This window comes from Urocitellus parryii, chromosome 3 (genome assembly GCF_045843805.1).
Source record: "Urocitellus parryii isolate mUroPar1 chromosome 3, mUroPar1.hap1, whole genome shotgun sequence".
Taxonomy (NCBI): Eukaryota; Metazoa; Chordata; class Mammalia; order Rodentia; family Sciuridae; genus Urocitellus; species Urocitellus parryii.
In genome coordinates, this window is record NC_135533.1 from 213,767,973 (window position 1) to 213,840,061 (window position 72,089).

General features: G+C 39.0%; 5 protein-coding genes and 1 pseudogene across 5 annotated transcripts; 3 read left to right on the forward strand and 3 right to left on the reverse strand.

The window, feature by feature from the left end:
• Positions 1-10,324: 10,324 nt before the first annotated feature.
• On the reverse strand, positions 10,325-14,826 carry LOC144253927 (olfactory receptor 7E24-like). Its single transcript, XM_077796577.1, has 2 exons — positions 14,798-14,826; positions 10,325-11,282 (listed from the first exon to the last, which is right to left on the reverse strand). Exons 1-2 carry the CDS (start codon positions 14,824-14,826, stop codon positions 10,325-10,327), a joined length of 987 nt encoding a protein of 328 aa, XP_077652703.1.
• A 5,483-nt stretch (positions 14,827-20,309) lies between these two features.
• LOC113177992 (olfactory receptor 7E24-like) lies at positions 20,310-21,200 on the forward strand (annotated as a pseudogene).
• Positions 21,201-33,121: 11,921 nt separating this feature from the next.
• Positions 33,122-34,060, forward strand: LOC113177996 (olfactory receptor 7D4-like). Its single transcript, XM_026382472.2, has one exon. It carries the CDS (start codon positions 33,122-33,124, stop codon positions 34,058-34,060), a length of 939 nt encoding a protein of 312 aa, XP_026238257.2.
• A 5,806-nt stretch (positions 34,061-39,866) lies between these two features.
• Positions 39,867-40,851, forward strand: LOC144253577 (olfactory receptor 7E24-like). Its single transcript, XM_077795807.1, has one exon. It carries the CDS (start codon positions 39,922-39,924, stop codon positions 40,849-40,851), a length of 930 nt encoding a protein of 309 aa, XP_077651933.1. The 5' UTR covers positions 39,867-39,921.
• Positions 40,852-49,912: 9,061 nt separating this feature from the next.
• LOC113177995 (olfactory receptor 7E24-like) lies at positions 49,913-51,024 on the reverse strand. Its single transcript, XM_026382471.2, has 2 exons — positions 51,013-51,024; positions 49,913-50,911 (listed from the first exon to the last, which is right to left on the reverse strand). Exons 1-2 carry the CDS (start codon positions 51,022-51,024, stop codon positions 49,913-49,915), a joined length of 1,011 nt encoding a protein of 336 aa, XP_026238256.2.
• A 14,128-nt stretch (positions 51,025-65,152) lies between these two features.
• On the reverse strand, positions 65,153-66,115 carry LOC144253928 (olfactory receptor 7E24-like). The gene has a single exon (XM_077796578.1). It carries the CDS (start codon positions 66,104-66,106, stop codon positions 65,153-65,155), a length of 954 nt encoding a protein of 317 aa, XP_077652704.1. The 5' UTR covers positions 66,107-66,115.
• Positions 66,116-72,089: the final 5,974 nt, after the last annotated feature.

The window sequence follows — 72,089 nt, forward strand, 5'->3', positions numbered from 1 at the left end:
ATTATTGGTATCAGTCCCTTGTAATTATCATAAATTATCTAGTGAAGAAGACAGTTCTTTGCCTCAATTTCCTCTTATCTTGCAAATAACTTAAACACTCCCATGTATGGCTGAGGACTATAGAACCAGGGAAAACCCCAAACCTGTGTGAGTCCCTCCCTTTTTACACCATTTAAAAGACTTTCAGATCAATACTCTCTGTACTTGGATGCAATTCTCTTACCTCAGCTATTTCAAAGCCATTCTGATCTATTATTTTGGAGGAAACACTCTGATATGATTCAGAAAAAAAAATTCAAAGTGAGAATTAGTGGAAATACTCTTTGGCCATTTACTCATGTCTAAAGTGGAGACAATAATTTCTTAGCTTCTTAGCTTACAGTTTTATGGTAAAAATGTTATTTTATTCTTTATTATATTGCAATATCCTTTATCAACATGTTTATCTGTGAATATTTTAAAATATCAAGACATCCTGTCATTGGATGGCAGCCAATTTAATCATATTTAAAAGCAACATTTAGCAATATGCATTTCAGACCTGATAATTTAGAGAAATATGAATTTTTACCTATGATATTTTACTTCTTAATTTCTCTGTAGGAATCCATTCTAAGACTCACATTATCCCCCAAAAGAATAGCTCTTATGATTGAGTAGATGCATTTTAAAATTGTGTTTACTTATTTTTTTACCACTAGTGGTAGAAGCCATAGCCTTGGACATGCTTAGCAAGTGTCTCCCACTGAGCTAGACTCCCAGCCCAATGCAGGTATATTTATTATTTGATATGTACATGTCAGTACTGATGTGTATATCCTTAAGCAGTTTTCTTTAAGACTTACCTAAAAAGTCCCTAAAATTATCTAAATATTACACAATAGAAGTCCTATGCTCCTGAAATGGACTAATTCACAGAGTCCTGTGGATTGAAGTGTCCCTGTGAAATCCATGAAGCTACATCAAATGATTTAGATGATGCATATCATATGCTCAGGGAAGAACAGCATTTAACTAGTGTTTACTGTGAAAAAAAAATATTTGGAATCCTTTTTCTCTCCATATCACAGAAATGAAAACTTCCATGTAATATGTGCATTGAGGTACTTTAATTCCAATAATTGATGCATGCTTCATTTTATGATTAGCTATGTTTGGTGTCTCAATAAAAGTCAGCTATCGTCAAATACAGTCAATGACTATGAATATGTAAAGTAAAAGATATACAGATGACATGTATTTGGTTCTAATCATGATGTGATTATTGACTTAGGAATCATCATCTCGAATAGGGAATAATATTTTCTTATATGGGCAATATTTTCACTTTTTTTTTTCAGTAGAGGGTACAGCACCCTGAGATGGGATTCAGCACATGGACATTTCAGTCCTGGCTCACTGACTTGCAAATATTCGGGAATGTGTGCACACTTCTCCACCTCCCTGGGTGCATACTGCTTAATGCAAATGGCAACAAAAGCAACCTCATCTTCCACATCTGAAGCATGTTAGACACAACTGGATCTTACTAAACATTGTATTGTTTTTCTCATGTCAACAATTCCATCTGATGAAAATAATGTTTATTGAAAACATTTGTGAAAAGCTAGAAAATACTGGAATGATGTGACTCCAAAATGTATGTCAGCCTAAGCATAAGAATTACTTGCTAAATATTTAATAGGTCATATACAGGATTAAACATTTCAGTATTTCTGTTGTGCTATTATTGCATGTAAAAATTATGTGGCTGAATTTTTCATTTCATTTTTCCTTAAAAGTTTCCACAGAGGAAGCAACCTGCCTTGAAAATAGACCACACGGTGTCCAGTCCACCAAGTCCCCTCACTTCTTTCCTCCTCTCGCCAATAACTCTTCACTGCATTCAAGCATACTGCACAATACTGTCACTTCCCGTGACTAAACACTCAGGGCCACTCCAGGTGAACTGGGCTGCATGAAATGACCACACAGACACACCTTTTACTTTGGGTCCTGTGACGGCTCCTCTGACCTCAGGGGTCCTTGCTCAGAGAGAAAGGAGCAGGGGCTGAACCCTTTTATTGGGAAGAAGCCATTCAAATGAGGCAAGACAGAGGATGACAAAGGACCAGGGAAGTGCAGCCCAACCCCTGCAGGTGACACCTACACCTGAACAGGCCTTGCTATCCCAGCTGGGACAAGGCCCAAGTCACCACAAAATGCAGTGATTGGTCAGAGCCTCTTGCTTCAGGACTGGAAGGCGTGGTCATTCAGAGTGACCCCAACCACAATATTGGACTTCTCTTCTGTCTCTTTTAGCCCAAGCTTCACTAGGGCAGAGATCTTGGGCTGTTTTACTCCTGTGTCCCAGGCACCTAGGGCAGGACTTGGTATACAGAAATGCTCAGTCAGTATTTAACAAAAGAATGAAGTAAGAATATATTATTTGAATAGCTATTTCTAGATTCTGTTTGATCCAGTGGATTCTTGAGTCTGAGATAGTATGACTATAATTTGCAGTTTATGTCATAATAGTTCCTTCTTAGATTTAATCTTGCAGATGAAGAGATTGATATCCAAATAATGGATAAAAAAATCAAATTTTTATTATTTGAATTCTTTTCCTACTATTGTAAGGGAAAAGGGTTAATGTACAGTGGCCCCATGGCCTTACAACACTTTTTTCTTGGTCCCTGGTAAAATGTAAGAAACACATTCTAAACACATACATTTTGTGCAGATGTATGCACTCATATGCATGAACTATGTACTCTGCCCTAATAGTTCCTATTCTATTTCATTATTTTAAATGAATGCAGTAGTAAGGTGATTAGAGGTGACAATATTGTACTAAACATTTTAAAAAGGTAATTTGAAAAATTGTTACTATGAAGAAATGAGGGCTGGGGATGTGGCTCAAGCAGTAGCACACTCGCCTGGCATGCGTGCGGCCCAGGTTCGATCCTCAGCACCACATACAAACAAAGATGTTGTGTCTGCCAAAAACTAAAAATAAAATATTAAAAATTTTCTCTCTCTCTTTCTCTCTCTTCTCTCTCTCTTTAAAAAAATAAAAATTTAAAAATTTTAAAAAAATAAATGATATATTTTTCAGCAGAGAGATGTTTAACCTGATTTAAAAATTATGCAGTGAGTACACGTTTCAAAGCATCATGTTATCCCACTAATAAGTATAATTTTAATGTTGAACATATACGTTTAAAATCAATTAAAAGGAATTCTGCTTGCAGTCTCTGATACTCTACTACATTTTCATGATCCATGAAAGATTTGCGGGCTTTAGTTTGAGGTGGGAAACAGATAATCTAAAACAAAAATCATGTCAATACAGAACCTAGTTCCTCTTTGTCTTATGAGACTGTTGGAAATGGTTTTATCTTAATTTCAGATTGATCTTTGGTGCTGCTTACAACATTTTATGTTCAAGTTTCTTAATCTATTAGCTTGCTATGTAAAACTATAGAAATTGTGGGTATATTATTTAGTACAAATAAGCTGAGTCTGTAATATGTGAGAAAAACAATTACTTGCCCACTTTTCTTTATTCCTCTTTCTTTTTGGGTATCTCTGTCATTGTTTCTGAATAACTGAATAATGTGTATATTCAAACAAACAAACACAAGCAAGAGCTGTCATCTCTTGGGTACTGTTTGTTTTGACATTCCTGAAAGGGATACAAGTGCAGAGAGGAGGTACCATGTGTGTTCAGGGAACACTGATTATAGACAAGCTCTGTGCCCCAAAAGGAGTCCATCCAATGAATAACAGAAATATTTTAAAAATTTGAAGCCTCCTTTGTGCCAAACAAGGTTTAAACTCTGGGGAATCAGGAATGAAAGGAGATTAAGCATTCCTCTCTAAACACACAGCATGATCATTTTCTGTGTGTGTGGTGCTGGGAATTGAACCCAGGGCCTTGTGCATACAAGCCAAACACTCAACCAACTGAGCTATATCCCCAGAGCCTTGATTTTATATAAGGTCAAAATAACAAGTTATGTTACAGAAATAGGAAAACAGCAACTTAAAATAAAAGGATATTTTAGCTAAATGTTTGTGGATAAATATAAGTTTAACTTTATCACTACTAATCCTAAGTGCATTTCATCATCACTTTATACCCTCATCATACATTATTCAGATTGAGAGTGCCCTGTTCTGTTTATTACTTAGTGGTAAATACACACACACACACACACACACACACACACACACACACACACCAGAAGACAATGTAAGTGGCAGAATCTTAACTTTCCTGAGCCCAGGACAGGACAAGTTGGAGCAACAGACTCAAAATGAACTTAGCTTCAATTGCAATGACATTTTTCATGGCTTCCCACAAATCATACATTTTCAAATAGATAAACCAAAGCTCCAAACCACACAGACACCTGAGGTACCTGCTTAAACCCCAACTCTTCCACACATGGAGTCCTGTCCTTGCCCTCCTCCTCTTCACAATGACCTTGCAGTGCTTAGGCAACAGAGTGGTGGGACCCCAGGCCTGCGTGGTTGAGGGTCTCCAGCAGGCACAACAAGTTCAGGGGGAAAACGAAACTTTGGCTGAGTTGCCTGGGCCCCTGAGGACAAACCAGAACACAAACTGCACACACATCGGAGCTGAATTTCTACATATCAGTGTCCCCCATTTGCTACCCACTTCCTCATGTGGGTCCTGACGGGGAGGAGACAGTGTTTCTGAGAGGCCTTGCTCCACCCGCCCTCTCCCTCCACACTTACTGGTTCAAGCTGCTCCTCGGCTGGGTCATGACCACGGTTTGCCCATCCAGAGCAGCTCCTCTGCCTCCTGCCCACTGAAGGCTCGGGCTCTGTCCTCAGCCTGGGTGTAAACACAGTGTCGGATATGAGCGTCCCCATGCAGACATCCAAGGGAGGAGGACACAGAGGCCTGGGGCCCACTGGGCAGAAGACCTCAAGCTGAAGGCTCCAGGAACAGGCTCATGATTTAATATGTGACCTTGGAGGTTCAACTCACACAAGTCCCTATTAACCTAATTGGTGTAGGTCATCCAAACCTCTAAGGACTTTTCAATATTAACAGAGGAAAAATGAAGAGGAAGTGAAGGCCCAGCAAAGTTTTGGCTCAGTCTTTACTCAGGAGGATTCTCTATTTTGCACTGGGTTTGTTCCTTTTCTAAGATTCAATTATATTTTCATTTATTTTTTTTAATTTTTTTATTAGTTGCTCAAGACAATACAATCATCTTGACATATCATACATTTGATTCAAATAGGGTATGAATTCTCATTTTTCCACATGTACAGATTGCAGGATCACATTGGTTATACATCCATGTGTATACATACAGCAATCCTAGTGTCAGTTGTATTCTGCTGCCCTCCCTATACCCCCTCCCCTTTCCTCCCCTCCCATCACTATTCTCTACCCATTCTACTGTGACACTTATCTCTCTCTCTCTTTTTTTCATTTATTATATTTTCATTTATTATTATGGATCTATCCAACATTAATTACCATTTTTACTATTTTAAGTGCACTATCAATATGTATGGATTACATTCACCTTGCTCTGCAGCTATGGTCAATAGCATTTCCAGAAGTATTTGAATTTCCAATTTGAGACTTTGATCTATTTGATGACCCCACATTCCTAAACCCTGCATGACGTGGAGATGACTGTTTGAATCTGAAACATTAGGAGCAATTAAAGCCTGGAATATTACTCAGTTTTAAGGAGGGTACAACTATGACATCTGCCAGTAAATGGTTGGAGTTGAAGAATATCATGCTAAGCACAATAAGCCAATCCAACAAAACCAAAGGCCAAATGTTTCTTCTAATATGTGGATGCTAATTCACAATAGGGCTGGGGGCACTAGGGAAAATAGTGTTACCTTTGATTAGGTAGAGGGAAGTGATGGGAGGGAAGGAGAGGGGATGTGGGGATAGGAAAGATAGTAGAATGAAACAGACATTATTACTGTATGTATATATGTGGCTGCATGACCAATGTGATTCTGCAACATGTACACTCAGTAAAGTGAGAAATTATATCTCATCTATGTATGATATATCAGAGTGCATAAATGCATTCTACTGTCATGTATAACTAATTAAAACAAATTAAGAAAATTTAAAAAAAAATAATATGAGCAAGGAGGCATGGTTTTCCTGTCTACAGGTTTACTGTGGATGTCTCTTCCAACCTGCAAAACACCTTCAATATTGTTTCTCATTGTGATAAACACAACGTTCTTAGCATTCTTTCTTGAATAATTTCTAGTCTAGAGACATCATCTAAACAATGTTAGAAAGCTAAAAGTATTAGAGGCAACGATTCCATGATCCTATGGAAAAGCAGACTTTTGAAAATAAGAAAACACATAAAATAATTTCATTACCCTGTTAAAGGCATCTAAAGCAGCAAAATACCCTCATTTTACTAAGAAAACAGTTCATTTTCCCCAGTTGGAATATCCATCAAGAACCTATAAGGATGAGGACTGCATTACCTAAACATGCAATCTATTGATAGTTCATGATCAGAAATCATTGTTGTGGCCACAAATCTGAAGTGAGAATTTTTTTGTTTCTTTTATATGTTTTTTATATCATTGAGTTTTCTAATTACCTTGTTTGTGGCTGTAAGTGATCACTCACATTTTGTTTGTGCCTCTTAAGCATCATTTAATATGTAAGTCCTTTTCCTGGCATTTGTAGACATCAATGTTTGAGAACAAAATGATTTAAATGCACCTGATATATGACATTGTCAACCACATAGGTGGCATTATTAGTACACTACATCAGTGAGTGAGTAGAACTACTGGAATGTGAAGTATGCCTTTGAAATATTTCATGCAGTTTTAAGTACATAACAAGCTATAGCAGGTTTATGCATATATTATAATTTGCCCCACTTCAGTCCCCAGTAATTTTCCTTTCCATCCTTTCTCCATCCCTTTTAATCTCCTTTCTCTACAGCACTCTTCTCCTTGTAAGCTTCATGAAATCCCCGTTTTGTTCTGTATTTCTTTCTAGCTATGGCATATGAAGGAGAATACTTGGATCTTGACTTTCCTTTTTAATATTCTTATTAGTGTACTGTGGTCCTACATAACAGTTGAGTTCATTTTGATATATTCATAAATATACATCATAATTTGCTACATTTCAATCCTCAATAATTCCATTCTCCTACCTCTTACTTCTCCCACTCCCTCTTCCTCTCCATTAATGGTCTTCCTTTCTTATTTTTTTCTAACTTTTTTTAGTTGTAGATGGACACATTATCTTTATTTTTATTTTGTTTATTTTTTTATGTGGTGCTGGGGATCGATCCCAGGGCCTCACGCATGCGAGGCAAGTGCTCTACCACTGAGCTACAGCCCCAGCCTGGTGTTCCTTCTTATGATTTGCCTTTTTGTAATTGGTGCACTCTAGTTAGATGGGAAAGGGGAATTCCTTGTGATACATTCAACTCTACATCCAGTGTTTCAGAACCCAAGCACCTGCCTCATCTTTTCTTTCATACTTATGAAATTTCTTCTGTAATTACATATAACTGAATGTTATATGTAATTTTGAAAAATAATAGGTTCCTTCTAAACATGATAGAGATGCAAGAAAGTACTGTTTTACCTTATTTCTGGTCATTTCAGATGGAAAGGAAGAAGACACAGGCATGGATGGTGATAGATGGGGTACCTTACCTCATGCTCTGTTTCCTTGAACCATGGAAGAGTCTCACAGCATTTTCATAGATTTTCATCTTGGATGTCTCTTCTAACCAAGTGTAAGCTCTGGGTAGCCTGAAACAACAGGCACCTCATTCCTTTCTAAATATTTAGTATTTATTTCATAAGGGCCAGAATGAAATGTGGTACTAGGGAACTAGGGGAGCCATAACTTGAGGTCACAGGATATTTAGGTCCAATAATATACTCATTGGTCCTATCATAACTAGTAATATTTCTTATTGTGCCCTTATTTTTTTATATTCCTAACACAATTTAAATGTATACCTACTATCTGTTCCATGTGTTCACAATGCAGCTGTATCAATTACAAATCAAACACACGATAGTACTGAATCTTAGAGATACTAACAGCTTTCCATGTGTCTTAGAGGAATAAGTGCAGCCAGCAGGGCTCATGTTAAATTGTCATTCTCTGGATTCAATGCATCCAATATATTTTGCTTGTCAACCATTAGATGGATTTGAGAAGAGGTCCTGAGATCTCAGACACAGGGAGGTCTCAGGCACAGGATTTGACCATACGCAGATCCTGAGCAGGAATGGAATCCCCATGTGACTTGCATCTCCTTTACAGTTTCAATGCTCCACTTACAAGAATAGAGATGGATGAAGAGGACACACAGCTTTCTTGGATTGGGGCAAGAGGACAGATGTGTGTTGGATTATTGTGCCTCTACCCCTTAAGTCATCTTTGCATGTCATTGGTAGGCATCCTTCCCACAGCAGAGGCCACAAATACTAGCCAGAACTCTGTCCTGTGACCTCTCAGGATCCTCAAAACCTCAGTGAGCAAGGGGTCCCTTGTGGGGGTGGGGCAGGGAAGAGATGTCTGGGTTTCCATGGGGAGGACATACCAGGAGTCTCCATTCAAGAACCAAATTTCAAGCATGTTTTCAGTCTTTTCTTCCTGTCTAGCTTACTTAATATACCCCTCCCCTCTTTTTTGTGTACAATCATTGTAACTAGGCAAATACAGCACCAGCAACACCACACCTGGAATTGAGAAGCCATGAATAAGGTGTCACAATGTCATGGTTGCTGTCCAGCCTCCTCATCCTTATCATCACCATCACAAATCTTTTGAAGTGCTCACAGAACAAGGTAGAAGGATACAAATTCCCCTATCATGGATGAGATTTAAGGGCAGCAGATCCAGTGTGAGAGGGAAACAAACTTCTCAATCACATTTCCACAACAAATTGCAAAATGTTCACATTCCACATGGTTTAAATTGGACAAATGATATTTTCTCCTGATGAAGGGAAACAAAAGTTTGGATAGTCCACCCCAGTGCATGCTCTCCCTCATCACTTTCTGAATCCCACTGAGCCTCTGCCAAATCATGGCCAAGGACTAAGAATAAACACCAATCTCTTCTCCCAGTGCCTAAAGTCACCTCAGGCTCTGTCCTTAAGACAGGTGAATTCAGTGAGCGTTAGGAGACTCCTAATGCAGCCAATCATGGGAGAAGGAGACAGATGCACGGTCCAGTGGACTTGAACCACCAGGCCAGGCTGAAGATTGACCATTATAAGCCCTTGGAAGCTCCATACACAGAGCTCATAATAAGCCACGGAGTTCCCTGTGATCTCAGTCTCTAGGAACATCCTAATAATAGTGGAGGAGAAAGAAGGGAAATAAATGTCCACAGAGAGTTTGGCTCTTCTAGTACTAAGCAAGAATCAAGTGTGCTCTTTTGTTTCATTCTTCCTTTGTTTACTGGTTCATATTAATTACATAGTTTCATATCTTAATGCCAACAACATAATTTGGTCCATGCTGTTCTCAGCATCTCCCTTTATCCTTGATTATTTGCTCTTCCTGCTTCTGTTCATCTATGCTAGTGCTTTTCCTTCTACATTCATGAAATTCTTTCCTAATCTTTTGCCCTATTGTTTCCACATATGAAAGAGAACCTACAATACGTATCTTTCCGTGTCTGAATTATTTTGTTTAAAATGTTACTGTCTAGTTCCACCTATTTTCCTGCAAATCACATAATTTCATTATTCTATATGAGTGAATGAAACCCCATCGTGAGTGTACATATATATATGCATGTGTGTGTGTGTGTGTGTGTGTGTGTATATATATATATACACCACTATATGCATGTGCAAATGTATATATATCACATTTTCTTTATCCATTCATGTGTTGAGGGACATCTCAGCTTATTCCACACCTTGAATATTCTGAATTGTGCTACAAATACTTACTTCATGTCTTTAATTTTTAAAGTACCATTTGCATTTTATTTTCATTCCTTATCATGGTAAAAAAATTAATGAAAAAAATTACCACTTTAAACATTTTTTTAGGGTGCACCACGCTGTGACACTATATTTGTTTTGCTTTGGAATCATTATCATCATGCATTTCCCTACCTTCCCCTCTTCTGAGACTAAAATTTTGTGCACATTCAAAAATGTCTTTATTTCTCCATCTAATCAGTTTCCAATTCCACTCTTCCATGATGAAGAATTAAAGTACAGAAACTGCAAAATAACAGGGTGGACGGCAGCTCTGACAGTTTCCTTTGGCGGACTTCTCCACTGTGCATTTCAAGTGGATGCTACAGTTCCTGGGAATAGGCAGTTCTGCTGTGCAGCCTCCTCAGGGCTCTTCTCATGTCCCTGTTCCTCAGGCTGTAGATGAAGGGGTTCAGCATGGGGGTGACCACAGTGAACATCACTGAGGCCACTGCACTGCTTCTGGGAGAATGTGATGCAGCTGAACCAAAGTACACTCCAAGGCCTGTTCCATAGAACAGACAGACAACTGCCAGGTGGGACCCACAGGTGGAAAAGGCTTTGTGCTTCCCCCCCGAGGATGGGATCCTCAGAATGGAGGAAATAATCTTAGAGTAAGAGAAAAGAATCCCTGAGATGGGAAGAATACCAAACATGGCACCAAAAATATAAATAACTATGATATTGGTGAAGGTATCAGAACAGGCAAGATTAATAAATTGAGAGGGGTGACAGAAGAAATTCAAAATTTCCACAGCCTTAAAGTTGGTAATTTGTAACACAATCGAGTTGTGCATCTGGGAGTCCAAAATGCTGCATAAAAAAGACACCAAAACTAAGAAGCCACAGAGGCGAGGGCTCATGATGACTGAATACTGCAGGGGGTGACAGATGGCCACAAACCGGTCATAGGCCATCACAGTCAGAAGCATGTCATCCATACAGACAAAAAGGGCAAAAAGAGACATCTGTGTCAGGCAGCCCACATAGGAGATGGATCTGCTGCGAGTCTGGATGTTCATGAGCATCTTTGGGACCGTGGTGGAGATGAAGCCGATGTCAGCCAAGGACAGGTTGGAGAGGAAGAAGTACATGGGGGTGTGGAGGTGGGGGTCAGAGCTGACAGCCAGGATGATGAGCAGGTTCCCAAGCACTGTGACCAGGTACATGGACAGAAACAGTCCAAAGAGGACGGGCTGCAGGTCTGGATCCTCTGAGAGGCTCATGAGTTGGAATTCAGAGACACGTGTTTGATTCTGTAGTTCAATAGTGCTTACACACCTTTTTGGGAATAAAAGGCTTAGAATAAGATAAATAAAAACCAGGTACTCAGCACAAGTAAGATGTTCACACCCAAATTCAATATACCTTCAGCACTTTTTCTCAGTGTGACAAAACCAATACCAGAATTCTTGCATAATTGTCTTCAAAAAACTCATCCTTTGGTGACACTTAAATGAGCAATCTTAGAACAAGAACTTTACACCTATCAAGTCCATGATCACTGCAAACTACTGCACTCTCTTCAAGGACAGGAGAGATTAAGGAACATCCTTCCCATTTAAAAAAATTCAATGCATTAGAGGAAATTAAGAAGTTGTCAAATATACCTAATTTTATTCTAAGACAATGGCATAGCCTTCCTTCTTTAGAATATTTATAAGCACTGTGCTAGACCTTATTTGAACACTAAATTAAATTTGACAGTTTATACTAAAAAAATCCTATGTAACAGATTAAAATGAAGTTTTTCACAGTTCTCGAGTTTCATGATTTTCTCCCTTTGTGAATATGGATCCCACTCAACTTTGTTTGTCTTTTAAATATTATCTAACAAGCAGGAGCAGTTGGTCACACCTGTAATCCCAGGTACTCAGGAAGCTGAGTCAGTCGGATCTCAAGGTTGAGGACAATCTGGGTAAACTTAATGAACTCCTGTTTTAAAATAAAATTTTTAAAAATCTGGGGGTGTAGCTCAATGGCTGATCTCCTTTCTCACATGCATGAGTCTGTGGGATGGATACCCAGTTCCACACATAAAAACTATTATTATGTAACTGCTAGCCTTCTGAAGAACTTCAAATTTTGAAGCATATGGTTTTATTAAATATGCGAAATATATGACATCACTAACAACAAATGTGGTGCTAGTGCACACTGCATCTGTCATCCAAAGTGATTTTAGGAAATTCTTTAAAAATGTTTAAAATTATTTAGCAGATTTTTTTGTCCAATGACATGCTATCTCAGTAACATATTTTTTTGGAAGCCATCTCCATGAGTTCTTTTTTCCCCTTCAGGTCCGTACTCTGGCCTGCTAGTTCTGCTTTGTGGTTGTTCTAATCATAATTCTTTTGTTTATTTGTTCTTTTTAGATATACATGACAGTAGACTGTATTTTTTTTGGGGGGGTTGGCTACAGGGGAATGAACTCAGGGGTACTTGACCACTAAGCCACATCCCCAACCCTAGTTTGTATTTTATTTGTAGACATGGTCTCACTGAGTTGCTTGGGTTCTTGCTAAATTGCTGAGGCTGGCTTTGAACTCACAGTCCTTCTGTCTCAGCCCCCCAAGCTGCTGGGATTACAGGCATGGGCTACTGTGCCCGGCAGTAGAGTGTATTTTGAAATATATACATGGAATATAACTTATTCCAATTAGGATCCCAATCTTGTGACTGGCCAAAATCATTTAATTTTCATTTGAAGACTTCAGCATCAAGCCTAGAGCCCTATGAGGTAAATGTAAATTGCAAATTGGACCTCCTTGTGCCTAGTTAATAGGTTTAATGTTAATCCTGCTGACATGGACTGCAGCTCTTTAACTTCAACTGCATGAAGATAACCTGGGTACATTATTACTGTCAGCTCATACTGTGATTCCATGGTGGAAAATACAAAAGAGAAAAGTACAGAAAATAAGGTAAAAATGCCTCCTCTGTAAAATGGGGGTATAAATTATCTACCTAACAAAGGTTTTACTAGAACGACTTCTTTTTACCTTATGAGTGAAGTTTGATGCAGAATAAAATAATTGGAGTTACTTTTTAAAAATCATTGCAGTTACTTTTTAAAATTACAGAATTTGATGTTATGGAACAGTGAGTTGTTGAGCAATACGAATATTTGCTAAAGACCACGAAAGTCTAGAACAACATGAAACTCTATAATTTGTCTCATTCCAAACTATAAGATTCACCTGCTGCCTTTTGTGTGTCTTTTAAGTTATTTTGAATAACTGTTTATATAGATGTGCTTAGAAGATTATAGGGCCCATGTGTCTATGACATAAATGCAAACAAGAGTTATGCCACCTTGACTGTAGCTCTATGAGATATTCCTGAAAGGGCTCAAATTACAGACAGGAAAACAAGTTTAATGAAGCCACATTGATTATGGCCAGGATTTGTGGACCCAAAAGTTATCTTCAATATTTAAAGAGATATTTGCTTCTGATGCCTCTTCTGGGCCTCCAAGATATAAACACTGGGCAATTAGAAATGAATTAGTCATCCTCTTCAAATATACAAACTGTATTTATAGTAGGAGAAAAATGAAAAGTCCTGTTATAGTAATAGGAAAAAAGTTACTTCTGATCAAATGATATTTTAATTCATTGGTATAAATACCAACCTCATCATTGTTAGTGAAAATAATATCTGAATTTCTCTCATTCATGTTCTCACTCTCTACTGATGACAGAAGGAGCATGTAAGTCATCCATGGCCATTTCAGTTGTCTCCACCAGAGATCACATTGGTGTCAATGCTGAGGTTGGGATAGTAACAACCTGCACTGTGTTTCAGAAATAAACACGTGTGTCCATGAGGGAAATTTTAAATTTTAGTCTCCAGGTCTGACGCACTAAATTTTTCATTGATTTCCAGCTATCAGAAAATCAAAGCAGACATATCAAGATTGCAATCACATAAATATGGGAAGCCTTTTTTTTTCCCTAGCTGTTTCTAGCCTTCTGAATAAGAATGGAATCCAGTCCTGACTTTATGTCTCTTCGAGGTTGAGTGGGTTGAGTAAAAGTTCGCAAAAGGATGTGGACAGCTGAAAGGATCTCGTGGACCAGGCCAAGTGTCAGGTCTAGACTGAATTATCACTTCCCTACTCTTCCTGCGACCTTTGCCCATGGTCTGCGACTGTCCTTCCCACTGTGTCTGGCTGGTGTCAACCACGGCTTTGCCCTGTGATCTAGCAAAAGGATGTTTGAGTTGTCAAGGGGACACCCTGCTGGGGTTTGCATAGCAAGATGTCCTGTGTCTGTCACCAGACAGGCTGATGAAAACAGAACTCACTCTTTCCTACCTAAAAGCCTCATGCAAATTGCTAAAAATGCTCTCTTTCTTTTTATGTAAAATCATCATAATAGGCACTTATAACAAAGGAAATGCTAGGCAGATCGCTTATATACAAGCCGCATAGAACACAGAACTAATGCCTGGGGTTTAGAAAGCTCTCAGGAAAGCTTCATATTGTTATGGTGGGTGTCTTCCTCCTACTTGCTCCTATCATCCCCTTCCTCATCCTTTGGAGTGCTTATAGAGGAGTGGGAGGGACCTGTTGTCTCCTATAACAGGTGAGTGGTCTATGGGAAGTAGAACCATTGTGGAGAGCATTAAATAAGGTCTCTGAGACCTCACCACCACTAAGAACGGAGACTGCACATCCTCAGAGCTGAACTGTCACCTTAGTGTCCTCTCCTCTGGCTACACCCACTGCATGCTTGTCCCTATGAGGAATCTATGCTTCCTCACTTCCATTCATCATCTCCCTCAGCACTTACTGGGCAGCACTGGGCCTCTGCTGGGTCATGACCAAGGGCCGAAGATCTGACGCTTCCCCTTTGCCCGATCTTTAGTTGAGAACGGTCTCAGTCCTCAGGATTGAGATGAGTATATTGTGAGGTAGAAAATTCCCAATTCAGAGAGTCCCGGAGGGAGGAGAAGCATGTATGTGTCCACTGTGCTGAGCCATTAAGCTATAGAGCTGGAGGCCAAGGACCAGGGCTGACTATTATGTGACTTTGGAGCCTTGGTGAACAGAGCTCATAATTAGCCAGGCTGGCTCGCATTCTTCAAATCTCTAAGGAGTTTACAACATTAGAAGAGGAATAACAAGTGGAGAAAATGAATGTCCCCTAAAGAGTATTTTCTCTTCTACTTAGCTGGAAACTTGTATGCAAAATTTACTTATTTCACGTCATTTTTATTAAGACTATTAACCTACACATTATTAGGGTTCAGCATGGTATTTCCCTCCATGTATCCAGCACACATTGATCCCCATCCAACCAGAGTTCTGTTCTCCTTGTGCCTGGGCACCCTTCCCATTTCCTAGTAATCACTATTCTACATTCAGGCTGATGATTTTTTCAGTTTCTAAATATGAGAGAGAATATGCAGTTCAAGCCTTGCAGGGTCTGGTTTATTTTTTTATATCTTTATTTACTTTTAGAAATAACCATTTTCATTTCATTTCCATTGCTAGTTATGGAAAAATATACCAAAGCATGCTTTTCACCATTTTCAATGATGTTCTTACATTCACATTGTGGTGCAATCATTCACACACCTGCCCACAAGAAATTTTTCATCCTCCTGAACTGAAAGATTGCACTTAATTCAAAATCTTCCCATTCCTCCTTTCCCTGATCCTGGGTAGCTCCATCCTACTATGAAACCTGATGAGGAATTAAAGATATCAGGCTACAGAAAAATTCTGAATATAGATATATGTATGCATATATGATTAACTCTGTGTATGTGATCTTTGTGTTCCTCTGACAAATTACCTAAAAAGAACAATTTAAAAGTTTCAAAGGAAGGAATATTTATTTTGACTCACTGTTAGAGAGGTTTTAGTATATGGTGGGTGGTCCTGTGCAGAACACCAGGGCAGAGAAGGAAAGAAGGAAGGGGGGAGGAAATGTTCTCCCTCATGACATTCTGCATCAGTGTTGTGTGTGTGTGTGTGTGTGTGTGTGTGTGTATTGTGTGGAGGGGAGAGGTAAGGGGAGGGGGAGGCAGTTAGCAATATCAAGGACTTAAATTTGTGGATAACTCAAATCATGACAAAATATTATGCAAGAAGCATATGCTATTAAATGTTTATGTTTTAATTGTTTATTTTTCAAACTGGTAGTTTTATTAACTGTAACAATATTAGTTCACTATTTTAAATGTCAGGAGGTATCAGAGGCAGTGGTTCTCAACCTTGGTTAATAAAAGATCATCAAGAGTTTCACTTGCATATATTCTGATTTTTTTCACCTGAGACCAAATTATATGGATATTTTGAAACATCCACATACAAATATATTAATAAATTGATAATCTATTCTATTGAATTTAAACTATTTTAAAAACTTAAAAACCTATTGTATATAGTATATAGTATATAGTATATATATATTGTATATAGTATATATAGTATATATATTGTATATAGTATACATAGGTATATAGTACATACAGATGTATATATGGCTATGGAGGTATATATAGGTATATATAATATATAGGTAATTACCTATAGTATATATATAGGTAATTATTATCATCATATAACAAAGGTCAAAACTGCCTAAGTGTTCCCATAATAGGTTCATTATTTTGCAGTCTTACCAAAAAAGTATAACTTTCCCCCCACATCCTTGCTAGCCAGCATTTATTAGTAGTAGTATTCGTATTCTTGATAATTGCCATTCTGACTGGAGTGAGATGAAATACCAGTGTAATATTGATTTGTGTTCTCCTAATTGTTAGAGACGTTGAATATTTTTTCGTATATCTCTTGGTCATTTGAATTTCTTCTTTTGAAAAATGTCTCTTTCACTCCTTTGTCCATTTATTAATTGAGTTATTTCCTTTTGGGTGATAAGTTTTTGAGTTATACATTTGAATATTAATCCATTTTGGAATATTGGTTGGAAAATGCAGCAAAAACAAACATCTTTACCTGTAAATCTTTCCCTCTTGGTCACATTACTGTGGTAAGTCAGACTTGAATTCCTCATCACTTTTCATAGGAGAATGGTAGTTGGAAGGACTTGAGGGTGCAGGACATAGAGGGTTTTTAAAATAGGTACACATTCATGATTTGGGAAGAAGAAATTCTGAAGGTAGGTGATGGTGACAGTTTCACTACAATGTGAAGATAATGTCACTGAAGTGTGTATTTAATGTGTTTAAAATGGTAGGTGTTTTGTCACAAATCTATTATTCCCATAATAGTGAAAATAATGGGTATCACGTGGACTCCTATTGAAGGGCAGTGCTGGGTGTGGCTAATAACGCTTTACCAGGTCAAGAGGCCTGTGAACAGAAATCACTTGGATTTAGTTGTGATGTGTATGTGCTTTCTACTGACCAGAGTAGAAACTGTCAAAGCCCAAATAGGTATTTTTGTGTATCAAAGAGGACATGAACTATAAAATTTTTTGATACTTTCAGTTTGCTATACAAAAGCCACTTCAGTATGATAGTATGACAGTAGTGTTCCCTTTCTCTGTTTTTTATTGTTAGTCATGCTGTGGAAATGTTTGAGCTCTGAACAGCACTCTATATCAAACTAATGGAATACATATTTCTTAAAATTTTCTAATTTGTGTCTGTATTTCATTCAAAGTTGGTTGTAAACTTTGGTCAAATTTTTCAACAAATCATAAAACCTTCCATTTTTGAAGTTTTGGCAAGTTTTTAGGTATTGGAAAGCAGAACTGAAGACGAGACCATTGAAATTTACCCTTACCAATGCAAGGGAGATGTCTGACAGATCCATTGGCGAGAGCACAGTGGATTTGGAACTGTTCATATTTTGGCTAGACACATCCCAAATCAGAAGATGAGGGAGCACTTAGTTTTAATTGGGTAAATTTATACTTTGTACCACAATAAGAAAAAATTGAGAGACTCCATAACTTTAGAATAAATAAATTTGATAAGGCATTGATAGAATAACCAATAAAAATAGTGAAAATAAATGGTGGATGGACCATTTTGCAAATTTGATTCCACAAAATTGTGTTATCATAACATTAACACTGTGTCATGAATGAAAAAATATTAGAACTTAGTACATGAAGTGATATATATACTATGAACATCTCTATTTGTTGAAGATGAAATTTCTTGAGATCTTTGCTTTTTAGATGACTAGATATGCAGTGGTAACCCAGTTTGGTTTTTGATCAAAAAAGATTTAGGTTGTCTGCGATGGTGTTTCAGATCACCATAGTTATAAAGCTGGGTGCACACAAATATCAATCATAGTGATATACATTTATACTCTTCAATTTTCAATTATTATACCTGAGTTTTCATGCTTGCAAAAAATGTCTTACTATTAAATAGTTTGTTGTATAAAGTGATTTATGAAGTGTTATGTTTTACTATGTTTCTCACATAAATTGCTTTTAAAATGTGAATGAGTGTCTTTTAAAGACTTGCAGACCGACAGGAATGAAAGAAGTGAACAGTCCACACAGATTTCCTACAGAGTAGATGAATATACTGGAAACAATTGTGGGCCCTCATCTTCTCTTTGTCTTCTTCCTCCATTAGCGTGAGGAAGTCCTTAGAGACTGGAGGAACGCGGAGCAATTTGGCTAATTACTTTTTTTTTTTTAACATTCTGGTTTCTAGATATACATAAAGCTGTAATTCATTTTGGTATATTCAGTATATTTGCATGCTATATAGCATAATTGGTCAAATTCACTCTTCAGTTCCTCCCTTTTTCCACCTCTCCTCCTTCCCTATCATTCCCTCTTCTACTTCATTGATCTCCCTACTATTTTCAAGGGATCTTTCTCCCCCACCCCCTTATTTTGCTCTAGTTTTTTCACATGATACACCCTTGACTTCCTGAGGCTGGTTTATTTCACTTAGCATTATTTACTCTACTTCTATCCATTTGCCATCAAATGCCATAACTTCATTCTGTTTTATGGCAGAGGAAAACTTTATTGGGTATATATAACAATTTTCTTTTCTTGTATTTTCTTTTCTTTGCCTTCTGGTACCAGTGGTACCAGGGATTGAGCTCAGGGTGCTTAATCAGGGCCAGTTTTATTTTTGTATTTTGTGACAGGGTCACACTATGTGGCTTAGGGCCCCAATAAGTTGCTGACGCTGGCTTTGCTCTTCTGATCTTCCTGCCTCAGTCTCCCAAGATGTTGAGTTTACAGATCTGCTCCATCAAGCCCATCCTGTACCACATTTTCTTAACCCATTCATTTGGTGATGGACAGATGATTCCATACATTGGCTACCATGAATTGCAGTGCTAAAAACATCGATGTGGCCGTATCATTGTAGTATGTTGATGTGATATATTTTGGATGGATACCAAGGAGTGGGAGAGCGGGTCATATGATGATTCCATTCTTAGACTTTTTTTTGAGATGCTGGATATTGAACCCTGGGCTTTGTGCATGCTAGCAAGCAATCTACCATTAAGTTGTATCCTCAGCCTCATTCCTACTCTTTTGAGGAACCTCTCCATCACTTTTCACTGTGGTTATACTAATTTGCAATCCAAACAATACATAAGGGAACATTTTCCCTCCCATTCTTGCCAGCATTTATTATTTTATATATTGTTGATAACTGCCATTCTAAATGGAATGAGGTGAAATTTCAATATAGCATTTTTTTTTTGCATTTCCCTGATTGGTAGGGATATTGAATGTGTTTTCATATATATTTTGGCCATTTGTATTTCTTCTTTTGAGGACTGTCAGAATGCTTCTTAATTTTCTTTATTAAAAATAATTTTAGGCTGGGAATGTAGCTCAAACAGTAGCGCACTCACCTGGCATGCATGGGGCACTGGGTTTGATCCTCAGCACCACATAAAAGTAAAAATAAAGATGTTGTCTCCAATGAAAGCTAAAAAATAAATATTAAAAAAAAATTCTCTCTCTCTTTAAAAAAATAATAATTTTTATGGAGATGAATTTTGTTATCTCCTTTTCTTACAAGAGTAGGTTTTATTTTACTGAGATATGTATATTTTATCTCAAATATTGTTTGTCTTTGAAAACTGTTCAGTTGAGCATTGCTAAAGCAGGTCTGTGCCAAAGGAGGTGAACAACACGGAAACCAATAATCAAAGATTTCTAAGAAGCCTGGCTTCATTACAACTGTTGCTAACAAATTATGGATTTCAAAGGCAAATTCAAAATACATAGAATTCTGAGTAACTTTATTTCCTCTTCAATCATTTTTCTTTTCCCAAAGATATACAGGAACATAGTAGAACAAAATCTAACACGTGTCTCAGAATTTCATCTCATGAGACTCTCAGAGGACCCAGACCTGCAGCCCCTGCTCTTTGGACTGTTCCTGTCCATGTACCTGGTCACAGTGTTTGGGAACCTGCTCATCATCCTGGCCATCAGCTCTGACCCCCACCTCCACATCCCCATGTACTTCTTCCTCTCCAACCTGTCCTTGGCTGACATCGGTGTCATCTCCACCACGGTCCCAGAGATGCTCATGAACATCCAAACTCACAGCAGAGTCATCTCCTATGTGGGCTGCCTGACTCAGATGCTCTATTTACCATTTTTGGATGTACAAATGATCTGCTTCTAACTGTGATGGCCTATGACCTATATGTGGCCATCTGTCACCCCCTGCAATATGCGGTCATCATGAACCCTCGCCTCTGTGGCTTCTTAGTTTTTCTGCCTTTTCTGGTTAGTCTTTTGGACTCCCAGCTGTACAGTTTGATTGCTTTACAATTCACCTGCTTCAGGGATGTGGAAATTGCTAATTTCTTCTGTGAACCATCTCAACTATTTAATCTTTCTTGCACTAATAGAATAACCAATACTATGGTCATATACTTTTTATGGTGGCCTCTTTGGATATTTTGCTGTCTCAGGGATCCTTTTCTCTTACTATAAAATTTTATGCTCCATCCTAAGGATCCCATCCTCAGGTGGGAAGTACAAAGCCTTCTCCACCTGTGGGTCTCACCTCTCAGTTGTTTGCTTATTTTGTGGAACAGGCCTTGCAGGGTACATTCGTTCAGCTGTGTCATCCTCCCCCAAGAAAGATGTGGTGGTGTCCTCTGTGATGTACACTGTGGTCACCCCCATGCTGAACCCCTTCATCTACAGCCTGAGGAACAGGGACATCAAAAGTGCCCTGTGGAGGCTGCACAGCAGGACTCTCTAATCTCATTATGTGTTCCATCCTTTCCTTAGAATTGATTAGAAACTCAGTCATCTAGGACTTCAGATGCTTCAATGTGGAATCACTGTTTTTGTGTTTTCTTAGTTGGTGCTCACTTCATATTTCATGTCTGAATACTGTTTTATTGGGGTGTCTTTAATTCAATTTCACAATTTTCCTTGGATCCCTTTTCATTGTTAACATCAAAATTGGCAACCCCTGTTCCTTCTCAGCAATACCCTGGACTCTAGGTGAAATGCTAAACTCTATTTTCACACAGTTACAATTGGAGTTCTTTAAAGTTCTTGTGAATTTTCTTTAAAAACTGTACCTAAGTGGCTGGGGCTGTGGGTCAGTGGTAGAATATTTGCCTGGCATTTGTGAGTTTTGTGAGGCATTGGGTTTAATTCTTAGTACCACATATAAATAAATGAATAGAATAAAAGGCCCATGAACACCATATATATATATATATGTGTGTGTGTGTGTGTGTGTGTGTGTGTGTGTGTGTGTGTATAATTGCATCTAAGATATGTATTGAGGCATGTTACATCTCAGGGCCAGATCACTGGATTTCCAGTTTGGCTTTCATTGTAATCACCTGAGAAGTTAAAAATGTTTTTGATCAGGTCTCACGTCTGTGGATTCTCATTTATATGGATCTGACTCACTAAATGTTCAGAAGAACCTTCATAGAAGGTTCATAGGCTGGCTCCTAAAGGGATCAAGCTCACAAGGGTAAGTTAGAAATGTGCTTACTGGAGCACCAGGCAAGGTGGTTTTCCTGGAATCTCTTCCTTCAACACACGCCCATCAACCCCCGGAGCTTGTCGTGCACTGGTTTAAGGGAGTGACTCTCCTCTCCAGTCCCACCCTTCTGTAGTTGTAATCTCAGGCTGACTGGGGACTCTTGGAATCACTTCTCCACTTTCCACCTTGTTCCGTGGTCACACTAGTTACACCATGGTCATTAATTTTACTACCTTGAAAATCCAGTATATGTCACTAGGCCCTTTTCCCTCTCTCTCCATTAAAATATTTAGATTTGTTAGTATTTTTACAGGACACTGAATTATAAATTGTAACACGGGGGCAAAGGTTTGTTGTGAATTTTGTGAAATTGCGATTTAAAAAAATGTGATAAAGAAATAAAGCTGATTTTAAATGTATGTACTGTTTCCTGGTGTCCACGTGAGTGAGGTTTCAGAGGTGGTATTATTTACTTTTCTTAAAAGAACAAAATTCATTCTTCCTTCTCTTCCTCCCTTTTCCTGTGTTTTCTTCCTCTCACATATATTAACACCATAATAAACCCATTTGTCATGAGACCCTCATTAGAGCTGGCACCATGTTTTTTTTTAATTTCAGACTCCCAAATTGTAAGTCAAATAGATGTTTTTCATCACAAATTTTCCAACCTCCGGTATTTTGTTGTTTCTTTATTTTTTTTTAATTTTTTAAATACATGACAATAGTGGCATGCATTACACTCATTATTACCCTATACAATACAATTTTTCATAACTCTGTATATAAAGTATGTTCACGCCAAATTATGCCATTATTCATGAACTCTTTTTTTTTTTTGCATTACAGTTCTTAACCCACAAAGGAAACATACAAAAGGGCAATCTGCTTTAATCAATCTATCAATTCAAATGTTAATCTCAACTAATAAACATTAAACCCTTTCAAACCCACATACCCAGAATAATGTGTGACCAAATATCTGGGTACTTGCAGCTCATCAAGATTCTGCTAAATTCTACACTAACTAACAAAAAATCTTGAAGGTATTTTCATAAATGTGTATCTAATATGTCCATACCTCACCAAACTGCTTGACTTTGTACTCCATAAACTTCTGAGAAAAGACCTGTGTAAGGTTTTATTTTTATTATAAAGTAATTTGAGGGAATTATTTCCCCCCAAATTTTAGAGTTACAGAATGAAAAATAGATGTTGATCTTTTATATAAAAACAAAGTATAAGGTAATGAAGACATAACTTTCTTAACCAAATATTCAAAGAACAATGCCAGTAGTTCTGAGTTCTCTTTTTCTTCAGAATAACCATCATAGGAGGCAGAATGAAATCAAAACAAAATATTTTCCATACCCTGTAAATTCTTTCTGCGTTGGAAGTAACCTTGGTATGTTACCCTACCACCCACGATGACATGTCATCAACAGGAAAACACTTTGCTATGGCCTAATCATGACAAATGTCTCAACACTGATTCTTCTATCCCTATATGTACTCTGTACCTGCCATTTAATTTTTTCTCATAGAAACTCTATAATTTATCCACTCATGGGTAAGCAGGTACCTGGTAACTATATCTTTTCCTCCATATGCAATCCAATTATGTATATACTACAAATTCTTCATGTAAGTAAAGGATAAATAAATCTCACTTCCATAGCACAGAGGGTTTTCACTGAGGAAACTCCATGGACAGAATAAACAAGATTGCAACTGAACACTGTTCGCATAAATCTTACATTACACATGAGAAAAATTGCAACCAGGAAACACCTACACTGAAATGTTCAAGAGCTGAAAACACAAATCTAATGATGGGAAAAGAGTACAGGAAATATGTGAGGAAGTTAAGCTAAGAATGCTGTGGCAATCCATGATTGAATGAGCAAATACAGGGAATAGAAAAATGTAGCAATTAAATATCATTAACTATCCAAAAATCAGCTCAATATTGAAGACCATTGGTAGCTAAGAGTTGTACTGTGCCCCAAATGGTCCTGTGTTCTCACCTGATATCCGAATCTCCAGTGAGAGCACCTTGGTGTGTAAGTAGCTGCTCAAATGGGTGTCTGTGAGGAACTGATTCCTGGAGAACCTTGGCTGCCATATTTATCCATCTTCTAGACTTTTCTCCAGCTCCTCTCTAACACTCAAGAGCAGGTTAAATGCCACAGTGCTTATAGACCAAGCCTTTGCCATTATTGTAGATAATTTTGTTGAAGACCAGGCAAAGTGTTTCCTATTGAAAGATATTCATCCTATCAGCTTATAAGTCCATTTTGAAAACTGAGCATTCCATGAGTTTCAATGTATCTTTATATTAATAGTGTGATTTTGAGTATGATACAAAACTCACTCTGTTTAACTTCTTCAAGTGTCTATGGGTGCGGAACAAATACTTAACTAAGAGCATGCTTGAGAGAATGTAGTTAAATATATTGATCAAGACAGTGTGTTTAGTGTATTGAAACAGATTGATAATTTTAAACTTTTGTTCTCATACTAAGAGATTCAACAAATGGCTTTGCAGACAGAAAATCTGAATTTTAATATTAGCTTCTGAATTTTTTAGTTGTGTGGGCCAGAACTTGGTACTTTACTCTGAACCTTTCAATATGTTCATTTTTAATGATTTTTGTTTGTAGTCCCTTAGGATTTTCTAGCAAATGTGTGAACATGGCAAGAATCCTTAAGGAGATATATCATTATTCTGTATTCCAAGAAGGAAGCAATTCCAATAAATTATTTGGACTCCAGTGTGCCTTAACCCTGGATATCTGACAAACAACTGCATTTTTTACAGACAGGTATATTTTTATGTTTACACAACAATATCTTGACCAGGTTAAGCACATAAAATGAATAACATTCATCTATATCTCAAAGCATGACAAAATGATAGCAATTATTGGCACATCTATATTTGTATACCATGGAGTAAAAAATTACTCACATCTTACAAGAAAGCATGAAGACATTTTTCATCCATTTGTACAATATTTCCCATTTTTCTTGGAGTCCTACACCATCTATAAAAGTACACTTATCTAAGAAGTCCTGAGAGTAAAAAACCTCTAGCTATTTTTATATTTTTTATTGATTTTTTTAATTTATATATGATAAGAGAATGCATTACAATACATATTACTACACATATAAAGCACAATTTTTCATATCTCTGATTGTATACAAAGTATATTCACACCATTCATGTCTCCATACCTGTACTTTGGATAATAATGTTCATCACATTCCACCATCATTTCTAACCCCTTGCCTCCTCCCTTCCCCTCCTACCCCTCTGCCCTATGTAGAGTTTGTCTATTCCTCCCATGCTCCCTCACCCTACCCCACTATGAATCAGCCTCCTTATGTCTGAGAAAACACTCTGCATTTGGTTTTGGGGAATCAGCTAACTTTACTTAGCATTATTTTCTCTAACTCTATCCATTTGCCTGAAAATGCCATGATTTTATTCTATTTATTGCTGAGTATTATTTCATTGTGTATATATATGTCAAATTTTTTTATCCATTCATCTATTGAAGGGCATCTAGGTTGGTCCCACAGTTTAGCTATTGTGAACTGAGCTTCTATAAACACTGTTGTGGCTAAGTCCCTGGAGTCTGCTGTTTGTAAGTCATTTGGGTATAGATGAGTCAAATGGTGGTTCCATTCCTAATTCTCCAAGAATCTCCATACTGCTATCCATATTGGCTACACCAATCTGCAGTCCCATCAGCAGTGTATGAGTGTACCTTTTTTTCCTGCATCCTCGCCAACAGTTATTGTTGTTTGTATTCATAATAGCTGCCATTCTGACTGGAAAGAGATGAAATCTTAGAGTAGTTTTGATTTGCAATTCTCTAATTGCTAGCAATGATGAACTTTTTTAATATATTTGTTGATTGATTGTAGATCATCTTCTGAGAAGTGTCTCTTCAGGTCTTGGCCCATTTATTGATTAGGTTTTTATTTTTTTTTTGGTGCTTAGCTTTTTGAGTTCTTTATATACACTACAGATTAGTGCTCTATCTTATGTGTGAGGGGTAGGCTCTCTATTCACCTCACAGATTGTTTCTTTTGCTGAGAAGAAACTTTTTAGTTTGAATCCATCCCATTTATTGATTCTTGATTTTAATTTTCTTGCACCAAAGGAGTCTTATTAAGGAAGTTGGGGCCTAACCCCACAGGATGGAGATTAGTCCTACTTTTTCTGTTAGATGCAGGGTCTCTGATCCATTTTGAGTTGAGTTTTGCGCATGGTGAGAGATAGGGGTTAAATTTCATTTTGTTGCATATGGATTTCCAGTTTTCCCAGCACCATTTGCAGAAGAGGATATCTTTTTCTCCAATGCATGTTTTTGGCACCTTTGTCTAATATAAGATAATTGTAATTTTGTTAGTTATCTCTGTGTCCTCTGTTCTGTACCATCAGACTACTAATATGTTTTCGTGCCAATACCATGCTCTTTTTGTTACTGTTGCTCTGTAGTATAGTTTAAGGTCTGGCAGAATGATGCCACCTGCTTCACTGCTATGATTGCTTTAGCTATTCTGGGTCTCTTATTTTTCCAGATAAAATTCATGTCTGCTTTTCTATTTCTATGAGGAATGTCATTAGGATTTTGATTGGAATTCTGTTAAATCTGTATAGTGCTTTTTGTAGTATGGTCATTTTGATAATATTAATTGTGTCTATCCAAGAGCAAGGTAGATCTTTCCATCTTCTAAGGTATTTTTTGATTTTTTTCTTTAGGGTTCTGTAATTTTCATTATATAGAACTTTCATCTCTTTTGTTGATTCCCAAGTTTTGTTTTGTTTTGTTTTGTTTTGTTTTGTTTTGTTTTGAGGCTATTGTCAATGGGATGGTTTTCCCTTTCTGAGGATTTGTCACTGAAATGCATTTGATTTGTCACAGAAGTGCATTTGATTTGAGGCAATATCACCCTGATTCCGAAACCAGGCAAAGACACAGCAAAAAAAGAAAACTTCAGACCATTATCTTTAATGAACATAGATGCAAAAATTCTCAGTAAAATTCTGGCAAATTGAATACAAAAACATATAAAAGATCATGCACCATATTCAAGTGATATTCATCCCAGGGATGCAAGAATGGTTCAACATATTGAAACCAATAAATGTCATTTATCACATCAATAGACTTAATGATAAGAATCACGTGATCATCCTAATAGATGCAGAAATTTAACAAAAGATACCACCCCTTCATTTTTAAAACACTAGAAAAATTAGGGATAACAGGAACATATTATAAAGGCTATCTATGCTAAGCCCCAGGCCAACATCATTCTAAATGGAGAAAAATTGGAGGCATTCCTTCTAAAAACTGGAACAACATAGAGATGCCCTCTTTCACCACTTCTATTTAACATAGTTCTTGAAACACTGGCCAGAGCAATTAGATGAAAAAATTAAAGGGATACACATAGGAAAAGAAGAACTCAAATGGACACTATTTGCTGATGATGATTCTATACCTAGAAGACCAAAAAAGGTCCACCTGAAAACTTCTAGAATCAGTAAATGAATTTGGCAATGTAGCCAGATATATTTTCTTGGACTTTCAATATCATGTAATTTTTTTTCAAATAGCAACAACAGGAAGAATACATAGAATACGTGGGCAGCATTTGAGTGTTCTGATCATAAGAAAAGGTAAGACAAAACAGAATGTGAGAAGTTACCATTGTACCCATTAATTTGAGGAAATAAATCATTTGAGAGTGAGTTCATTCATTTGATGAAACAAGCAAAATTTCTTGTTTTTCCACAAAAAATATTGTCTTCTGCCCTAATCTTTGACAGCCATGTTAGCATCTGATCACTTTTGTCTTCTGAGAAAGGATTTCAGCATCATATTACATTTTTGTTCCTCTCTAAGCATTCAAAAATCTCTCAAAATCTAGTCTCTTGACCTGAAATTATACTCTAATGCCTGCCATTGATCATTTGATTTCACCAAAGTCAGACTATTCTACTTTCTGACACACAGCTACATGAGACCCTTTCTTTATATATATATCCAATTTAATTCAGCATATTGTTAAGATTCTGTCACATCAATTAATGACACATCTATGAATTCCCCACACAGAGTCCTCTGAGCCATGGTGGCTGCATGGATAGGATATGGAAGGTAGCTAAGGACATCCATTCTCATCCAACTTAACAAGTAGAAAAGAACAGACGGATGAAGCACATTTACTTAAACATTCAGGAACCGTGAACATAAGTTAATCTGAAGGAATACATTCTGCATCAAGATGAGCTATTTCTAGAAGAATGGAAATCAGAAGCCACCAGGGACATTGTTGAACATGTGATATGATGGCAATACAGGAACTCTAACAATGAAAGAGCAACCAGTTTTGCTTCTTCTGACTACAAGTCCTGGAATGGCATGGTAGAATCTTCAGAAATGCAAATATCAGAGCCAATTTTTATGCCCTTGTCAAGTATGGAGGAAATTTTGCTCAGGCTTTGTTGTTGTGATGAGTTCTGGACTATGCTGGAGAGCACAGCAACATCTCCACAGCCTTGTGAGGTTCTTCTTGGAACTCAAGAATTAAGAAGGCAGCTTTCACATGTGCTCACCAAGCCTCACTTCTCATATCCATACCATTGCCCACACTCATCCCCTTGAGTGTATCCTGGAACCCCATTTTGCTTCCAACCAACAACATTATAGTTTGGATGAGGTGTCCCCAAAGCTCCTGTGTTACTGGAGGAATATTAAGAGGTAAAATGATTAAACCATGAGAGTTATAGCCTAATTAGTCCATCCTAATGTGAATGGACTGACTGACTGGTAACTCTAGGCAGGTAGGTCAAGGCTTGCAGGAGGTGGGGCACTGGAGTATACCCTGAATGAGCTCATTTGCAGTAAAACCCCTTCTCTTTTTCCTCTCTTACTTCTTCACCACCTATAAATGGAGCAGTGCTCCCCCACCTCCCCTTCCATCATGATGTCCAACCTTACTTGTGCCCAAAGCAATGGGCTCAGCCAACTATGGACCAAACCTCTGGAACCATGAGCTCAAATAGCTTTCCTTCCTCTAAGTTGTTCTTGATGGATATTTTGGTCACAGGAGCAGCAACAACCAAACTGGCTCACATAAACTGGCAAAAGGATGAAATGTCACATCTGAGATTATAGAATAGACACTGGATTTTAATTTGTGACTGGCTGTTGCTCTGTTACATGCTCACTAGCTTTCATGGAAGCCAACATCCATGTTGAGAGCATGTCCTGAGAGATTCAAGTGTCAAGGACCAAGGCCGTCTTTCATCCACCAGCCTGAAAGGAACCAAACCCTAGCCCCAGCCCTGGGAGTGAGCCTGCAAGCAAGAAATGCACCCACAGGCCTTTTTCCACTGTGGAGCCTTGAGGTGAAGCAGCCCTCACTAACACCTTGATTACAGACTAGGGTGACACTCTGAATCACTGAAGGGTCGGAGGAGGTTGTAAGTAGTGCAAAAAATCAATAGTTTCCTAATATCACACATATGTCAATTAAAAAGGCATAAAATAGAGGAAATCCTGTCATTTACATCCATCAGAATAAACTTGAAGAATAGTTATTAGATCAAAAGAGCTAGGCACAGGGAGATGAAATCTCCATGATCTCATTCCTCTCTGTATTGGATGAAGTTGATCTCATAGAAATAGGTGATAGAATGGAGATTTCCTGAGGCTAGGACAGTTGGGAGCATTGTTGGAAAATGTTGGGCGAAGGATACAAAATTCTAATTAGAGATGAGGAATGGGTTCAAGAGATCAGATGTACACCATGGTGACCACAGTTAATGATGGTACAATGTACTGGAAAATGCTGAGCGGATGTTAAGTGTTCTCCCCACAAAAATAACTGTGAGATTATGCCTACGTTAATTATCTGGGTTTAGCCATTTCACGGTATATGATACTCATAGACATGTTGCACAAGTTGAACATACACTTTTAACTAAAAATATGAAAAATACATTTGAATAATTAAAAAATTGGGAAACATTGAAGAGAAAGGACTTATTTTCCTTCAAAATGTGGTGGACATCATACTATTCATAACATCACAAAAGTTCATCTAAGGAGGCATTATCCGAGAGAGACTGCTCCTGAGATTGGTTCTTTGTAGGAATTAAACATCCCTAAGAGTAAATCTCATAGCTTTAAAATCAAACTTAGGGGGGAAAAAAAGAGGTTTTCCTTGGAATAAAAAAAGAAATCACATTCACAGCGGTCTAAATGAAAACAAAATTGACTGAAAATTTTCCTGTGTGCTCTCTTCTTTGTATCCCAAGGGAGCTGAATTGCTTGTAGAGTAGAAAGAAGACAGAACAATTTATTTAATGAGGAACTCTGAGAATTCAAACCCTGAGGCAGTAGACTATTTAATAAAGCTCCTGGTGCCCCTTACAAGGAGTTCTCTAATCACATCCTGTATAAAAAGCCTGTACCCTTCTTAGTCACAGATTGTGGTGAAGAGAATGCTTCAGTGACAACCGCTCATGAGCTGGTGTCCCAGGCAGGCTGGTGGAGCAGACAGGAGAGAAAGTGGGCGCTGGGCTTTGATCTAGGACGGTAATGCCCAGGAAGCCCCCGATTCCTCTGGGCTGTGAAGTTCTTCTAAAGGAATTTTAGTTTCCATTGACAGGTCTCTTCCAGCTGCTCTTCTGCTTCCCTTTGTGTTCTTGGGATCCACCCCAGGACCAGTGTGTGCTTTGTTTTCTTTTGCTTCTGTTGATCCTGACTCTTCTCCACTCTTGCTTGTAATTGTACCCTCCTGTCAGGTTTTCTGCCTCCAATTCCTATTTATTAACAACTCACCAAAGACCTCTTACCTACCTTCTTCCAAGTGTGACTGGAGTTTTCCGTTCCACTTTCTATTTTCACCAGCAGATCTGTCTCTAGTTATCTGTCTCTTACTAATTCTGTATTTTTATAGTTATTGTCTCACATTAGTGTCCACAGCAGCTCTACCAAGAACAGCATCTGCTGGGTTTTTTTTTTAGATGTTTATTAATCTAAATTCCTCTCCTCCCTTTCCCAATTCCTTTGAAAGCTTAGTAAAATGTTCAATGACTGAAGTTGGAAGAGGCTGCCTTGGCATGTTCATGGATATAATACAAATCTGTAGCATTTGAAGATAACATTTCCTTTGGGCTATTGTTTGAAAACTATCGTTTTTTACTGAGTCAGGAAAATGTCCATGGTTTTTCTGTTTGCAGGCCGCCTCAGCCTTGGATGGTAAGCACAGAAATGCCTGATGGTGTTTTTCAAATGCAGTTTTAACTGTGATCATATCTAGGATTACTATTAATCGATCTATTTTTCTATGGAGGGTGTTAACAAACTTCCTTATAATGAACAGTTTTAATTCATAGAATCATTGATCCTTTTCATCATGTGTTATGCTTTTAAAATAAACATAAATGCATTGTATTTAATGTCACTACTCCTGTTTGTGAATCTTCAGGCATGTGACAGGCATGACGTCTTCTCCTTTATATTAGAGAACACATTTTTATTTCAATCTTTATTATGTCTCCAACAATTGTATTTGTTCACTACTAAAAATGTGGCTGGTGTAGCATGTGAGTCCCTGAAAGGTAAATGATGAGCCAAAACCCTCACTACCTCAGGGCCTACAGGATAATAAATCAGCTAAAGGAAGCTTTAATTGGTCTCACACTCTGTCCTTAATGAGCCTCAGCCCCAGTTCACCATCACCAGGCCTCTCAAAGCCTCTCTTATGCTGACTTGACCACCCCACAGGGCAACTACCCATTCTCACCTCTTAGCCTAGAAGGCTTCTTCCTTCCTCACCTCCAGTGATTAACGATGACCCTTCCTTCCTCATTGATGGAGTTATTACTATTTCAGAGAAGAGTCTTCTACCCACCCTCACATAGTAAATTGGTCTTCAGTGATGTTTCTCTGACTTTAATTAATTAAAAACCTGCGGGAATTCATAACATTAACATTTTTGTGTCAGGGAGAATGTGATCATGAATTTTTAACTCATAATTTTCCAATAAACATTACAGTATTTTTAAGTTTTTGAAAATTTTAATCTATTATGTCTATCATCTATCGCCCATTCAAGCAGGGAGACATTATCCTGCCTTGTATCTGATTTTAATGGTGGTACCCTTTATTTCCTTCTCTAATCTACATAGTTCAAAGAGGAAATGTTGAATTGATAATAATCAGAATTGCATACAGATGGCAGCCACGGTTAAAGGTGATATTGATTCATGATAGAAATGCAAGGATGACCTATTGAGGTCGTAAGAACAGAATTTCACACTTATGAGAGTCCATTGTAGGAGAACAATTAAATCATTTTAATTAATTTAAATGTTCAATCCTACCAGATAGTTAGTATTTATTTCTCCTACGGCAGTGGTGAAATATTTGCTTTTAAGAGAATTAGACTTTTTTCAGGACCACAAAGGTTGTAGGCTGGTGGACTAAAATTCAATTCTTAGAATTCCATCTCAAGAACCCAATAAATGAGAACTCTGTAGCCCACCTTTGGACACTTACATATCCAGAGTAATTGTAATTAAAAGGATGAGCATAATTATAATAATAGCTATCATGTATTGAAACTGCCACCATGAACAGAGGCATTTTTAAACCATACCAACAATGTAACAACAATAAACTCATTTTAAAGGGAAAAAATTTAAGGCACTGACAGTGAAATGTCATTTTGTTATAAACAGTCAAGTCATAAAAAGATGGTATGTAGGTTAATCACGAATGTGGAGGTTTTCCCAAAAGAAGCAGTAATATCTAGAGATCATCAGAGAAACTACATGGAATGTCTGGGGTTAGGTTGGAATGGCACTATAAAATATAACATTAGTTGATGTCCATGAATTCAAATGGAAGTATTCACACAGGACATCCCTGATAAAGAGAAGAAATTTATGCTGCATTAAAGGAAGTGTGGATGCTTATACACATTTAAATGAGAAATGAGCTGCCGCTTCGAGGAGGGGATCACAGTGATTGCCACGATCAAATAGAAGGGTGATATTAAAAGGTGGTCAATACCCGAGGTACAAATTCATTCTTTATTGAACATGCATTTACCTCCTTTCTCAGCAGATCATCAGCTCCATGGAAGCAGAAAACCACACAATTCTGACACAGTTCCTCCTCCTGGGCCTCTCAGAGGATCCTGAACTGCAGCCAATGTTCTTTGGACTGTTCCTGTCCATGTACCTGGTCACAGTGCTTGGGAACCTGCTCATCATCCTGGCCGTCAGCTCTGACTCCCACCTCCACACCCCCATGTACTTCTTCCTCTCCAACCTGTCCTGGGCCGATATCTGCTTCATCTCCACCACAGTCCCAAAGATGCTGGTGAACATTCACACACAGAGCAAAGACATCTCCTACATCCAGTGCCTCACTCAGACATATTTTTTCACAACTCTAGTTGGAGTGGATAATATTCTGTTGACAATCATGGCCTATGACCGCTTTGTGGCCATCTGCCACCCTCTGAAATACACAGTCATCATGAACCCCCGGCTCTGTGTCTACCTGGTGCTGCTGTCTTGGCTCATCCTGTCCTGGGTCTCCCTGATTCATATTCTACTGGTGAAGCGACTGACCTTCTCCACGGGCACTGAAATCCCACATTTCTTCTGTGAACTGGCTCAGCTTCTCGGGGTGGCCAGCTCTGACACCTTTATCAATAACTTGTTTGTGTACCTGGCGACTGCCCTGCTGGGTGTGTTCCCTGTCACTGGGATCCTCTATTCTTACTCTCAGATTGTCTCCTCCTTACTGAGGATGTCCTCCATGAAGACGAAGTCTAAAGCCTTTTCCACCTGTGGGTCCCACCTCTGCGTGGTCTCCTTGTTCTGTGGAACAGGACTTGGGGTTTACCTCAGCTCTGCTCTGACCCATTCTGCCCAGGCAAGCTCTATTGCCTCCGTGATGTACACTGTGGTCACCCCCATGCTGAACCCCTTCATCTACAGCCTGAGGAACAAGGATGCGAAGGGGGCCCTGGGGAGGCTCCTCAGCAGAGCAGCCTCTTGTCCTTGATGGATCAGGGACCTCAGAAATAAGAGCATGTCGTGTCCCCTGAGGAACAATGCCCTGAATTACAATATCTTAACTCTTTTCTACCCTAAATTTCATGCTTAATTTCTTGTATTCCCAAAGCTCTCGTGACTTTCCTTTTCCCGATATTCATTTCTTTTTTCTCTTCAGCAACCTCCCGTGTTGACTCTTCCCTGCCCATGGTTCACGAAGTCTCAAGTGTGTCATGTTGTCTAACAGGCCTTGCTGAGATCCCAACATGAGAGCCAGCACTTATATCCCATGCTGAGATGGATTCCTCAAAAATTGTTGCTTGAAGTTTCTTGACCTCACTTTGGTTGTATCCCTGTTTTCCCTGGAAGAAAATGAATGAAAACCATCACAGCCAAGTGCTGACAATACTCAGAGTGTGTTTGTCCTTTACATGCATGGCTTTATTCAATCCTGAAAACATTGCTTGGGGGATGTTCTATGAAATTTGCTAACTTTGGAAAAGAGACTGAGCTTGGAATTCATGCTCACCTGGAACATGGCACGGAGCCCAACTCCTAGATTTGGTAGCCTCATTTTTGTAAGAATGGTTGTGTTTCCCACGTGAAAGCTGGAATCCAGTCCTGAAAGTGAGTTTGTCCTTTGCTTTCATGGTGACATAATGTCTCTGAAACATGGTGCATCATTTGTGATCTTTGCTTTCCCCTCCCTCCCTCCCTCCCTCCCTTCCTTCCTTCCTATTTTTTTCTTTCTTCTTTGCTGCCTTTCTTTCTTTTCTCCCTCCGTCCCTTATTTCTTCTTTTCCTCTGTTCTTTTGATTCTTTCACTGGTAATGTTATCCAGTCCCAGTCCTTGTTCTGGCTGAATACTATTCCACTGCATGTATACACACAAGCTGTCTTTCCGGATATTCAGTTTTGGACAATTGTGTAATTATCCTATTTGGGGTATTTAAGTCAATAAAAACCTGCGTACATTAACCCTTACCCATCTTCGTTTAAGTATGCTCGGTGATTGTGCATAATGACAAAATCCCCAAGCAAAACTTTTTCCCTGACCTCGTTATTAAGCAAACAAATGTCTACGCTTGTTTTAATTATTGTAGTAATAATCTCAGAGTGGAACTTCTGTGTTGTATGGTCATTTTACGTTTAGTTGTTATAGCTGAGCACATTTCACATTCTATTGTGTAGAGCTACCAAAATGTTCATATCCTTAGCAATACTTAAGGAGTATGTGAAATTCATAAAGTTGGGTTATATGCATTTACAAATATGCTGTTACAAAATCCGCTGTCCTCTATGATTAATGTTAATAATCTCACTGTGCTTTTGATTTGCATTTAGCCATGATTAATTCGACATCTTCCAGATGGCTATTGGAAGGCACTATGTATACTTTGGAAAAATGACTTCTCACTTACTTGCTCATTTTGCAATGGTACAGTGTGCATTTGCTTCTGACCTCTAAGATTTCTTTGTCCATTGTGGATACTTGACTCATAAGATATGTGTTTAGAAAATATCTCCCCATTTTGTATATGGTTTCCAATTTATGTGAAGCACACAATTTATTTTTGTTCATTTAAATCATAGTGGTATATAATGCATCCTTTGAAGTTATTTCTCCCAACTAAAATTTTGTGTCCTTGGACCAACATCTACTCATACCACTTCTCTGGTAAACGCCCTTTTAATCTCTGTTTTCATGAGTTGGACTATTTTAGATACCATACTTAAGAGAGATTTATGACTGACTCTCCTCTTTTAAGAGAATGTCATATGGTTTCATCCATGTTGTCTCAAATGACAAGATTTCCTGTTTTTTCTTTCTATACTACTGGCCTGTGGTTTGGAATCACCATTCCTTTGTAATGTATGTTTTTTGCTAGTATGGATAAGACTCCAATTCTGATTTTTTTCTGTTAATTTGATGCAGGATTGCATATTAGAAACTATTGGTCTTTACAAAGACTTTTGGTAACTTTCCACCCCACTGGTATGTCAGAACATCTTAGAAGACTGCAGCTGGGGTGCCAGCCAGGGTTACAGTCATCTCGTGGCTTCACAGCTGAGGATCTGCTGCAAAGGTATTTCATGCAGCTGTGGGCAGGATTCAGGTTCTTGCTGGATGGTGACCAGAGGCCTCTCCTAATTCCTAGCCACAAGGGACTCTGATGGAGAATCTCAGAACACAGAAGCTGGCTTGTCAGTGTGTGCAAGCAGGTGGCAGAACAAGGGAAGACCAGGCCTGTCCTTCCATCAGTGCATTAGTTCCTAAGTACCCCAAGAAGGTGGAGCTGTCCCTCTCCATATGGCCCACCACCCACCAAGACACCAGTCTGTCAGCAAAAATATCCTACAGAAGAACAGGCAGATGGCATATGTACCTCTCTTCTGTAGGGGACATTTCCACAGTTTTGACTCTGCTGCTCTTGGACCTGAAGTCAAAAAGAATAACCTTGGTTCTCTTCCAACAATAGGGTCTCACTAGAGCATCACATTAAACTGCTGTCCTTCCATGTGCAGACACAATAAGGGTATCCAGTAGCTCTGATTTTTTCTTGAGAAAGTGCTCCTCTCACTCCAGATGTACTTCTTTCAGATTTTGTATGTGTTATCACCTAATAAAACCTTTAATAAAATAAACAATTCTCTGTCTTCATCGAAGTTGATAAAATAGGTGACATGGGTATCACAGTCTTTGAAAATTGTCCATAGTCTACCCATAAGGACCTCACAAATGATAAAGATTAAGACAGTTGATTGTTTATTGACCAATGTAATAAGTCCTAAATATATACCCCTTCAAGTTAAATGTGGTTCAGATGATGCTATTGATGCGTACATGGATACATGCTAGAGGTGAATTTTGCAGGATTACATAACCTAACTCCAGGAGTGCAATGCCCTGTGAGAGATGCCTGGTGTTCAGATTATGTAATAAAAGCATGTTTTGTATCATGATGCAAGCCACACAATTTCTAATACCGAATGACTTATGAATTCTAGGAATATGCATTGGAAAACAAATCTTTTTATATAATAATAGGAGCTATCATTGATGGAGAACTATTGTTTGCTGGCTCATGACAATTTATATATAATCATTTGAAGGAGTTGGAAGAAATGTACTAATGCAGTTCATTGGCTCCTGAGGAATCTTAGGCTCGAGGGGAAGGGGATGTTGCCTAAATTCTCAGGTGTAAGAATCAGTGTACGATTGAGGAAATGTCTCTAACTCCAACACTCTTTCTATTTTCTATATTTTCTATCCTCATCGAAGATTGTGACATTACTTTTAGGTACTTGGTGTGGAATTTAAATAATTTCCCTGAAACCCTTCTAATTTATTAAATAAAATAGAGAGAAACTATAAGAAGGCCACATTGTCATTGTATTTTCCAGGGACTTTGGCTACCAAATGGGAAGGAGAACAGGTAACCTGCTTTGGCTGGTGACATGGACTAATATCAACATAAAGTAAGAGAAGTAAAAGTTTGTTCAGTTTATGATGAAATTCTTGATTTAATAATCTCCAGACAATCTTCAGACATAGCAACCAGAAATGTGAAGCCCCCGGTGACGCACCAGATGGACACCTGAGCCACACTGACTCTGGCTTTATTTTCTGAGTATTTTTAAATGCTTCAGTTGCAGACATCTCAAAACATACCTTTCTCTCTCTCTCTCTCTCTCTCTCTTGTGATTTGTCACTTTGTGTTCACCCAAGAAATAGAAATAATCCAGTTCTTTTAACGGGATGAATAGCTGGGAGGGGCAAAGGGGGAAAGCCAGGTCACAGAGAAACTGAAGGGCTCTCGAAAACACTGAGCTTAGGGGTGTAACACAAATATCCTGAATTTTTCATGTAGTGAAATTCTGGAAGAAAGTACATAAAAACAAAACCAGAAGGAAAGCAGAGCGGTGATTTCAAGTGTCCCTGCTCAGCATGAAAAGGTAACTACAGGGGGTGAGATTAGAGCAGAAAGAAAATTGTTGAAAACCCGGCATAATGACAAGCTACTTGGTCTTGACCGAGAGTGGGTTGATTTTTTCAATTATATTGCATTAAAATAAAATCATGTAATGTACCCAAATGTCAGACTTGAAAAACTGATCACATCTCAATTGTTTGTCTCCCTGAACAAGTCACTTCACCTCTCCTTGGACTCAGTTTTCTCTGCGTGAGGTCAGTGGTGCAATAAGAGGAACTATCTGACATGTGTTCTTACAAATGTTTTACTATGTTTCTCACGTAAATCCCTTTTAAAATGTAAATGAGTTCTTTTAAAGACTTGCAGACAGACAGGAATGAAAAACGTGAACAGTCCACACAGATTTCCTACAGAGTAGATGAATATACTGGAAACAATCTGTGGCCTTCATCTTTTCTTTGTCTTCCTCCTCCATTAGCGTGAGGAAGTCCTTAGAGACTGGAGGAACACAGAGCAATTTGGCTAATTAGGAGCTCTGTTCTTTGGGCTTCCAAGGCCATTTAATAGGCAATAGTCAGCCTGTCCCTTTTGTCACAGTCGAATGGCTCCAGTATTGAGGGTCCCACACCAGGAAGATCCTATCTGATGCTGAATCCTTGTCAAAGCTGGATACATATATTTATCCTGGGGGTAAAGTCTCACCCTTTGCTGGGCATGGGCCTGTCTTCGGACCTGCATTCCTTGGTCATGACCCAGCAGAGAAGCATTGTGACCAGGTAAACACAAAGGGAACCCCAGCTTGTGGGAGAGACCCTGGGACCCTGGGAAGTGCTGTTTCCTCATAATGAGGACAAATATGTTCATTAGTAATTCCAACTGTCCTCCTTGATCTCACCTGGCCAGAGAGCTTCAGTATCTTCCATGTCTCCAGTGTCAGGCCAAGTGAGCGACATGCAAAGTTTCTCCTATGAAGAATGTGAAGTGTATGTTTTTGGTTGTGGCGGGGGGAGCAGAAATCTTATTCAAAATGTGCTTTCCACCTAAACTGCTTCTAGTTTTCATAGATATCTCACCTGCAGTAATAGGAAATGCATCCTTCTTAGTAATCCAGATGGGCTGGTTCCATATGTTGGTGATTGTGAGTTACAGTGCTATAAACATTGATGGGGATGTATCATTATAGTATACTGATTTTAGTTATTTTGGATAAATACTAAGGAGTAGGAGAGATGGGTCGTTGATGATTTCATTCTTTTTATTTTATTTTATTTTTTGAGTTGCTGGATATTGAACCTGAGCTTTGGGCTTGCTAGGCAAGCACTCTATCACTACGCCATATCCCCAGCCTCATACCTACACTTGAGGAAACTCTATCACTCTTCATAGTGGTTGTACTAATTTGCTGTCCCACCAACAACACATACGTGAACATTTTCCCTCACATCCTTGCCAGTGTTTATTATATATTGTATTCTTGGTAACTGCCATTCTAACTGGATTGAGGAAAAATTTCAGGGCAGCTGTTTTAGGATTTCTCTGATTGCTAGGGATATTGAACATGTTTTCATATGTTCATTTGCATTTTGGGGGCCATTTTTATTTCTTCTTTTGATAAGTGTCATAATGCTTCTTAATTTATTTCATTAAAAAGACTTTTTAATGCACAAAAATATTGTTATATCTTTTTCTTAAATGAGTAGGCATTATTTTACTGAGATAGGTATTTTTTAATCTCTAATATTGTTTGTCTTTGAAATCTCCTCAGTTGAGCATTTCTGAAGTATGAACAGCTCTAAGAAGACGAGGTTTATTACAAATGGGAAATGTTGCTAATAGTTTATGACTATCAAAACTTAATTCAAAATATATAGAGTTCTGAGTAACTACTTGTTTCATTTTTCAACCATTTTCCTTTTTCCTAAGGTGTACAAGGAATATGGGAAAACAAAATCTAACAGGTATCTCAGAATTCCATCTCATGAGACTCTCAGAGGACCCAGACCTGCAGCCCCTCCTCTTTGGACTGTTCCTGTTCATGTACCTGGTCACCATCCTGGGGAACCTGCTCATCATCCTGGCTGTCAGCTCTGACCCCCACCTCCACACCCCCATGTACTTCTTCCTCTCCAACCTGTCCTTGGCTGACATTGGTTTCATCTCCACCACGGTCCCAAAGATGCTGGTGAACATCCAAACTCACAGGAGAGCCATCTCCTATGTGGGCTGCCTGACACAGATGTCTCTATTTAGCATTTTTGGATGTATGGATGACATGCTTCTTACTGTGATGGCCTATGACCGGTATGTGGCCATCTGTCACCCTTTGCAATATGCAGTCATCATGAACCCTCGCCTCTGTGGCTTCTTAGTTTTTCTGCCTTTTCTGGTTAGCCTTTTGGACTCCCAGCTGCACAATTTGATTGCTCTACAACTCAACTACTTCAAGGATGTGGAAATTGGTAATTTCTTCTGTGATCCATCTCAACTACTTAATTTTCCCTGTACTAATACATTAACCAATACTATAGTCATGTATTTTACTGGTGCCATCTTTGGATTTTTTCCTGTCTCAGGGATCCTTTTCTCTTATTATAAGATTGTTTCCTCCATCCTGAGGATCCCTTCATCAGGTGGGAAGTACAAAGCCTTCTCCACCTGTGGGTCTCACCTCTCAGTTGTTTGCTTATTTTATGGAACAGGCCTTGCAGGGTACCTTCATTCAGCTGTGTCATCCTCCCCCAAGAAAGATGTGGTGTCCTCAGTGATGTACACTGTGGTCACCCCCATGCTGAACCCCTTCATCTACAGCCTGAGGAACAGGGACATTAGAGGTGCCCTGAGGAGGCTGCACAGCAGGACGGTCTAAGCTCATTCTGTGGGCTGCCTGATGTTCCATCTTTTCTTAGTGTTGATCAGAAACTCAATCATCCAGGACTTCAGATGCTTTAATTTGGAATCACTATTTTTGTGTTTTCTTAGTTGGTGCTCACTTCATATTTCATGTCTGAATACTTTTTTATTGGGGTGTCTTTAATTCAATTTCATGATTTTCCTTGGATCCCTTTTCATTGTTAACATCAAAATTGGCAACCCCTGTCCTTCTTAGGAATACCCTGGACTCCAGGTGAATGGAGAAACTTTATTTTTACATGGTTAAAATTGGTGTTCTTTAAAGTTCTTGTGAATTTTCTTTAAAAATTTTATCCAAAGGGGCTGGGGTTGTGGCTCAGTGGTAGAGCACTTCCCTTGCACATGCGATGCACAGGGTCGGATCCTGAGCAACACATTTATATATGAGCAACACATGCATATATATATGTAAGTATGTATTGTGTCCATCTACAACTAAGAAAAATATTTTTTAAAAAAACAATTACATCTAAGTATGAATTGAGGCACGTTACATCTTGGGGTCAGATCACTGGTCTCCAGTTTGACTTTCATTGTAAGAGAAGTTAAAAATTTTTTTGACTAGGTCTCATGCTTATGGATTCCCATTAATATGGATCTGACTAATTAAATGTTTAGAAGAACCTTCTATAAAGGTTCCGATGCTGGTTCCTAAAGGATTGTCAGGATGGCCTTAGGCCTGAGCCTAAGCAACTCCATTTTAAAAACTCCAGTTTGAAACCTGCAGTCTCACCAGGCACATCTAACAGAGCCCTCCAGTGTGGCCCTCAGACAAGTCACTTCCCCTCACCCTGATAAACAGAGTGAAGCTCTGGCAGGCTGTCCTCACCTGATAAGAGGGAAAGGCGAGAAGGCCCAAGTGGAGACCACCAGACCAGATGTTTCTGAAATCCAGTGGTAGCTGATAAGGATTGAAAGTGGGGGGTTTAAAAGCCCCAAAATTTAGTATAAATAATAGAGCAAATGAACAAGGATTCAGCCAGCCGAAAAAAGGAAGCACGCGAACTGCAGAGCCTGATGAAGACCTGACATCCCAACACTTGTCATCATTCCTGATCCTCTGCGTGATCCTCACCGTTCTCCAACTCTACCGCCTCGCCTGGACCTTGGTGAGAGCTGCAACTTCTCCCTATGACCCTCTCCCCAACCAGTCATCCACTCCACCCCAGGAGAAGCCTGCCATGGTTCAGGACCTGATCAACGTGGTCTGAGTGAGTGTGCATCTGCTGGACGTAAAGCCTAAGGCCTGAGACTTTTGAGCTCAGCGTGCAGAGGGAGTGTCTGTCATGAGCCTGTCATGATTAGGTGTATTTGCAGTGCTGAGAATTAATCTGGAATTGTCTGCTGTGAACTGATTATGTCTGTCGCAGTGCCTAGCTTTAAGGACTGTCGTTTTCTTGATTCAGAATCTATAGAGTGAAACTGTATTGAGTGCTTTGAGTGAATAAAGCATTGAAAAGGGCAGAGACGTGTGGACATTCTTTATTTCTCCCCCTCGACTGCATATGTCGTAATTTTGCCCCTTCGTGACAGGGACCAAGCTCAAAAGGGCAAGTCAGAGCACCAGGCAAGGTGGTTTTCCTGGAATCTCTTCCTTAAACACACATGCCCATCTACCCCTGGAGCTTGTCATGCACTGGTCTAAGCGAGTGACTCTCCCCTCCAGTCCCACCCTTCTGTAGTTGTATTGTCAGGCTGACTAGGGACTCTTGGAATCACTTCTCCACTTTCCACCTTGTTCCGTGGTCACACTGGTTACACCACCACCACGGTCACTAACTTCATTAGTTTGAAAATCCAGTATATGTCACTAGGCCCTTTTTCCTCTCTCTCCATTAAAAATATTTAGATTTGTTCATATTCTTATGGGACCCGGAGTGATACATTGTAACATGGGGAAACAGATATGTGGTGAATTGTCTGAAATTGGAATATTTCTAAAAGTGATGAAGATATAAAGCTTATTTTAAATGTATATGCTTATTCAGGTGTCCAAGTGAGTGAGGATTCAGGGGTGGTATAATATGACACATTTTCTTAAAAGAAAAAAAAATCGTCCTTTCTTATTCTGTGGCTTCCTGCTTTGCCCTGTGTTTTCTTCCTATCACATGTTAACACCATAATCAGCCAATTTGTCATGAGTCCCTCATTAGAGATGGCACCATGTTATTTTGAATGTCCACATCCCAAATTGCAAGCTAAATAAACTTCTTTTCTTCATAAGTTTTCCAATATCAGGCATCTTGTGATAGCAACAGAATCATACTAATACAAAAGGGCAATTTAGCTTTAATCAATCAATGAAAATGTTAATCCCAAGAAATAAATGTTAAACCCTTTTAAACACACATACCCCAAATAATTTTAGACCAAATATCTGAGTACATGTGGCCCATCCAGATTCCACTAATTTCCACCATATCACACAAGAAATGTTGATGATATATTTACAGATGTATATCCAGTATTGCTATACCTCACCAGACTGCTTGACATTCTTCTCCTGAGAGAAGACATATGTAGGTTTTATTTTCATTATTAAATAATTTGGGGGAATTATTGTTCCCCAAGTTGAAGAGTTAGAGAATAAAAAATAGATATGGATCTTTTCTATAAAAACAAGTATAAGGTAATGAAGACAAAATTTTCTTAACTAAATATCTAAAAAGGAGTGCCAGAAATTCTGGGTTAACTTTTTCATCAGAATAGTAACCCTAGGGGGCATAATGAAATCAAAACAAAATGCATACAACATTTTATTATACCAAATAGCTACCGTTGTTTTTGTATGCCATACCCTGTAAGTTCTTTCTGCTTTGGCAGTCACCTCAGTATGTTATCCCTGCCCCCCACAATGACATGTCATCAACAGGAAAACACTTCTGCTATGGCCTAATCATTACAAATGTCTCAACACTGATTCTTCCATCCCTGTGTGTACTCTGTATCTGCCATTTGATCTTTCTCATAGAAATTCTATAATTTATCCACTCATGCCATCTGCTAACAATATCCTTTCCTCCACATACAACCCAGTTATGCATATTCTACAATATTCTTCATGTAAGTAGAGGATAAATAAATCTCACTTCCATGGCACATAGGGTGTTTCAGTGAGAAAGTTGCATGGAGAGAAGTATATACAAGATTCAACTGATCTCACTATTTACATAAATCTTACGTTACACATTAGAAAATTGCAATCAGGAAACACCTACATTACAATGTCCAAGAGCTGAAAACACAAAGAAATCTAAAGATGGGAAAAGAGTATATAGGAATTATCTCAGCAAGTTGAGCTAAGAGTGCTGTGGCAACCCATGAGCGAAGGAGCAAATACAGACAGTACAAAATTGTGGCATTTAAATATCATTAACTATCCAAAAACCAGCTCAGTATTTGAGACCTTTGGTAGCTAAGAGTTGTGCTATGGTCCAAATTGTCTTATGTTCTCCCCTCAGCTCCAGGGAGGGCACCTTGGTGTGCAAATAGCTGCTCAAATTGGTGTGTCTGTGGGGAATTGATTCCTGGAGAACCTTGGCTGCCATATTTCTCCATCTTCTAGACTTTTCTCCAGCTCCTCTCTAACACTCAAGAGCAGGTTAAATGCCACAGTGCTTTTGGACCCAGGATTTGACCTTATTGTAGATAATTTATTTGACAACCAGGCAAAGGGTTTCTTATTAGAAATAGAAATAGAAAGATATTTCTATTATCAGTTTAAATAAGTCCATTTTGAAACCTGAGCATTTTGTGAATTTAAATGTACCCTTATATCAATAGTGTGGTTCTAAGTATGATGCAAAACTCCTTTTCTTTAACTTCCTCAAGTACATATTCGTGGGGAACAGTATTTACCTAAGAGGGTGCTTGAGAAGATGTAGTTAAATATATTGATCAAGACAGTTTTTAGTGTATTGACACAGAATTATAACTTTAATCTTTTATTTTCATGTTGATAAATTCAACCAATAGCTTTTCAGGCAGAAATTTCGATTTTTAATATTAGCTTCTGAAGTTTTTAAGTGTGTGGGCCAGAACTTGGTACTTCACTCTGAAACTTTCAACATGTTCCTTTTTAACGATATTTGCTTGTAGGCCCTTAGGATTGATTAGAAAATGCCTGGACATGGTAAGAATATTTAAGGAGATATATCATTATCTTGTATCCCAAGATTGATGTGATTCCAGTAAATTATTTGGATGTGAAGGGGACCCTAAGGAGACTGCTCAATAGAGCAGCTTCTAGGCCTTGATGATCACTGACCTCAGAACTCAGGGAATGTTGTGTCCCCTGAGGGAAAATGCACTGAATTACAATATCTTGACTCTTTTTCTCCCCTAAATTTCCTGCTTAATTTTTTTTGTATTTCCAAAGCCCTAATGATTTTCCTTTTCCAGATTTTTTTTTCTTCCCTACCCATGGTTCACGAAGTCTCAAGTGTGTTATGGTTTCTAACAGGCCTTGCTGAGATTCCAACATGACAGCCAGCACTTATATCCCATGTTCAGGTGAATTCCTCAAAAATTATTGCTTTAAGTTTCTTGACCTCAATTTGGTTGCATCCCTGTTTTCCCTGGAAGAAAATGAATGAAAACCATCACAGCCAAATGCTGACAATACTTGGAGTGTGTTTGTCCTTTACGTGCATGGCTTTGTTTGATCCTGAAAACATTGCTTGGGGGAAGTTCTTTCAAATTCACAAACTTTCTGAAAAGAGACTGAGCTTGAAATTCACAGTAACAGGGAAGGTGAGCCCACACGCCCAGATTTGCTGGCCTCCTTTTTGTAAGAATGATTGCACTTTCAATATGAAAACTGCAATCCAGCTCTGAAAGTGATTCTGTCCTTTGGATTCATGGTGACAGATGAGTGATAAATGTCTCTGTAATATTGTTACAGTATTTGTGATCCTTGCTTTTCCCTTTCTTCCTTCTAGTTTTCTTCTTTCTTTCTTTCTTTCTCCTCTTCTTCATTTCCTTCTTTCTTCTTTTCCTCCTTTACTTGGACTCTTTGGGAATGTTACCTTTACCACCCCTTGTTTTGGCTGAACAGTATTCTACTGCATGTATACACATAAGCTGTTTAGCTGTTCGAATGTTTTTGCCATATTTGGATGTTATGAGTAGTGCTGCCTTGGATAGTTATGCACATTTGTTGGAATAGTCCTTTGCTATATGACAACACTTTATTCATTGAGAGCCTGCATTCAGTGACCTCCTCCCCATTTTAGTTTGAGTATGCTCAATGATCCCGTGCAATCACAAAATCTAGCCAACTTTTTTCAGAACCTACCCTAGTTGTTAAGCAAGCAGATGCCTATCCTTGTTTTGATTATTGTAGTAACAATCTCAGAGTTGAACTTCTGGGTTATATGGTCATTGTATGCTTAAATTTTTGAAGAATAGCCGAGCACATTTTACATTCTACTGTGCATAGGTTCTAATGTCTTCATAATCTTGTCAGTATTTGTTATTTTCAATTTTGTTAAAACTATGTGGAATTGATAAAATTGTGTTATATAATTTTTTGGTAACATGGATAAGATTCTCATTCTGATTTTTTCTGTTAATTAATGCAGGATTGAATATTAGAAACTATAATTGGTCTTTACAAAGACTTTTGGTAACTTTCTACCCCACTGTTATGTCAGAACATCTTAGCAGACTGCAGCTGAGGTGCCAGCCGGGGTTTCAGTCATCTTGTGGCTTCACAGCTGAGGATCTGCTGCAAAGGTACTTCATGCAGCCGTGGGCAGGATTCAGGTTCTTGTAGGAGGCCTCTCCTAATTCCTAGCCACAAGGGACTCTGATGGAGAATCTCAGAACACAGAAGCTGGCTTGTCAGTGTGTGCAAGCAGGTGGCAGAACAAGGGAAGACCAGGCCTGTCCTTCCATCAGTGCACTAGTTCCTAAGTACCCCAAGAAGGTGGAGCTGTCCCTCTCCATATGGCCCACCACCCACCAAGACACCAGTCCATCAGCAAGTTTTCTGCAGAAGAACTAATTGACAGATTGACATAAAAACCTCTCTTCTGTAGTGGGTATTGACATGCTGTCTTTGGCCTGAAATCAAAAAGAGACACCTGATTCTTTTCCAGCCACTAGGTATCACGACAATCTTAAGTTAAATACCCATATTCCGTGTCCAGTAGCTGCTGAGTTTTTCTCAGGAAGGAGCTCCTCTCACTCCAAATATATTTATTTTAGATTTGCATGTGTTTTATCATCTAATTAAGCCTTTAATAAACTATATAGATGACTGTCTTGATTGAAGTTGATAAACTAGGTTATATTGGAATCATGGTCTTTGGAAATTGTCTGTAGTCTTCCCATAAGGCCCTCATGACTCATAAAGAAAAACAGTGATTCATTGACCAATGTAATGGAACCTGAATACATACCCCTTCAAGTTGAATATGGTAGAAAGTGATGTGTGCATGAAAACATACTAGTGGTAAATTTGACATAACCACAGAAGCTAATAGCAGGAGTAGGGTCACATTGGCAATGCTTGATGTTCAGATTATTTAATAAAAACATGTTTTGTATCATGTTCCAAGTCACACAATTTCTAATACCATATTACTTGTAAATTCTAGGAATATACATTTCAAAATAAATCCTTTAATATAATACTAGGAGCTATCATTGATGGGGAATTATTGTTTTGCCTGGCTCATGACATACTTATATATAATCATTCGAAGAAATGTATTGTTACAGTTAATTGACTCCTGAGGAATCTGAGGCTCAGAGAGCAGTTGGAAGTTGCCTAAATTCTCAGTTTTAAGAGCCAATGTATGATTGAGTTAATGTCTCTAACTCCAACACTCTATTTTCTATATTCTCCATCCTAATCAAAGATTGTCACATTACTTTTAGGAAGTTGGTGTGAAATTTAAAGATTTTCCCAAGAAAGGTGTTAATACATTCTCCTAATTCATTAAATAAAATAGGGAGTACCCATGTGGAGAGTCTACCATACAACATAAGAAGGCAACATTGTTACTATATTTTCCAGGGACTTTGGCTACCAAATGAGTAGGAGAACAGGTAACTTGCTTTGGTTGGTGACATGGACTAATATCAATGTAAAATGAAAGAAGTAAAAGTTTGTTCAGTTTATGATGAAATTCTTGACTTAATAATTCTAGAGTCACACAGCAACCAGAAATATGAGGTCACCCGTGACTCCCCAGCTGGACACCTGAGCAAAGCCATACATATAAAACTAGCCTGCTTTCTTGAACACATTTAATTGTTACAATTGCAGGCATATCAACATACCTTTCTCCCCTCCCTATGTTGTGATCTGCCTTGTTTTCACCCAAGAAATAGAAACGATCTAGTTCATTAAACGGAGAGAACTGAATGCAGACAATTTTATAGGTAGTTAGGCAGGACAGAGAGAAAGTGGGAAAGCCGGGTCACAAAGGAACTGGAGGGCCCTCTAAAACGCTGAGGCTTAAGGGTGTGGATATGATGAATTTTTAATGTAGTGAAGTTCTGTGACCATGGGCAAAAGTTTATAAAAACAAAACCAGAAGGAAGGCAGAGTAGTAATTTTAAGTGTCCCCACTCAGCATGAAAAGGTAACTACAGAGGGCGAGATTGGAGCAGAGAGAGAGTGGTTGAAGACCCAGCATAATGCTAAACTGCATGGTGTTGATGGACAGTGGGTTGATTTTTTCAATTACATGCCATTAAAATCAACTCATGGAAAGTGCACAGATTTCGAACTTTAAAGATTCCCCTGGGATCACATCTCAGCTCTTCCTCTCGCTGAACAAGTCACTCACCTCTCTTTGGACTCAGCTTTCTCTTGCATAAGATCAATAGTACAGTATGAGTAACTATCTCACAAGAACTCTTAAAAATGTGTTTTCTTTTGCAGGCTTCTTATAAGGAATATATTTGATTAGCAGTGATGGGCTTAGACTCAGCTTTCAATAAGTGGTAACTATGATTAACGTTGGAGATAAGTAATAACGTGCCATGATGAGTGACTGTCTGAAATACCCATCTTTCAGAAATGGTTTGAGATTCATATGACACCGGTCATGACACATCTGTCTTTCTCTCTGCACATTTTGCTCAGATGCTCAGGGAATGGAATGCTTCTGCCCCTGCTGTCTTGTGCTGGGGACCATGGAGAGATGAAAACCGAAGGTCACTCAGCCCAGTGATGTTTGGGCCTCTTTTCCCAATGGGTTGCAGCATTGAGACAGCCTGGTCATCGACATGGTGTTCCCAGAGGTTCAGTGACTCCAGGAGGTGTTCAGGGAGGCTGGAGACAATGTCATTAAGGGGCACATACTTGTGCTTTTGGGGATTCCTGGTCCAACCAAGAAGATTCACTGTTCCTTCCTTAAGGTATTTTACATGTAGATCAAACCTTATTACAAAAGGGGATCTGGAGCATGGGATTAAAGGAGATGATGGATAACCCCCCGCCAAGTGCTACTGCAATGGGGCTTTTCTAGCCCATCTGATATTGATCCCTTTGGGAACCACATCTGCCCATCTCTGAAGCTTAACAAACTCCTCACATCTTGTGTATCAGGTGATGAGACCCAGTAATCAGTGATTTTATGTTCCCCAGGCTGATCCAATAAAAGACAACTTGAGGATGATTACTATTGTCATTAGACAAACCTGCCTAATGGGATATCTCTGATACAAGTTTTAGAGAAAATATACATAGATTTAGAAAAGGGATATAACTTTTAAATATAAAAAAAAATAAGAGTTTAGCATTGCACATGGAGGCCAGGGTCATTGCTCAGAAATGACAGAGGCTACCTGGGTACATGTATTTAGATATGAGATTTATGTTTAAAAAAAAAGGGATTCAGAATTCTTATGCAGTTTCAATTAATAAATAATATTCTGGTGTGGAACATGGTATGGGAAGATAGCCACGAGTACAGGAGCATGTAAATAAGAAGGTAGAGTCCGCAGAGGAGTTTGATGTTTTGAACTGAAGCAGTAAAAGGATGGAGAAGATAAGGAGACTACATTGCTCTGCTCTGTAACCGCCTCAGGGAACTTTTAATGTCCCTGTTCCTGAGGCTATAAATGAAGGGATTCAGCAAGGGGATGACCACAGCATACATCAGTGAGAACACAGCCATCTTCCTAGGAGAGCTGGATACAGCTGAAGCAAGGTACACTCCGATGGCCGTTCCATAAAACAAGCCAACAACTGCCAGGTGAGAGCCACAGGTGGAGAAGGCTTTGTACCTCCCCCCTGAGGAAGGGATCCTCAGAATGGAGGAAACAATTTTATAGTAAGAGAAAAAGATCCCTAAGAGAGGAAGGAAGCCGTAGATGGCACCAACAAAATATGTGACTATATTTTTTGTAAGGGTATCAAAACAGGCAAGATTAAGGACCTGAGAAGGTTCACAGAAGAAATTAGCAATTTCCACATTCTTGGAGAAGGTGAAGTGTACGGCAATCGAATTGTGCAACTGGGATTCCAAAAGGCTAAAACCAAAAGACACCAAAACTAAGAAGCCACAGAAGCGAGGATTCATGATGACCGAGTATTGCAGGGGGTGACAGATGGCCACAAACCGGTCATAGGCCATCACAGTCAGAAGCATGTCATCCATACATCCAAAAATGAGAAAAAAAGACATCTGTGTCAGGCAGCCCACACAGGAGACGACTCTGCTGTGAGTCTGAATGTTCATGAGCATCTTTGGGACTGTGGTGGAGATGAAACCAATGTCAGCCAAGGACAGGTTGGAGAGGAAGAAGTACATGGGGGTGTGGAGGTGGGAGTCAGAGCCGACGGCCAGGATGATGAGCAGGTTCCCAAGCACTGCGACCAGGTACATTATAAGGAGTAGTCCAAAGAGGATGGTCTGAAGTTCTGGGTCTTCTGAGAGGCTCATGAGATGGAAGTCTGAGGCAAGTGTTAGATTCTGGGGTTCTCTATAGCTGGAACATCTTTTGAAGAAAAATATAGGGTTGGAAAAAAGAAACCAATAAACAGGCTCCAAGTACTAAGACAATGTTATAGATTACTTGGGCTTAGATTATTCAAAGCACTGTGGATGATTCAGGACCGTATTATCTGAGCACTAAGTGAAAATTGATAGCTTACATCAGAAAACATTGTGCCAAATATTTCCAGAAGTTTTTCTACTTCATGTAATTTCTGGTTTCCATCTTTGTGAATGAAAATTCTGTTTATATTTCAACACTTACTTATGTACAATTTGTATCCTTACCTATGGTGGACTCAATTTTTGACAAATGTGTTTAAGTTTAATGCACATAACCAAAATTGTCACCAACCACAAATGTGACATTGCTGAAATTACATTTCACTTGTCAGTGATTAAATGGTAACTTAAAGTTAGGTTGAGCGGTTGAATTTTTCTCATTTTATGTGGGTTTACTTGTATCAACTCCATGCCATCTTAGTTAAATGTCTAGTGATGAAAGCAGTCCTTGGCTTTTTTCCCCAATTCTGTATTCTAAAGTGGACAGGAAATATTGTTGAATTATTTTTCTGATCATAAATCCTGTTGTGGACAAAGCATAACCTGACCCACTGGGCCTGAAGGCAGGAGGGAGCTAAACCGTGATGGAAAAAAAAAAGTGAAGAAGGGCATCCCAGGGACCAAATGCACAGAGTACACCTGAGGACCCTGCACCCCCAGCAGTAAGGACAGCAGCGTGAGTTTCCTCGAGGGCACCTGAGGGGCCCAGACTCAGCGTATCCAGTGCAGGGGGCCTTGCAAGTGGAAGGAGTTTGGAGTCGACAGCAAATGCAAGTTTGAGAGCTGGGGTGGGGTGGGTAGGGCCGGGGAAAGGGTGATGGGGACATGGGCACCAAAGCCCATCAAGGCACCTTGAAGAAGGCCCATACAATGCCCAGGGCCAAGAGACCATCCAGGTGACCAAGTCCTGTACTCCCAAGACCAAAGCCAAGGCCAAAGCCAAAAAAGGAGAGGAAAGGACTGAGGTCAGGTCGGATGACAAGGAGCCTCTGGCCTTACCCAGGGCCAAGCCACAGGCCCAAAGTGTAACCTACCACCTATCAGGGCCTTTGTCTGCCTGTTTGCTTTATCAGACAGGCCCCACCTCTCTTCCTCCTCCCCACCCCAAGCCCAAGTGCAGGAAGTGGGTGGGACAAAATTCTGGGAAGCTTGAGCCTCTCCCTAAAGGGGTTTGATTCCCAGTACCCCTTTGTTCTTTCCCACCATGACCCCTGTTACTGAGAAATAAATAAAATGAACCCATTCCCCCTACCCCTGAAGTAGACAGACAAATAAATAAATAGACCCTGTCATGTCTGGTTGAAGAGTTGGCTCCGCAGCAGGGAAAATCCAGAATCGAATTTTGAGTCTCATCCTTTTGATACCATTTGATAGATTTCCACATCAATACTTTCTGATACATAGATTGTAATTTTCTTACGACTTGAGGTCAACTCGCATTTATTATTTTGTCAGGTCACATGGTGATGCAATTGGGGGAAAATGCAACAGGTGAAAGTACAGGAAGTAATGGAAACATATCTGAGGCATTTGCTCATGTCTAAACTGGAGGAAATAATCACCTAGCTTATGGTGTTATTTTAAGAAGATATTTTAAAATATTTTTAAATTGCATAGCATAGTGGTTTTTCATATTTTAAAATATCATAAACTCAGATGCTAGACTGAAATCAATTTAATCAGAGTATCAGCTTGTGAAGCTCTAGATAGTCCTTTATTATGCTTGGGTTGAGAAATACTCTCTTAGAATATTTGCTGATATTTAGAAAGTGCCCTGTTGATAATATCTATTACTACTGTCAAGAATACCACTGCTTTTATATATATATATATATATATGAAAAAATGCACATTTAGTAACGTGTGCTTCAGGACTAATATTTTACAGAGATTTGAATTAACACCTGTGTTGTTGTTTAATCTCTGCATGATTTCATTTTCTTGCACACCTATGCCCGTAAAGAAATGGCTACAGTAAATTCAGTGGGTACATTTTTCTGACAACATTACCATCTGTTTGATGTGTGTAACCGTTTGCACTTTTAATCTCTCCGTGTCTGCACTCACAAGGCTTAATGGAAGGAAACCAGGAGAAGATTACCCATCTCCCCAACATGGGTAGTACCTAAATGAAATTAGTAAACATTTGGTCATTAACTCATTTTATCAAATAAAGAATTCTATCATTATGGAAATATCAAGTTTTTTACAAAAACTGTTATCAAAAGTCAGTGGAATGATGTGAAACCCCAAAATGGGTCAGCCCAACCCAGAAGGTCCCCTGCCCCCTTCTCTTTGTGCCTGTTTATTCCCATGAAAACGTCTGCCGTGGTCTTTGACTCAATGAATGCTGTAGGTAAATTAAGCAAAATTTTACAGACTATGTGCCCATGATAGACAAAGGAAAAAAAAAAAAGCTATTGTTGCTTTACTCTCATTGTATTGGGACATTTCAGAAAGGGAGGACACTGCAAATAGAAAAGGCCCAGGAGTGTCATGCACATGCTGGTGACAGTCATTTTTTTGTAAACCAAACAAGATCTATTCAGTGTTTACACAGATTTTTATTTTCTATTCTTCTTTGGGGGCATACCAGTAACAGGAAATGGGGTTTTCCAGATAAAAGAAGGTTGGGTATTCCTTTCCACAAATCTAGCATCTATTTACATAAGGACAAAAATACTGTATCCTGCTATGGAAATAAGAAATAGTAACTTCATACTATCTTTTAGTCAAATGTAATGAAGACTAATCTTATCATTAAGAATAATATTATCTAAATTTTATTATTTTATTTATCTCTCATTTGATATGCACACCATGTTAAATGTGGAGCCTCTACATCTGTTCTTCCTTATGCAATCCAGTTTTATCAACAATAAATCAACTAAAATGATAATGCCGTATCATAGAAGTTAACAATTGGCCCCATGTCACAGGCTTCACAAGGGAACAGATTGTCTCTGAATCTGATGCACTAAATAGCTTCCCAGTCATCTGGAGGTTTTAAGTAGAGGTTCATCCTTTAAACCAGGTAAACTCAGGTACATCTGAAGCATACTTTAAACCTCTGATTGGTGTTCTAAGGAGGACTAAATCCACAGCAGACTGCAGCTCTCCTCTTAAGAGTGAGTGAACAGCTGCGTAGATATTCTGCAGCGGGGGAAGGCAGGGGTCTGTTCTGGGGATGCCATGACTTCTCTTCCCGTGATCTTTACCTGTGATCTCAGCTGTCCTTCCTGTAATCACTCAAGGGGTGCCACCAACGGCTCCCCTGTGTGATCCCCAAACATATGAGCACAGTGAGCCTGGTGTATTTTCCTGGAGTGACATTTTGGAATGGTTGGTGGGGTATGAGAGGGGGAAGCTGGCGGGGCGCAGCGGCACACACCTGTAATCCCAATGGCTTGGGAGGCTGAGGCAGGAGGATCACAAATTCAAAGCCGGACTCAGCAACTAAGTAAGGCCCTAAGTAACTCAGTGAGACCCTGTCTCTAAATATAATACAAAAAAGGGCTGGGATGTGACTCAGTGGTTAAGTTCCCTGGATTCACTCCCCAGTACCAAAAAAAAAAAAAAAAAAAAAGGAACAAGAAGAAAAGGGGAACCTCCGGGATTCTTATGGCAGCGTGCCCTGAGTCTGTAATCACACAGCTCAATCCAATTACATCTGCACTTTTTCTACCAGCAACTTGGTACAAGTTACATAGAAATAAAACAATAATATTGTGGGGACACATAACTAGGGAAGATTATGAACATTAAATTAAAGAGGCCACATAAAACATACAGATGAGCACCTCCCATTTAGGAGGCCCTCAGTATTGGTTCGTGATTGACGGCTACTGTTCTTCTCATCCTCGTCTCCCTCACAGACCTTTTGACTGATTATTGAACAGCTCACAGGAACCTGTCTCCCACCAACCTGGATAAGATGCTGTGGTCAAGTAGAAACAGTGTAGGAGGAAATGAAACCTTTGAACAAACCACTTGGCACCTCCACCACCACCAGGTACCTACACTTCAGTCACAGCAGCTGGTATTCAGCCAGTCTGTGTCCACCCCTAGGATCCACACAGGCTGTCCTGTGCATCTGCTGATGAGGAAACTGTGCTGCCACCCATCCTTCCGCCACCCCTCCCCTCCCTCAGCACTTACTGGGAAGAGCTGCCTCCTTCCTGGGTCATGACCAAGAGCAGAGGATCCAATGCCCCTCCTCTGCCCAGTGCTCAGTGAGGTTTCAGGCTCTGCGCTCAGGATTGATAGGAGTAAGGTGAGCAGGAGCCTTGTGGGGCAGAAGAGCACGGGAGGGGCCGACGCAGGTAGGGGCCAGCTGGACTGGAGCATTGAAGGAAGGGCTGGAGGCACAGGATGGTGACTGATTATTATATGACCTTGGAGGCTCCCAGCCCAGAGCTCATAATTAGCCAAATTGGTCCATGTCACCCAAACCTCCGAGGACTTCCTAATGTTAGTGGAGGAAGTAGAAATCTAAAAGAATGTCCACAAAGGTTTGGGGCTATCTTCTTCCCAGGAGGAAGCTTGTGTGTTCTTTTCAATTCATTTATTTGTTTATTTATTAAAGATCGATCTCCTTTTAATTTCAACTGTGGTAAAATACACATAACAAAAATTGACCACTTTGACCAGTGTTTAATACACAGGCCAATGGGATTTCAGAGATCCTTGAGGGTAGAAGTCTTTATACTTACAACCTGATGAGGGGATTCTCAGCATGGAAAAACAATTTTAGAGTAAGACAAAATTGACTTCAAGAGAGGGAGAAAATCCAAAATGGAATCAACAAAATACACTTTTATATATTTTTTAGAAAATAAGAAATGACAAGATTAAGGAGTTGAGAGGTTCATAAAAGAAATTAGAAAATTGCGTAACTTTGAAGTATGTAGATTACAAAACAATTAAGTCATGCATCTTGGAGTCCACAGGCTGATCATAAAGTTCATGAAACCAAAAAGACATAGAGTTGAAGGATTATGGATGACTGACTAAAGCAGGGGGTGACTGGTCATGAACCATCATAGTCAGAAGCATGCCATTCATGGGTCCAAAAATAAAAACAAAGGGCATCTGCATCAGGCATCCCACTTAGAAAATGATTCTGCTGTGAGTTTGGATGTGTACAATCGTCTCTGAGACTGTGGAGGAGATGTGACAGATGTCAATCTAGGGCAGGTTGGAGAGGAAGAAGCTTATGGGGATTGGTGTTGGGAGTTCAGCAGATGCAGAATGATGAGCAGGTTCCCTATCTCTGTGGCCAGGTGCAGGGACAGAACAGAAAGGTACAAAGGGGTTGGACTGCAGGTTTGGGTCCTCTTACTGACCCAGGAGATGGAATTCTGAGGTGCATGTTAGATTTTGTGGTTCTTTATAACTTGAACAACTTTTGAAACAGAAAAGAGGGTTGGAAAAATGAAACCAACAAATAGCACCCAGCATGGTGTACACATTCAAACTGAATTCACATGTTCCCAAGTGGAGTATTCACGGCTGTGGTCCACCCACCTCAACGATTCTCACTTTGACAAACTCTGCCTTCTTAGATTCTGCTTCTGATTTTTTTCTGTGTTGTTCTCCTTTGAATATTTTCTGGCATTTAGAAAATACCTCATTAGTGTTACCTTTTATTACTATAAATAATATCCATCTCTTATATTAATACATAAACATTAATGAGGTGCTTTATGTCTGATATTTTGCAGATATTTGATTTATTATCTATGAAATTGGAGTTCTGGTTATTTCTGCACGAATCCATTCTGATGCATTCCTGTCCCTCAAAGACAACTAATATCAAAAAATTGACAGGTATATTTTCCTACTGACTGTTTTCATATCAGTATTGATTTATTGATCCAGAAATTGGATTCTTAAAACTTACCTAAAAAATGTCAAAACTCATCTATGCAGACTACGGCACAAGACCTATTACCTCTGAAATGTACTACTGCACATATACATGTGGCTTTGTCTCTTGGTGTGGTATGTACGGCTCCTTCAAATGGCATTACCTGAAGGAGAGTCAATTAATTTTTTAAATTTTTTTTAGTCCACTGTTTTTATTTTTCCAAATGAGCAATAGATAATTTTTTGAGCTTATTATCATAAAAGTTCTTTTGCAATATTGCTGTATTTTCCAGATCACATAACTTATGTACACAACTCAAAAAACTTCACACCAAAAATCCCAATCTATAAATGGGCTAATGAACTAAATAGACTTCCATCAAAAGAAAAAATGTAAATGGCCAATAAATATACGGAAAAATATTCATGATTCTTAGAAATCCAGGAAATTCAAATGAAAACTACACTGAAATTTCACCTAACCCTTGATAGAATTGCAATCATCAAAAAAGCAAATAATAATAAATGCAAAGAAAAACATAAGGAGGAAGGAATATTTATAAAAGCTGAATTACATTTTGCCCCAATTTCATACATATGCCAATTAATAAACACACAGAAAACACACACGCATTTAATCTTAATTCAGCTGTATCAACTATAAGTCCACTCAGGTGACATTTCTCAGTGGCAGAGATACTGATGACCTGCCCATGTTAATGAAATGAGAAATGTAGCCAGCATCATTAAAAATTAAATTGTCAGACTCAATGTCAGATGCACCTAAATTTTCATTGTTTCATAACGTAGTAAAATTTTAAACAGAGGTCCAAATTTCTAAACCACAGGTATATTTGAGAAACATTCAAAATTCTGGCCAATTCTGAGTAGGAATGGTATAAAACCCCAACGTTAATGTCTTCTTTTGAGATTGAATAGGCTGATGTAAGATCAGAGGGGGGTGTGGACATCTGAAGGATGCCCTGGAGTACGGGAAAGAAAGATCAGTGCTGCTCATTGTTCATCTTCTCTTTCTGTGAAGTTACCTGTCATCCATAGGTGTCCTCCTGTACTGACACAGGAAGTTTCAACAACGTCTCTCCCTTGTGGTGTCCCAGTAACTGCACAAAGGAACAGCACAGTGGGGAAGGGTCTCCTCCTGGAGGGACAGGCCAGGGAAAGCTCTGGCAGGGGGTTCGCCTGTCATGAGGCCCTGCATCTGCCCAGACCAGGAAGGCACATCTTCTCTCTTATATCCAACAATGGTATTACCAACATAAAAATCAACATTCCTCCCTTTTCTAAACAATAACAATAATATAGGAGTTTAAACTTTGGAGCAATAATACAGATGTAATGAAATGAATTATACAGAGCATGTAAGTCAGATCCTGTCCACTAAGAATCCGTACGACTAGTTCATGACATTATGGATACTGTCCTCCTCTTCTTCCCACTCAGCATTACTTTTATAATCTTTTTGGAGTACATAGGAAACCATTTTCAGGAGTTCACATTGTACTATTATGGATGAAATGTCTAAGGGAAGGAGGATCAACTTGGGTGGAAATCAAAATCTCAAATGAGTCCTTTGGCACCCCTGTCATAACCAGAAACATAAAGTTCCCATAAAGTCCATAGAGGAACTTTTAATATTGATATCATCTCATCTTGACACCCAAACCTTCATGCCACTTCTCATGAAGGGAAAGAATGATTGACAGGCCTTTCTCCATCCATCATGCCCCTTGGCCTTTAGGAGTCACAGTCTTCTTTACTGTCATACGACTTTGGAGGTACAAGCACAGAGCTCATACTTGGCCAACTTTATACAATATCCCAATCACGAAGGATATCCTCATGTTAGAGGAGGAAGCAGAGGAGAAAGTGAATGTCCCCAATAGTTTTACAACTCTTCTTACAGAAGAGAAAGCTTGTATGTGCTGTTTATTTCTCTTTTTTGTTTGTTCCCTAAAAATCCACTTTTTTTCCCTGATTTATAAGTAATATTGTCAAAATACAGATGACATAATGCAGCCATTGTAGCCGTGATCAAGTGCACAGCTCAGTGGCAATGATTACTGTCACTTCCTTGTGCAACCATCACCATCATCCATCTCCAGAACTACTTCTCCTTCCCAGACTTTATACCCATTTAAGAAACTTTCAATTCTTCCTTCTCCTGCCTCTGCAAACCACCATTCCACTATGAAGCATGATCAGGAAATAAATTCATCAAACTATAAAAATAATGTGATAAAGGAAGCAATTTTAATATCTAGGTGTTTAGTTTTGCTGAGTTTCTAGAATTCATTCCAAATGGACGCCACAGGACCTGAGATCACACTGCTCTCCTGTTATTGAGGCTGGAGATGGAGGGGTTCAGCATGGGGGTGACCACAGTGTACATCACTGAGGACACTATACCCTTCCTGGTGACAGATGACTGATCTGAAGACAGGTACATTCCAAGGCCTGTTCCATAAAATAAGCAAACCACTGAGAGGTGGGAGCCACAGGTGGAGAAGGCTTTGTACTTCCTGCCTAATGATGGGGTTCACAGAATAGAAGACACAATTTTATAGTAAGAGAAAAAGGTCCCCAAGAAAGGAAGAAAACCATAAACAAGGCCAACAAAATACATGACTGTATCTTTGATAAGTGTATCAGAACAGGAAAGACTAAGGATCTGAGAAGGGCCACAGAAGAAATTAGCAATGTCCGTGTCCTTGAAGTAAGTAAACTGTAAGGCAATCAAATTGTGCAACTGGGATTCCAAAAGGCTAAAACCCAAAGAGACCAAAATTAAGAAGCCACAGAGGTGAGGATTCACGATGACTGAGTAATGCAGGGGGTGACAGATGGCCACAAACCTGTCATAGGCCATCACAGTCAGAAGCATTTCATCCATACATCCAAAAATGATAAAAAGGGACATCTGCACCAGGCAGCCCACATTTGAGATGACTCTGCTGTGAGTTTGATGTCCACAGTCATCTTTGGGACCGTGGTGGAGATGAATCCAATGTCAGCCAAGGACAGGTTGGAGAGGAAGAAGTACATGGGGGTGTGGAGGTGGAGGTCAGAGCTGACGGCCAGGATGATGAGCAGGTTCCCAAGCACCATGACCAGGTACATGGACAGGAACAGTCCAAAGAGGAGGGGCTGCAGGTCTGGGTCCTCTGAGAGGCCCAGGAGATGGAATTCAGAGACACGTGTTATATTTTCTTGTTCTGTTTTGTTTGGACACCTTTTGAAACAGAAAAGAGGTTAGGAAAAAGTACCCAATCATCTGTTACCATACAAATGGTGGTACATGTTATTTTGACTTAGAATTCTCAAACATTGTGTAAGATTAGGACTGCATTATTTGACATAATAGTTCATGTCAGAGAACATTATGTGACACTTATCTTCCAGAAGTTTTTCAACTTCCTGTTTTTTTTCTGATTCGCCTCCTTTGTGGAAAAAGTTCTCAATTTTTGTTTGTATTTTAAAAATCATGTAGTATAGAACTGCTCCATTTGTGAACTTCAAATTGTGATTAACATATTTACATTTGAGGCACATAACCACAGTTATCACTAACCATAAATGTGTTATTTTTTGGACTGTACCTGACAATGTGTCAATGATGAGATAATAATGAAATGTTAAAAAACTTTTGAACTCCTCATAACTCACTTGAAACTAATGTTTGAAATATGATATGTCAAGAGCTTTGTAAGGTTTTGAACAACCAATAAAAAAAAATGAAAAAAAAAAATAAAAATAAAAAAAGAACTAAAGGAGAACAAGGTAACATATTCTGTATCTTGATGGTAGTACTATATATCCATATATATATGTTGTCATTTTTTATATTTGTGTTATCAAAATTTATATAACTATAAAACTAAGTGGGGTAACTTTTACCATAGGTAAATTATATATCAACAAACATGACTCTGAAAATAAATCTAGTTCATTAAGTGTTTAAAAAAAAAACTTTTGAAATTTTATATTTTATTATGTAACTGTCTCACATAATCTAAGTAAAATATCTCTGAAGAAGAAGTTTCCTTGCCTCCCACCTTTTTTCATTTCTTGTTTTCTAATGGCTTTGAAATGATTTTCATTTTTTTAATCATAAACCTTTCTGTATGTTGTTAAGGATTTTAGAACTAGAAAATCCCCACCCTTCTTATGCTACTTAATACAACTTCACATAAATACTTCCTGGAACTTGGATGCTATTATCTGACCTCAGCTACTTAAAGGCCATTTTATAGTTATTATTTTGTGAAATGATTCCCCCCCCAAAAAAAGGCAAAAGAAAACATTTAGGTGTTTACCTTAGTAAACATCTGTACCATTTATCCATGTCTGAAATTGAGACAGTAATTACAAGTGATATTATAAGTAGCTTATAGTGTTATTGTAAGTTTTTTTAATTCAACTAGTGGTTTTTAGTCTCATTTATCAATATGTATATCATAATGTTATCAGTATATCTGACTTATCTATCATATATATTTACTCAAATAAATGTGAACATTTTAAAATATCAAGACACCACACATTGGACAAAAACCAACGTAGCTAAAGTATCTTCATATGAAATCCCCATGGTCTTTCCTACACCAGGATTGAGAACCATCAGCACTGACTACCCCCTTAACGTTATCTGCTATTACTGGCAATAATACCTACTGCTCATGTTAAAAACAAACTTGAAACAAAATGTGCTTTAGAACCTAATAATTTAGAAGAATTTCATTTTTTTTAAATTTTTAGTTGTAGGTGGACACAATACCTTTATTTTGTTTAGCTAATTTTTTTTAATGTGGTACTGGGGATGGAACCCAGTGCCTCATGCATGCTAGGCAAGCGCTCTACAGCTGAGCCACAGCCCCAGCCTGCGGAATTTCATGTCTGACCTATGAAATCTGAGTTCTTGGCATCTCTGAATAATTTCATTCTGCACATCTATTTCCCCTAAAAAAAATGCTGTCATGATTCTGTGGGTGAATTTTATGTGTTGATAAAGAGATGTCCAGATTCATCTGTGTATTCATGATCAGGGTTCTTTAAGGTTTATCAAAAAAGCATGTAAAGCTAATCTAGTGCACAACATACTTACTGGTCCTCAAATGACTAATTTGTAAAGTCTTGGATTTAAGTCTCTGTGAAGTGCCTGCAGCTATGTCAAATGATTCAGAGGATGGAGAACATACCCCCAGCAAGGAATATCATTTCTTTACTGAGTTTATTATTAGCCAAATATTTTCAAAATCCTGTGTCTCTCTGCATTACACAAATGAAAATTTCTAGATAATATATACTGTGTGAGATAGTTATTTGAATTTCAATAATTGATACATGTTCCCTTTTACTATCAGTCACCTATATTTGGTATGATAATAAATATAATTTATATTCAAAAATCTACCTCTGTTCATTTATACTGCCAAAAATACCACTGATCCATATGTGGTAAATGTTCTTATAGGATTATTGAAGAAATGTCATCTTGTATAGGGAATAAAATTTCCATTTGGCTTCTGTAGAGGACGCAGTCCCCTGAGATGGGACTCAGGAAATCAACAGTACAGTCCTAGCTCATTAACCCACATGCATAATGAGTGGACACCCCCTCCCACCTCTCTGGATACTCACTGATTAAGGAAAGCAGCATCATTAACACCCATAATTTCACGTAGAAGGTATGTAAGGCAAGTTTGGATTCTAATAAACGTTTGTTCCTTAAATCACCTTTTGAAGAACTCATTCTTTATAGAAATAGTGAGTTTATTGATGCAAACAATTTTCAAAAGCCAGTAAACCCTAAAATGATGCAATCAAAATGCAAATGAGCTCAAGCAGGAGGAATATTTCCCACTTTATCTCTCTTTTATCTTAAATACCTGTGCTATTATCTTTGAATAATAGAACAGTGTAAATCCTGTGAAATTAAAATTTAAAATTCATGAGTCTATTGTATAGACACAATTAGGAGGTAATATTTTTTGTGTCCTGTTCTTCATGACTTTCCTAAAAGATAAAAGTGTAGAAAGAAAAACACTAAGTGTATTGGCCACACCAGGGTTTGCAAACCAAGAAGTAGCTCTTCTCTGTTTTAAGCAGATTTCTTTTATATTTGATGCCTCCTTTGTATCAAATAAGGTACAGAATATGAGGAATTGTAAATGAACCAATATTACATTTCTCTCCAAATACACAGCACATTTCTCTCCAAATACACAGGACAGAATCATTTGCCCCACTGTAGAAACAGGAAAAAGAGTAACTTCAAGTAACATGATATTTTAGCCGAATTGTACAAAGATCATCATCACCCTTATAATAATACCTAAATTGCTTTTCACACTTATTTCATAAGCTCATCACGTGTTAGTCACCTAGGAGCATCCATATGTATTTAATCTGTACTCAGTGCTTTTGTATCAACTAGAAATAAATGTAGATGAGAACGTTGAGTCTCTGAGGTACCAATAACCTGCCTGTGTTATACGGACATAACCAGTGTGGGGGATTAAATTGTCAGTGTCTGTGTCTGAAACCTAAACTTTTCATTGTTTTCCAAATATCAGAAGGTTTTAAGCAGATAACCAGAGGTCTCAATGACAGGGACACATGAGGAACTTAAAAACTTTATTTCTTTTGTAGAAATAAAACCAAGACCGGAATGCCAGCCTCCTTTGGAAAATGGCTTTGTAGATTCTAAGAATGCAGGGGGGTGCCGACAGGTGTCAATATCCTGGATGGGGCATGAGGTAATCTGTGCTGAACTGTGATGTGTCTACCTTTTCTGTGATCCTTGCCTGTGATGGACTATCCCTCTTGATGCAGCAGGAGCCAACCACTACTCTTCCCTGTGGGCTAACAGAGACCCCAGGAAGAACCCAGTAAGCGAGGGGTCTCTTCCTGGAATACAGGGAAGTGCAATGCACTGTTGGGTCCTCAGGGGGAAACCCAGCAGGATTCTCCTGGCAGGAAGCCCTGTGTCTGTATTCAGACAGACCCATTCAAAATCTCTTCAGTCTTTTTTACCTAATAACTGATAGCAGTGACATGAAAACTCAGTTCTCCCTCCCCTTTTGGAAAACAAAGTGGGCAACTGATTGGCAGAAAACCATGCAGATTAAATGCAATGACTGAACCCAGGAATCCCTCAAATACGGTTCACAGTGTTAATGTTGCTTTCCTCCTGCTCCTCCTCATCCCTTGGTTATCCTTTTGGAGAGCTTTGGGGACAGTGGTGCTTTCACGGGTGACAGGTATTGACCAGTGCAGGAAGGAAACAAAACCTTGCACAAGTCATCAGAACCCCAAGTTGACACAGAACAAGAGTGTCCCACAGCACAGCTTACCGCCTGCCTCACCTCTCCACCCATCATCTCCCTCAGCTCTTACTGGTTTAAGCTGCTTCTCTTCTGGGTCATGACCAAGCAGTGAGGGTCCAGTGCCAATCCCACAAAGGTTTCCGCTCCTCCCTGGGCTCAGAATGCCTGGAGGGAAAGAGTCCAACTTCCTGGGACAGGTAGCAAGGGAGACAGCAGACACAGGTGTGGGACACCCGGGGCTGAAGTCCCCACTCTGAAGGCAGGTTGTTTATTATAAAATGACTGTGTAGGTTCAGTACTCAGAGTCACAATTAACCAAATTGGCCCATGCACTCGCAATCTCTGAGGACTCCTTCATTAGTAGAAGAAAAAGGAAGAGGGACTGAATGTCCACCAAAGTTCTAGGCGCTTCCTCTGTGGAAGAAGAAGCCCCTGGTGCTATTTACTTAATTTGTTTCCCATCTTTCCTTGCTCGTCTTTAGAGATCCATTTGTATTTTTCCATCGATTATTGTGATAAAAAACGACAACATTACACTTTTCACCATTTTTATGCCATTCAGTGGTATTAATTACATTCACTTTTTTACACAGTTATCACCAACACCCATTTCCAGAAATTTTTTCTCTTCACAAACTGAAATTTTGTAACCATTTAAAAAATTTTATTCCTCATTCATTTTTTCCCCTTAATTGAACACAGGGGTACTTAACCACTAAGCCATAACCCCAACACTTTTATATTTTTTATTTAGAGACAGGGTCTCACTGATTTGCTTAGGGCCTCACCAAGTTGCTGAGAATAGCCTAGAACTTGTGATTCTCCTGCCTCAGCCTCTGAAGTTGCGTCACCGTGGCCAGCTTCCTCCCTCTTTCAAACAAAAATGGTATGGCCATTTGTTCATGAAACACAATGAGGAATTAAACTCCTTAATCTACAAAAATATTGTGAGCAAGACACACCACTCACGGGTCTACATGTTTAGATTCGCTGCCAATTCTAGCCTCCATTAAAAACAAAGGCCTCAGGTTCTGTGATTGTCCTCATTGCTGTGTATCCTTCTCAGGGCGGTTTTAATGTCCCTGTTCCTCAGGCTGTAAATGAAGGGATTCATCATAGGGCTGACAGCTGTGTACATTACTGAGAACACCGCACATGTTCTGGGAGAAAGTGAGACAGCTGAACCGAGATACGCTGAAAGTCCTGTCCCATAAAACAAGCCAACAACTGCCAGGTGAGAGCCACAGGTGGAGAAGGCTTTGTACCTCCCCCCTGAGGAAGGGATCCTCAGAATGGAGGAAACAATTCTATAGTAAGAGAAAAGGATCCCTGAGACAGGAAGAAATCCAGAAATGGCAACAACAAAATACATGACTATGTTATTTGTTAAAGTATCAGAACAGCCAAGATTCAGTAGTTGAGAAGGGTCACAGAAGAAATTAGCAATTTCCACATCCTTGAAGTAGGGAAAGTTTAAGACAATCAAGTTATGCAGCTGGGAATCAAAAAAGCTGATCAAAAACGACATCAGAACCAAGAATCCACAGAGGCAAGGGTTCATGATGACTGAGTAATGCAGGGGGTGGCAGATGGCCACGAACCGGTCATAGGCCATCACAGTCAGAAGCATGTCGTCCATACACCCAGAAAGGATAAAAAGGGACATCTGTGTCAGGCAGCCCACATAGGAGATGACTCTGCTGTGAGTTTGGATGTTCACAATCATCTTAGGGACCGTGGTGGAGATGAAACCAATGTCAGCCAAGGACAGGTTGGAGAGGAAGAAGTACATGGGGGTGTGGAGGTGGGAGTCAGAGCTGATGGCCAGGATGATGAGCAGGTTCCCAATCACCGTGACCAGGTACATGCACAGGAACAGTCCCACAAGCATAGGCTGTAGTTCTGGATCCTCTGAGAGTTCCATGAGATGGAATTCTGATACAGATGTTAGATTTTGTGATTCTATATTGGTGACCATTTTTGAAACAGAGATGCAGGTTAAAAAAAAAAGATAACTGCAGACATAGAGTTGTTTCCATATATGTTGAATTTAAGTATAATGAAGTATTGTTCACACTTTAACATTAATGTGCTTCTCTAATACTTCTCAGCTGTGATCAGCTTAATCATAAACCCTTCAGGGTTGGTTTCTGTTTCATTCACATCATTCTATATTTTAGAGATATTGAAAGGGACAATGTTAGAAGACCAACAAAATTATAGAGAGCTAGTCCATTATTATTGTTAAATAAACCTAACACCATTGAGAAAAGAAAGTACTAATAGCCTTTTACCTTTATAAATGAAATCATTCTACTTACAAAGGTTAAGAAGCAGTCAAACAGCCAGGTGTGGTGTCTCACATCTATAATTCCAGTGACTCGGGAGGTTGAGGCAGGAGGGTCTGCAGTTCAAAGCCAGTCTCAGCAACAAGCCCCTGAGCAACTCAGTGAGACCCCGTCTCTAAATAAAATACAAAATAGTGCTAGAGAGGTAACTCAGTGGTTGAGTGGCCCTGAGTTCAATCCCTAGTACCACCCCCCCCAAAAAAAGCAGCAGTCAAACGATAATTTTATTCTAAGGCAATGGGCCAAAGTCCTTTTACTTGAAGTATTTTAAACACCATGTAAGAACAAGCAAATTATCTGCTCACAGAATTTAATAGTTTATATGCAGAAGATTGTTATATGCTGGTTATTTTCCAGTTACTGAATTTTCTGATATCCCTCTTTTGTAGTTAGAAGACCTCATTCAATTTTTTTGAGTTTAGAAACCATGTAACAAAAATCAAATAACTCCGATTCTAGGCATGATGAAATTCAAATTTTGATAAATATGGTTTAATTAAATCCATATAGTCTTGTGGTATCCCTCACCATAAATGTGTCTTGAATTAAAGTAACAGTCAATGATTAAAACTAATGACTTTTTGGCACCGTTGTCAAAGATCAGATGACTGATCTATGTGGATTTGGCTCTGTGTCTTCTATTCTATTCCATTTGCCTTAAAGTCTGCTTTACGTCAATGCCACGCTGTTGTTTTTACTCTAGTTCTGGAGTATCATCTGAGATGGGGTATTATGCTGCCTCCAGTATTTCTTATATTTCTCAGGATTGCTTTGGTTTTTTGTATTTTTTTTTCACATGAATTTTAGGATTTTTTTCCCCTCTATGGAAATCCCATTCATATTTTAATGGTGATTGTACTTATTCTGAATAATGCTTTTGGTAATATTCCCATTTTGACGATATTTATTCTACCTAACCAAGGACATAGGATGTCTTTCCATCTTCTAATGTCTTCTTGGGTTTCTTTCTTCAGTCTTTGATAACTTAGTTATAGAGGCCTTTCACTTCCTTGGTTAGATTTGTAGATAGTCTTCTTTACCAATTGGTGCTGGGAAACTAATATCCATATGCAGAAGAATGAAACTCCCTGTCTCTTGCTCCACAAAAACACTCAATTCAAAATGAATCAAAAACCTGGGAATTCCACTAGAAACTTTGCAACTGCTAAAAAGAAACACTCCGACCCAGTGGTGTAGCAACGGCTTTCATAACAAGTCCCCTGAAGTTCAAGAAATAAAACCAAGAACCAAAAAGTGGGATGGTCTAAAGTCAGAAAGCTTCTGCACAGCAAAGGGAACAAGGCAGAACATGAAAAGAGAGTCCACAAAGTGGGAGGAGCTCTTTGCCACAAAAGAGGGAAATTTCCTTTTGTCCAGCAACGTTTGCCTTCTTCACATTTGCAACACGACTCACCCCTGCAGTCCTTACTCAGTGCACTTGTCACCCAGAAATCAACTCCCAGGACAGTGCTTAGACTCCGAGACAAGAGCCACCTGCTCTGTGTCAGGGAAACAATAAGTGAAGCCAGCAACACTGGAAATTAAGTTGCCAGATGCTGGAACTAGAACAAGAAAGTGTTTTATTTTTTTCAAACCACCAGAAAGTTTAAGAAGAGTTCCCACAGTCATAACCACAGGGACATATGAGGCTCATGTTTTAAATCCCTCCAGATTTCTAAAAGAAATGACACCAAGACCTGACTTTATTTCTCTGTATGAGGCTCATTACAACATCAGAGGGAGATAGGAACAGCTTTCAAAGGTAATCTGGACTAGGAAAAAAGAAAGATTTGGGTGGAATTATTTTGTTCCTGCTCTTTTATTTTTTAATTTTTTAATCACTGCTTATTTTGTACCAATCAGGGATCTACACTGGGATCTACCTGGACTCTCACAAAAGGCAAGATTACCATACTGAGGAAATCTCTCCTGGTGTGAAGAAGGCAGGTGAGATGGCTGGGTGTGTTGTCAACAGCCCCACTGGGCAGGATCCCCCTGTCAGGACCTCCCTGCGTCATTATCATGCAGATCAAGGGAAGCAAGGCTTCAGCTTCTCTACCTAACCACCTTCTCCTTGTGTTTGTTACACAAAAGTGCTGGGCTCCTTCCTTTCCGTAAACGGATGACAGCGTGGGAATATGTAACTTGGAGAAGACTGCGCACAGGAAATGAAACACGCTACATAGAACACAGAGCTCAGCGCCTGGCACTTAGGAACCAGAAACACTGGTGCACGATGTCAGGGCACCGTCACCCCCTCCCACCATCAATACCTTGGAGTAGTTATGAAATAGGTTACACAGACCCATTTCCTGCTGTTGTGGGTGTGATGTCCATGGCGAGTAGAGTACTGTGGGCGGAAAGTAAAATTTTGAATAAGATTTTTGGAATTCCTTCACAACCAAGGACATAAAATTCACAGTCCACGTACCTGAAATTTTACATTGTCATTCTCCATCTGTCTGCCTCAACTGTCATATTTCTCCTAATGATAACAAGTAAAGCTTCTGTTAGTCCTTCCTCCATCCCGTCCCCCTCAGGACTTACTTGGTTGTGCTGAGCAGCTACTTGGTCATGACCTTGGATGGCAGAATTGATGAACCTCCCCTTCCCACTGTGTAATTAAGGCTCAAGCTTGTTCCTTAAGATGGATCTGAATAACGTGACCCATAGGAGCTTCCTTGTGCAGAGAACCAGGGCAGAAGACAACCCAGGTGTGGTGCCAACCAGACTGCAGGCACAGGCTGAGTATTTACTAGATCAAGACCTTGGAGGCTCAGTACATGGAGCTCATAATTACTCACATTGGTCTTCACTACACAAATCCCTAAGGTTTTGCTAATGTTAATGAAAGATTAAAAATGGAAAATGAATGTCCTCAATAGGATTTGGGGTTCTCCTCTACTCAGGGGAAATTTCATGTAAACTATTCATTTATTTCATTTTTTGTTAAGAAAGATCCGTCTACTTTTCATTTCCATATTTTATTATGTTAGCACACATAATAAAAATTTATCATTTTAGCCATTTTTAAGGACAGTTTGGTGTCATTAATTACATTCACTTTGCTGTTCTGCCTTCTCCAATCTGTATCTCAAATGGATGCTACAAGTTCTGACATCACACTGTTTTTCCATTAGCCTCCTTAAGTGTTTTTAATTTTCCTGTTCCTCAGGCTGCAGATGTAGGGATTCAGTACTGGGATTACCAGTGTACATCACTGAAGCCAATTTATCATTTAGGGCAAATGTGATACAGCTAAACCTCGGGGCATTTCATTGCATTATCCACAAAATAAACAACTAGAAGGTGAGACCCACAGATAGTGAAGGCTTCATGTTTCCCACTTGATGATGGGTTTCTAAGAATGAAAGAAAGAATTTTACACTAAGGTGAAAGGATCCCTGAGTAAGGAAGAAATCTAAATATGGCTCCAATAAAGTACATCAGTGCATTATTAGTAAAAATGTCAGAACCCACAAGATCAAGAGTTGAAAGAGTCACAGGAGAAATGAGTGATTCCCTTATCTTTGAAGTTTAAATCAGATTGACAGAGGGGAGATCAAAAGACTTGGAAAAAAGATAACAGAATTAAGAAGACATTTTGGTGATATTGGTGAAGGATAATGATGAAATGATGACTGGGTAATGAGGCATGGGTGACAGATGGCCACAACTAGTCACAGGACATCACAGCAGAAGTTTGCCATCCATACTTCCAAAAATGATAGAGACATCTGTGTCAGGCAGCTGACATAGGAGATGCTGCTTATGAACTTCGAAGTCCATATCATCTTTGGGACCGTGGTGGAGACGAAATCCATATCAGTCAAAGACAGTTTGGTGAGAAAGAAATACAAGGGGGTATGGAGGTGGGGTTAGAGCTGACAGCCAGGATGATGAGCAGGTTCCCAAGCACCGTGAGAAGAGACAGTACAAGGAGGACTAGCTACAGTTCTAGATCACCTTAGATACCCATGAGATAGAATTCTGCAAACAAGTTATATTTTTTAGCTTTTTATTGTTGGGAGATTTATTGAAATTCAAAAGAGGTTTTAAACAAGGAAACAACTATATCAACATTCAGGATTTTGTCTACATTTTAAACTGAAGCAATTCACTAGGAAAGTCCTCACATTTGAGGAATAAACACCTATGACAATATTTCCCATTGTGGAAAACCCATTCCTCTTGGATTTCTTACTTCATTAATTTCGGGATTATTCACCAGTTGTTTCTAAACAGATGTATATTGGAGACTGATATCATTTGGATGTTGCATGTCCCCAAAAGACCCAGGTGCCAACAGCTCAATCTTCAGGTTTGTCATTGGAAGGACTTGGGCCTTTAAGAGGTGGAAGCTAGTGGGTGGTCTTCAGGTCATTCTTCATGTGTCCTCCTAGGTGATAGAGGGACCCCAACCCCTCCTCTCGCTCTCCTTTCCCCCTGGAAACGGTGAGCAGTTTGGCTCTTCTATGTGTTCCACCATCATATCCCGCCTCACTACAAACCCAAAACAATGGGTCCACGTGAACTTGGATCAAAACCTCCCAGACCGTGAGACAAAGCAAATGTTCTCTGTTTATAATTTGATTCAGGCATTTGCTCTAGTAATAGGAAGCCGGCTAACACAGAGATGGAAAAGTGGAAAATGTGTCACAGTCCAAGGTCTACCCCCACCCCCCAACTTCCTTCCTCTTTGTGCCTTTTTCTGCTTATGAAAATCTCTGCAAGGATCTTAGAATAATTAGAGGTTGTAGATATTATTACTAAAGGGTTTCCCAGGAGCCCAGAGTCTATGACAGAGAGCAATTATGATTTCTCTCTAATTTTGAAGACTTCCTTAAAGGAGTGACAGTATATCCACAAGACACTAAAAACAAAACAAACAAAAACAAACAAATAAAAAACACCTGAAAGCAAACAGCAGAAATATCAGTGGAGTGGAGGGAAGGGAACAGGGTGAGGGGGGAGAGGAGGAAAAGGGGAAGTACCAGGAGCTAAACAAATTATATTCCACACCTTTATGATTAGGTCAAAATGGATCCTTAGATTATGCATAAGTAAAAAGATACAATAAAAAATAACAAAAAGCAAATACAGACAGAAAAGTGCTAAAGTGCTAAACAGAAAAGTGTGTTGGAGCCCCACTAACTCTGCCCAGTTTTTGTGAACTGAGGAAAGCCTATTCAATGATTAAAATAAGTTTTATTGGTGATGTCAACTTTATGCCAAGAACAGGATAAGTTGTGGGCAATCATAAATGAAAGAGGGGGTTCCTCCCTACATGTTTAAATGTATGTTTATGGGAGAAAATAAAATGCACCATTACAGAAATAGGGAAGTGGTAACTTCAGATCACAGGAGATTTAAATGGAATTGCATGAAGATTAATTTAAATGTTAGGAGGATTACCAAAATTGTATGTTACTTCATTTTATGCATTCTTCACACATCCATCCTATAAGGAGCCTTCTTTCCCTGTGGATACAGACCATCTAGAAATGAATTCCTATGGCAGTGAGTGCCAAAGGTACTAGATCCTGCCCCACTGCACAGAAATGGTATCAACTGAACAGTGTCCTACACACGCTTCCTCAGTGTGACCTTGTG

Bases quoted from the DNA above. Each gene is read 5' to 3' on its own strand.
- LOC144253927 (XM_077796577.1), bottom strand. From the start codon at position 14,826: ATGACCCAGCAGAGGCCCAGTGCTGCCCA. The intron at 11,283-14,797 runs GTAAGTGCTGAG...ATTCCCAAAAAG, and splicing joins CAGAGGCCCAGTGCTGCCCA to GTGTGTAAGCACTATTGAAC.
- LOC113177996 (XM_026382472.2), top strand. From the start codon at position 33,122: ATGGAAGCAGAAAACCACACAATTCTGACACAGTTCCTCCTCCTGGGC.
- LOC144253577 (XM_077795807.1), top strand. From the start codon at position 39,922: ATGGGAAAACAAAATCTAACAGGTATCTCAGAATTCCATCTCATGAGA.
- LOC144253928 (XM_077796578.1), bottom strand. From the start codon at position 66,106: ATGGTCACCAATATAGAATCACAAAATCTAACATCTGTATCAGAATTC.